The sequence below is a fragment of the Diprion similis genome, chromosome 8, assembly GCF_021155765.1.
Source record: "Diprion similis isolate iyDipSimi1 chromosome 8, iyDipSimi1.1, whole genome shotgun sequence".
Classification (NCBI taxonomy): domain Eukaryota; kingdom Metazoa; phylum Arthropoda; class Insecta; order Hymenoptera; family Diprionidae; genus Diprion; species Diprion similis.
The window spans coordinates 3,564,423-3,636,511 of NC_060112.1; the positions used below are offsets into that span (position 1 = coordinate 3,564,423).

The following is a 72,089-nucleotide window of genomic DNA, read 5'->3' on the forward strand; positions in this document are numbered from 1 at the left end:
AAGTGATGAATAACCGTGGGACGAAAGAAATTAATAGAACGAATTCATGGGGATACAATTGGGGATGAAAATTGTAAGAAGGGGTGCTGCTGGAGCGAAGCTCCTCTTATAAGATCTTATAAACGTCACTTAAACCGCGGAATCTGTCACCTTGATGGGCCTCGTGGTTTCCTCTCTTTCTTTTAATAGATATATTTTCTTTTCTCCCCTAAGACTCGCGGGTGAAACTCTGCCCTGTTGTGGGGTGAGATTTAAAACAATTAGAATGAGTCGGAAACAGGCGTTTGGTCGCGGAAGGGGGAGCTAATCTCGAGGGTGGTTTAATTAAAACTGTTGCCAACTGACGGGCGCCCATCGATCAACGAGTCCTGCGCGGTACAGTCTGGTGGACGACAGCGAACGAAACGTTTTACTGTGCCGACAATGGCCAAGGAAAATCAGTTCTTTTCAGATCCTTGTGAATTTTCCCAGGTCTCCTTGACATCCGCTACTTTCGTTCCTCGTCGTTAGCCCGCTTCGATTTCATGATCATACATTGTAGAACGTCGTACAAGTACCCTTTCCTTCGTACCAAAATGGACGTTGAAATCTACGTTGCTACTCGATGGAATGGTTCATATATTTTCACGAAAAGGCGAGTGATACCTTTTCAGCCAAGATTTTCTCTTACTTCGCAAAGTTGGTTCCGTTGTTTTTCTTGCTTCTGCAAACCAAAGTATGGAACCGGGAAATAAGCCCAGGGAAATGGGACGCGATATATCTTGAATAGCGCTAAGCTGGTAGAAGTTAGCGTATCCATCCATAACTCTGGTCTAAGCGTATATAACCTGGCTTGGCTATATACGAGTAGTACTGAGATGTATGGTAATTGTACGTGGCTAAGTTAGAGACTCCGAGGATAGACCTTCTATATTATCCTCTCTAGAAGATGCTTCGGGCTGCGGTGCCTCTCGGAGTCTACCACTCCTTACAACCTACTGCCGGAAAACTTTCTCAGCAACGGTTGCAGCAACGTGTACAGGTACAGGCATGTCAGTTGCCTACAAATGTTTGTTTATGTCCCTGCACGCAATGCAGCAACTTATTGCCCGTTAGTGACAAGACACTTTAGACGAGCTATGAAGTACGGAACTTGTGATGATAAGAATGAGTGACAGGACTTTTCAGACTTGCTTTGAAGTACAGAACTTATAAAAATAGAAATGTGTAACCAGTGCACCAGTTATTTATACTGGATTAATCGAGTCTATCTTCGATCAAATGTCAAAGTATATAGTTTCAGTCACGTTGTTCTGAAGTTTTTATCTTCAGAATACACCGAACGGGGATTAATGATATGTTTAAAGGATCAAGTTTTATTATCCAATTTTAGTTTAACGATTGTTAGTACCATTGGTAATGTCAAATTAAATCAATAATTCCGATCGTTAGAGTTTCCGAGTCTCGTGAAGCAGTTTTTATTTTATGAAAAAAGACACTTGGGATAAAATTGTTGGAGAGAAAAATATTTTTTTTTTTAAGAGTTGTAAGATTTAAATATTATAATCCGATCAACGATGAAATTCAATCTTAATACAACTCGATATTGAAGAAAAATAGAATGATAATTTTCGGACAACTATTAACAATTTATCATATTCGATGAGCTGAAATATCAACACGCTTGAACGTTCACGATACCAATGATTCTTATCATTCACGGTCTTAAAAATCTGTGTTGTTTGAAAATAATTTCCGTGTTGCCGATCTACATTGTTATTATTTTTCTAAGTTGACTGATTCTAGATCTATGAAATATAAATATTTCTACTCATTGATTTTGAGAAGTGTATTGATTTGTTGGTTACTCTTGATTAGCCCAGTGGACAATACTTTAAAGTTCACTGACACATGCACTTTGCTCCTAAGGTGAAATAACGCCAGGCAACAATTGTTCACGACAAATACTAGGAATCAGTCCATAAGATGTGAGTGAACGATTGTTTCACGGGACATTTAATTTTTTGTCTTTATTTTCATTAAGAAGATATTAAATACTTAAGATTTTGGTTCAGCTTATAATAATCCTCGACGAGCACATTACGACGCAGAATAAAACATCAGTTCTACTTATGTTGCATCGAATTGCAAACTGTACTCAACGTATGAAAAGAAAATGACTTTGATTTCCGATACCGAATTAAGTAGTGATATTTCGATGCGAAAATTTGATCCTATTCATGCGTCACACGGATCGTCAATTCACGGCCATGCAAAAGCAGGATAGTTCCTCTTCCGATAAAAATTTCACCGCGCCCGCAGACCTCCAAGTCTTTTGTGCCCATAATCTGAAACGCCTTGGGGGTGATTGCCTCTTGGAGTGGAGGTGGATCACCTTCTGAGATCAAAGCTAGAGCAGGAGGGGTCCACGGGCCAAGATCTCAGAGTTTTTTGACCTAATGTTTGAGTGGTGTTTATCAGCGCGTATGTGCGACGATGGGCAGATGGCGTCTCAGTTATTTTTAACCCACGCACTCGACTTATATACCTGAGACCCGCGTGAGGCACACTTTGAACAGACATATTCGTGGATTTCTATATCGGCTTCGTACATACTGGGAAGCAATTTGGTGCATCTAGGTGCCTCGTGCTGTGGTCTAGTTTCAGGAAAGATGCCGCAGGATGAGTTGATCCGGAGCACCGGTCTCCAGACGGTAGTTGCCGAACCTCAAGCATCGAGTTCTCTTCACTTCCTCCCGCCATTCGGCAGCTGAATTTCACGTACAACTCTCAACTCTACGTATCGCGGACTTTGTGTATCCCAATTTATACCTATGCTGAGAACAAAGAGAATAACGAAAATTTGCAGTTTATAGGTGAAAATAATTTTGCTTTTCATTTGTATTTAGTTATCCTGTCATAAATTTCACATAAGCCATATGTGATTCTAATTTCACGTATATATTATCTTATATTCCTCGTATAAGTCACTTTCAAAGTGGTAAATAACGCATGTATGCTCAAATATATTAACGTATGTTATATATTATATACTTATAGCACGAATCTACGACACGTGTACGACCATGTTTTTCTTCCATGCTACATACCAAGAGCTTATTATGTCACTTGTGATGTCGCATACCGAGGAGTATATTTTCATAGGAACCCCTACGTCAATTAGACCTGCATGCATGTATATCTGACGTGTCTTTAGGGTGATTTTTTTAAACTAGTTGAGATAAGTTTTGAATGAACTTCTTCCTCAAATCGGTCTCGAAGAAATTCAAAAACATTTAATAGTAGGCGGAAGTTCATCCTTTTCTTTCGACTCTTAAAAATCGTGTGTTCTGTAGGCTATACATACTCAAATATAATAATATATATGAAAAATTTCAGGTTCTACCTAAAAAAGAGAATCTGCCTAAGAATAATTAAATACAAATCTTTACAAGTAGCCCATTAAAAATCAGAATGTCATTCACGGCATGTCTGCAAGTCGAGGAATTCAGTTTTAAGTATTGTAGGCTAACTTTATGTACCGTCGGTAGTAATCAGTTCAATTTCGTTTACAACGCTTAGCAGCTGAATTGTTTGGACTCGCATTCCACGTCCTACAACTCATTGTCCATTCATTATTCTTCGAGGCATGATTACTTTGCCTAGGTAGAAGGATCCCGAGTATCGATTACTCGTACAAATTATACCTGACAATGAATCTCACGTCTACTGAAAACGAATTCTTTCATCAAAAACCTTCTTCCTAATTGAGTCAAATAGAAGTGTTATGAATACTCTGATTCGATTCTTTGAGAGATGTGATATCATCCAATTAGCGCAAGTGTGACCACGTTATCATTAAACTGCAAACTCTAAGCATCCAGGAATCGCAAAACTAAACCATGCATGCTAATATCAATTAAATTGCGCAAAGCGCGGTGTTCTTTGCATAAGTGACGAATAGCAACGGGCTCAGCTGACCGCGACTCGAAGACGTATTGCTGGCCGTCAACAAGAAAATTGAGTTGAGGAAGGGCGCAACGTTTCGAAGCTCGTTTCGAGAAAGGGGGAGTGAGAGGGGCAGCCATCCTTGATCGGCACGAAATAGCATAATGTGTATGTATAGGTATACACACACATATACATACATACATGTATGTATATATATATCTATTTATACCGGAGCCGCCTGGTTTGCCGAGAGGAGACAAGACCGACTAGAAAGGGAAGAATGGGGGCAACCGGTAGTCACCCCATTTCGCAAGTGTCGCCGAAAAGCGGGGCTAATTTGTCAGTTGTCGAGTTAGGCGTCCTCCCGGGAATTTACAAGCACTCCGTACCCCGCCAACATCTCCTCCCCTTCGCCCGGTAATCAACCCGTGAATATCTGAACTGCCTGAGCTGCTACCACCCCGACCTTCCCTTCTCGCTCCTCATTTATAAAGAAGAGACTTCCAGGAGCGATTGATTGGCCTTGGATTCGCGGCAGGGCCGATAGGCGCGGGGGTTGAGAATTGGGGGAGGAGAGGAGCTCCGACTTGATAGCGCAACTCGAACATGTAAATTCTTTATTCCCAGCGTTATATCTATATATCTTGTCTCTTTCCACTTTTTCTCGGACCAGAGTTTCCCGGTTTTTTACGCTCCGGTGGATAGGAAGAAGGGGGGTTCGTTGCTCCAATTACCGTTTTACAATTTTTCATGCCATACCTTTTCTCGGTGGCACGAGTTTTGCCGTTTCGTAGTAAGACGTTTTTTCATCTTAAGAAATATTGTGCAAATTACACAGTCTACCTTTTTTTACAGCTCGTGAAAATTTGTGCTGCCCACAGCGAAGTCCTCTAGATTGATTTTTACAATTATGGAAAATAGAGTCAGCTGGAAATTATTATCAAAGTCGTGAAACGTTTTACTATTTGTTACCAAAATGCAGCACAGTTTCGTGCCAATTAAACACTATCTAATGCCTATCAAACACCTGATGGTGTTAAAATTATTGAATTATCATTTCGCACTTGTGTCGAAGAGATTTTTTTGTTACAAATGCAGTAAACATTTTCTTGTTGCATCGATGCTGAAACTGTTTAATTGAAAATACGTTTTATGATTTTCTCTTTCTTTATCGTTCAATATGCGCTGGTAATTCACTTTACATAGTGTTTCAAGTGTTGATTTTAAACCACAAACGCAACAGAGCTTAAACAACATTGCACATCTACAATTTTACAATCAAGCATAAACACGCCAAAAGTTATTCTGTTTATTTAAGGATTCTAATCTTAGTATACACTTGGACAATTCTGCCTGAGCCACATACTTTTTTTATACGAATCACGTAAAAATTCTGTACAATACAATCAATTGATTACTCAAGATTACTGACAATAAGATAATTTAAATTTGTTCAATCAAATGATTATTTTTTTCCTTTTGCAGTTAGTTTGATGTCCAGTAAAATGAATAAATTTCATTAAGTTTGAAGAAGTATTCGAGTTCAAATTTTGAAAATTCATGAATCAATTTTTCATTCGATTAGAGTTCATTTTATTCATAGGTATTATATATAATAATTTGAGCTTCGGTCACAGATTTTTTCTTCTAGTAAAAAAGAAATTGATCAGGAGTACTGTTATATCGACAAAAATATCAATCATTCCGCTTGGTGGCGTGTCTTGCGGTGACCACAACATTTCAAAACCGACCGATTCAATGTATTTCAATTTCGTCGAATACCCACTTTTCACAATCATTATGATTTTCTTGACAATTTAAGTAAAAACGTTCCAAAATTATGGCGAAAACGCGAGTTTTAACTTGAAATGGTTACCATATTGTCGAAAAAAAGACATAAATTTTGGTCCGTGGTAAAGAGCAAAAAACTATCCCGAAATACTGTCTTCAAAACTGAAGTCAATCGGTTGAATCTGTTGTTGAAATATCGTGAGAACCGCAAAAGATGTCATCGAGTGAAATGGTTATCGTCAATAAGAATGCTTTTTATTGATTATTAATTTTAAGGAAGGGAAGAAAATTTTAAACAAACCCGATCCACACAATTTCAACTATAAAAAATCCTAATCGAATATTATCCATATTCTCAAAACTCGCTCACTTTTTGACCGTTTACCCTCATGTGTGACGTGTATCTTATAGTTTCACTATTTTACGATATCAGAATATATTATACAGTACTGCACATAAATTTCTTACAACTAGATGATGACTAATATTAATTTTTAGACAACCACCCAGACTGAAAATGGGTTTCACTTGCTCGTCAAGGAAAAGCTACAGTGGATGACAATTGCTTTATCTGAATTCCTTTTCCTCGTCACTTTCACCTTAGTAGGTTATATGGTACGTGAACGGAAAAAAGCCAAAATTGAATAGCTTTGAAACATTTCTGGCGAACGGAAAAAAAACATTCGCCTGTAACACGAGGAACCAGCCAAAAGTGGCAGCTAATGTGGCTCGTATGGCAGGTGGGTTTCCTCTGATGTCACACGCTTCTGACAGCTTCCCCCGACAGCTTAGCGGATTTTAAGGCTTTGTAGTCGCCCATTTTCCGGCAAACCCCCTTGGCCTTCCCCCCCTCCCCCCTCCCTCCCTCTATTTCTCTCTCTTTCTGTCTTTGCCTCGCTCGTCTCTTCTGCTCCCACCCTTCCGCCTACATTATTTAAATAAACAAGACGAGGGAGATTGCCTCTTTCCCACCCCCTTTCCGATCCCTCTCCTTTTCCCTTTCCTCGGCCCGAGTCAACCCCGCACCCCTGAACCCCTCAACAGTTTTCTCCTTCTCTCTTCATCGCCCGCTTCGTCCTCGAAGTCTCGTTTCCATCTCAGTCCACGGAGATCCGCTTACGTACCAGTGACGAACAATTACCCCCCTCCGTGGACGGAGGAGTGACAGACAAGGGGCGTGTGGCGGGTTCTACACCTTGTAATGAATTTTAAATTGGCTCGCATTTATAATATACCCGTGTTGACAGCCGGGATGAACCGGAGATGACAAAGTAAAACAGACTCGGTAAATTTTCACGAAGAGGGGGAGCAGCCGGAATCCTGTCTTATCCCCCGAACGATGCTGCTGCCTAATTTGACGTCAAGGTTGTATTTTTGGTTGGAAATTAAAGTCATGTTACTACTGACAACGAGCCACGTTCACTTAACGTTATGCTTTTAACAACAAATTTTACACGAACCCCGTTTTGATATTCTTCTTCCTGTAACTCGATCTTATAGCGATTTGCGAACGTCCAGTGCTGGGATTTTAAGTCGTCTGGAATATAAATCGATTTAATTTTGAATGCTTTTCTTTTCTTTTGAAATTGAGATTTTTTTTTTTACTATTCGTAGAGGTCGAAGTTTGAAAGACGATTCATCAATTGAAAACTTGTTTTTCACGCGAGTTTATTCATCAAATCATCTTCCGTATAATTCATTAGCCTGATTATGAGCTTTTAAAAATTCAATTTCAACAAATTCAAATTCAAGGGATCATGCATTCTAACGTTTGATAGCCTTGCAGTACATATGTTTAAAGTATCGACACTAACTCAGTGTGATTTCGGTTTCCATTGCGGAGACTCTTGAACCCCCGGGAGAAGACTCGTTCAAACGGAGGAAATTCTTCAATGGAATCTAAGTGGATTGAAAAAACCGTTCGGCTGAAAAACATTCGTCCCCAGTTCCAAATCTCTCGGCGTGTCCTGTGCTTGCCAATACTTTTTCAATCCAAGGAATTGTTATTCGTTCGGTGTGGGCCGCCGGTGTCGCTTTCACTGGAAGTCGGTTCCTGATAAACGAGCGGTTTCACCCCTGCCGCAGGGACTCGGGACTCCGCATTGCTCCGTGAATGTAAACTCACCCCCTGTAGACACGCTTTAAACCCCAGCCATCACGTATACACGCTTACCATCATGCTTGCCTCTATCTATGGGTATTTCTATGAGCGTCCCGAACGAACTTCGACGTGAGCATCGTTCGAATCAAGCGACACACACTTGTTAACTCATCGTCAATTGGTTGATTGATTACTCGTTCAGCTTCTAAGCACCGATTTATTTTTACCACTCTTCCTTTCTTCCTACTTTTCATCGCATGAGTTTCGGAAGAGAATTACTTTTTTAAATTAGTATCTGTGCTAACGTTTTCAGATCTCAAATTTGAAATAGGAATTGTTATAAAAACGGTTAAAATAATGCAATTAAAAACAATATAATGAAAAACGAATTAACTAGTTTTGTTTTGCTTTTAAAAACATGAGACGTTGCACATTTGCTATAATTTCAATTAAAAAATGTGTTCTCATGCACTTGTTGCGTTATTGTACAGTTTGATTCAAAGAGTTCTTGTACTCGGGTGTGATAAACTTCCTTGGGGTGGAAAGCAGGCTGCTTTTCCGCAAAAGGCACGGGCGTTTATTTTATTTGATCAATTTTACGACAAATCAAACAACGCAGTAGAGAAGTTGGTTGGTGTACGTGATCGGCAAAGGAAGGACAAAGCCTCAGGGGAACGATGTTTCAAACGACGACGAGGGACCGAGAGACGCACCTGCATGCGCCGTCGACATAGAAAAAATATTGACCAAAGTGTCGAGCCCCACTTCAACCAGGGTTGTGACAACACATATGCTTCGGTAAATAGGGTACAAGTCGGGAGAACGATAAGTTTGTCATAGCCAATTTATACAATTGCTGTGCTGCGACGGTATTTCGCACGAGGGACCACAAATTTACGGTTAATGTCTTGGCTTCTTGGCATTCGGTACGGGAAATTTCTGAAATTCCCTCACAGCTCTTTTGGATGTTGTTTGTTCTCGACGACATTCAACCTCGGCTACAGCGTGGTCTGAGTGAATTAGAATCTTAAGTAAAGTATGATACGGTGATCTTGGGTAATCCATAGTCCGAAAATTTTTATGTCTGCGGGTATGTTCACACTTCAAAAACTAACATCATATCGCCATTCTGAGGATTTCGTTGAAAAGAGAATTGAAAAGTTAGTAGAAACGAAATTGAATCTCGATTATCTTGACGTATAATATTTTCTGTTTCTTCCTTTACCAAGTTCTTCGGAAAATTATTTACTCTCAGTATAATTATTCCAGAATTGCGTTGTCAAGTTTCAAAAAGTATGCTTCAACGTGTATACGATTCATTCAAATTGCATTATTTTATACATGCATGCTTTAATTGTTGATAAGAGTTGAACTGTGCATTGAAAACAGGCAGAAAGGAATACTAAATTAGGGCTTTGACTGTGAGAACTTGTGAACTCGGAAGTGTACGTTTTAGGCCAAGTATAGGTGAAAACAGATTGCGATTCGAGTCGCGAGGCGAAATAAAAGACATAGAGCACATGTGTCAGGCGAAATGGACGTTAAACTGCGAGGGACAGAATTGCTGTTTAAAGCTGCATCGACGACCCTGCTACAGTTAGGGACACGTGTGGTTTGTAATGTCCAACCGATACCCGCGATAATGTCCTTTAAACTTTCATCAAAGGCTATCAAGGAACGTGGATCGACTTGCCATAGCCCATTGAAAGGTCTTGCCAGCGATTCTAGTCCAATACTCACGACAATGTCGTTCCGGCAAAAGCATTTTCGAACATTTTTACACCCCTGCAATGCATGGGGTGAGGTTGCAGTGCTCGATTTGAAACCAAAATGGGACGACAACGCAGGAACGAAGTCCGTTACTAGTCTGAAAATTAAGTTTATATGCTTGGACGTTAAATATAGTAGATCAATACAGAAGCACGCGTGTCCGTGAGAGGCCAGCGGGTCCATTATTCCATTACCGCGGTGGCGTGGGGGTCTCGTCTCGAGGGAAAAAAGTTCGAGATGATTAACCGAAGCTAAATCATTGATTCTGACGGATGGACGCTGCATGGGGTAAAGCTGGGAACAATATCTCGACAATTTAAATCTGCAAAATATTTTTTAACGCTTAATACACTCTCAAGAGAAGTCATATGCACGAAATATAGTTACAATTTCGCAACTAAAACAGTGCTTCAAATTATAGAATACATATATATATATATATATGTATTTCTGCAATACGAAATATTTTTACTACTGTATTTTCTTCAGTCAACAGTCGATCAAGGGTAGATTTTGAATGGACTTTCTTCGAGGTCCAGGACCTTCAATCCCATTTCCCTATTCTATCTTTAATTCTACAGATTTGGTATATCTATTATAATCGAATGGCGTATTTCATTAGGAAATATGGGAATGGGAAAAGGAATTCTACGACAATACGTCTCCTTAATTACCATAGATAATTTTTTTGAGACTCGTGTTATAAATAAGCTGAATCTTTAGAACGTTTACTTGAATGCGAGAACTCCAGATTTTCAAAGCTAAAATCTGGTTTTACGCTGAATAAAAACTGTGGATATAAATGAAGGAGATTTATTAGTAAATATCAGGTGCATATTTGACTCCGTAAAATTAAATGTAGAGTAAAAATTTCTACCTGGAAAAACTGCACGCGTCAAGAAAATGACTTTCCACTGCTGCATCGACTAATATTTTCAGCACGGTATTAAAAGTTTCAAATTACTAATGATGTTTTCGACAATAAACAAACTATGGTTATAACAAAGCGTTAATATTATGGAACATGGTTTTTTTTTGCAAATGGCATAATTTCCTTATCGAATTATGGATACAGATTTTTTGTCCATACAAATCCGTGTCTGAAAAACAGAAACTATCGAGTGTACTAGTCTTTCACAATCCTGACGTTGTCTGCTTACGTTGTGTTCGAGTCCCGAGTGTGAATTTCGATCCATGACAAGGAAGCGTTAAAAAATAAAGAAATATCGACACTCGGAAAAATAGACAGTTTTCTGGATTTACGATACAAAATAAGAATTTTAAGTAAAATTTAACTTTCTTGGTTACGTTAACAAAATTTATCAAGTTTTTATTTTTACAATGAACGCAACTTTATACTCGGCAAGAATTAATTCGTTACTGCAGCATGGCGGTACTTCCTCCGTACTGATTGAAAGATTACTCGGCTCTGCCAGACACATATCGACATGTAAGTGTAATACATGTGACTTTAAACGGCGTTTGATTCGTCGAAGGAAAAGAATTCGCATTTCCTCTAATGCTAATATACGTCATCAAATCCTTCCATCATTTTTCACAACTTTTACTTCGCAAAATAACCTAACGTAACGAAACTTGATGTTTGACAGTTCAGAAAAGATTTGAAGCTCAATTGAAGGTCTGATAAAAATCAGGTTCATTCTCTGCAATGTTGATCCAGAAAATCTTCGACATTTTCCTTTGGAACTTTTTTCCACACAGTTTTTTATAAAATATAATTCTTTCTCATTTTTTGTAATACGTATATACTGTCTTCGCCAATTTCGAAATGAGTTATTTGTTCATCTAGATTCTATATGTACATAAATTTGACGGATGTCACTATTTACAGCTAAGTCACGCCTGTTGGTAGGTGAGAAGAACGATGAGGGTTTCGTATCCAAGCTGAGTAAAAGGTTCACAAAATCATCTGGTGAGAAAAATATCATTACCCACTGATTTACGTTCGACTAATTGCGTGAGAGAGTAACGTATTCGTAGGGCTGGGTAAAATGCTTTTATGAAATGCTTTTTTTTCTTATGATTGATATACGTTATTGATATAAAATTGTTTATTTCAATTTAAGGGATTCGATTTCGAATATTGGCCACGAAAGTTTTAGAAAAGTATTAAATGATTTGAACAAAGCAAGAACAACTTTTGACAGGTAGCCAAATGCATAATTTTTCTATTTAAAAATGGAAAATACAAAAAGCATGTTTAAATCTATTTTAAATAGAAAATGGAAAATGCCATTCCGCGATTTAAATCCATATTTGAAATGAAACCATTTCAAATGTTACTCAGCTCTGCATGTTTGTGGTGGTCTTTGCCTCATCGTGAATCCATCGCCTAAACTTTCATTCAAAGTTGCGATAATAATTTGAAAAAAAAAAACATCTCAAATATTTGTCAATGTGGTTGAATGTTTCGTTTATGGGCACAGAACGCGTACGCAAGGATGGAGTTTGCGAAAGGACGATACCTTTCCACTGCACGAGTAACACGTTTGATAAGAGAATGGAAAAACGTCATTGTCGTTCTCAAAAAGTTCCTTTGGTCCGATACAGTACACTTCAGCGATCCACCAAGTTTATTGAGACAAAGGAAGACGTTCCGTTTCGAAAAATATCCTTGTTGAGTTTCGTGAAGACTGCGGTCGGGCTCAGTCCTCGAAATCCGAAGCATGAATCAAATACCACCCAGAAGCCGGGAAAAGATCTGAAGAACATGGAAAGTGACGGAAAGCCAACATCGCAGACTGCAGAAGAGGACAGTGAAAAAATGATGCGCATACAGTCAGCTATGATGGATGAACAAGGAAATCCCGTGACTGAAGATAAGTTTGTCCGAACCGAATGGGGAGTCAGGATAAAGGATCAAGCGCGAAAAGTTGATCCATATTCAGACGTCGTGGTGACAGTCGAGAAGCCGTTCTACATTGTAAAATCGCTATGGGGTGTTAAAGTGAAGCAATTCATGACCAGGGACGAGGTTGCAGAGGAAAATGGGCTCACTCGGAATACAGTACATTCTGACAATACATCATCGAAACGTTCTAATTACGATCTCTTATCACGGCCAACGAGTGATTCGGTTACCGCAAATCGCTCCTCCAGTTTAATTTTGTCACAAGACCAAGAGGTGAAATCGTTGGAAGGCACGAGTCAAAATGAGAATCAATTATCATCGTTATTAGCAGTCTCAGAACCGGTGCAAAAAAGTAGCAGATTTGAGTTCAATGAGACCACGACTCAAGCCAGAGTTGATCGAACTGAGACACCAAACAGTCACTCGTCTAATATTAATGAGAGAAAATCCAGCAGCTACGAAGTACCTTTAAGTCAGTCAGCTGCAGGTTCTGTTGACAAGATTAACGATAATTCATTGGCCGCAGTCACGCCTGGCGATGAGATCGCTGCTTGGAAGGATCTAGCTTTGAAAAGTAAACGTCACATGGAAAAACTTCAAGCTCTACAGTTAACCGCAGGTAAATTTCCTGGTATTTTTTTACAACCGGAGCCACCAGAACCGAAATTAGATGTCGAAACAATACCTTCTAAACATAAAGAAGCTCAGATAGCTGCAAACGATTTGCCTGCATTGGATACTCGTCCAAATATTGAACGTAAACGGAGATTATTCGGTCGCAAGCAGCCCGCAATACAAAATTCTAAAATTGATGAAACGAAGAATAAGAAATTGCACACCATCAGTAGTTTATCACCTCAATCTGCTTGTCAGGCTTCTCGTAAACGCAGTCCCGATATTCCGTTAAGAAAATTGACCCCTAATCTTGATCAGTTACTGTTTGCAAAGGGTGGTTTGAAAAAAACATCGAACAAGAAAAACCCTATCGTGTATAAAAATTCTATTAAAAGTAAGAAACCTAGTAAAGAATGATTGTAATCGATAAAAAATCAACTATACGGTCCGATTATTACAATCGCAATCTGTCCACCATTGGTACCACCATCACCATGAAGTGGACTGCGACAATAAAATGGAACAATCTTTTGACTCCAACGAAGTGTAACGAACCATGGCGACGAATGAGAAAGAAATGTCGATAAGAAGCAGAACACAACCATAAACTGATACCACGATTTTACATCAATTGGAAGAGAATCGTATCTCTGGGGCAACGTCGAATCTCATCCAAGAGCCTCGAGCAAAGCATCGTACCGGATACTGGCAGTAGTGCAAAAACCTACCGCAGACTTGTGTGAGTATTTCCCTCGAGCCGGACAAATCATGTTAACGATACGTGCTGGTCCTCGTTCTCGTAAAAGCGCGATCCCATAACGTTGAGTGTATTCAGAGTAAATAACCACCATATCAGAGTGCTTCTGTTTGAAATTCAGTAATTAAACTTCTACGCAGCGGCGGTACCAAAATGTTATAACGGCACGAATATATATAGGTATATCAAGCGTAGCAAAGAATATATGTGTTACGTATAAACTACTGCAAAATTAATATAAGTGAAATATGTTCTGCCTTGAACATATGTGAACTGTAATGCATGCCGTGTACATTGAAGACATAAAATCGTACCCAGTAAATGTAAAAGCATTAGTATATTGTGTTACTAGTGCGGAAAGTGGGCGATTTCTAAAGAATGCGAAGTTTGCGAAATGTACCGAAGGCAAGCGCTGTAATCACACCAGGCAAGTATCACCTATCCGTACGTGTGACACATGCGATTTTTCCACACACTCGTGAAGGGAGGAAATATGATTTAAGAAGTACCGAAGGTCCAGCCGACTGCGCGTAAATTAGGGTTAGGTTAGGTTTCTTAAGCTCAGTGATGTGGTGCGTAAAATTTAGCTAGTCAAAAGTGCGCATGCGCCAAAGAAAGCCCTAGTGTGGAAAATCGAGCATTTCTGCTGTACGCATGCACCAACGTCGTTTGACCGTACTTTTCGAAATCACGCTTCACAGACTTTGAAAATCGAATCTTTTAAGCAATAATTGTCAAATGTTCAAATACTTGCATTTATTTTGCCGTTTTACATGTTACATTTATGTATAGTATATGAGAAATATACAAGAAAATATGTTGACTCCGTAGAGTTTTCATATCTATTTTTTCATCTTCCAGTAGCTACAATTGCTTTGAGTTAGAACATTGATGAAAATTTTATTTGAGATAGATATTTCATAAATTTCCATCCACATACATTGTGATTATGTAAAGCTGCGGTATAAAGAATTTGTAAAAATTTTGCACGGGCACAAAGTAGTGAGGAATTGAAATGATAACGTCGGTCATACTGACCTGGGATAAAAATGCGCTAAAAAGGCTGACTCTTGCAGTCGAATACAAATTCTCGCGTATCGTTCTGTACCCTATATGAGAGTCATCTGATATCAAACCGAAACCTCTGCAGGTAAAATATTGATCGACTATTTTAACTTGCTAAAATTTTTTTAGGCATTCTGTTAACCAAAAAAAGAAAAAAAAATTGAGTGTCTATATTTACGATTTTGAACGATTTGTCAAACATTAAATTCGACAAATGCGTTCTCCTTCTCGCTGCTATATTTAGGAATCAAATATGACCATATTTTTAGTTTTTAATCTTTAAATTGCCAGTCATTGACAAGAATTAAGGTCTAAGGTTTCAATCAATTAAATACACGACCAAATGATTGTAAAAAAAAATTTCTATCACTTTAGTTTGAGGAGTATCTCATGCTCGTTCTGATGCCTCTTTATTTGTTCAATTATGTTCAGCACTCTGGATGATAAAGCCAGTAGAAGGATACTGAGTATGCCAAATTTGGAATTACGTTTCAAAATCGAAAGTAGAGACACTAAATTTTTTTCGTTAAACATCAGTTTCATTTTTTCGTCAGCACAGTACACCAAAAAATTTTCAGGCAATTCGAAAATGGCAATGTTTCAAGAGTTTCCGGTTTGACATCGGATGAATCATATGTTACACTTCATGCTAGTGGATCATTTACTGTTTTCATTCAGCGTCATATATTTTAACAGTGCAGGTGTCGGCACTATAAATATTATGTCCTTATGTCTGTCCAATCTAAGTAATTACTCATTGATACAACTTATAAATAAACTAACAGGTGATTCAGTTTGTCGAGTTTCTCAAAATTCGAGAGGACACGCTGACAGTGAGATCACTAAATCTCAAACCATGTTCACTCACGTGCAAACAATACATCCTGATGTCACTTTGCAATCAAACCAGAATATAGGGAAGTTGGCGTCTTCTCGAAATTGTATACCTTCAAAAGGTATACTGTGAAAACTTTTAACGAGCCGAATGAAAACATGCGTTCGAACTTCGTGGTCTCATCGATCTACAAGTTTAAAAATCCGTAGTATACCTAAGATAACAGATGTTGGTATTGTTTTTGGAGTTTCTATGACGATTGGTTTTTCTGTTTCAATGACTTTATATTTTCTAAATTTTTTTTGCGCCTCGTACACAAACCAATTTTTTTTCACTTCCCATTCTCTCCAGTAGTTAAAAATATTTTTTCGTGAGTTAAAACCTCAGCTTTTCATAATAAAATTGCTCTAAGAAATTGCTGATTCAAATCACCATAGAAAAGCTAATTTCCTCGATAAAAGTGCATTTCTTCCATGATTCTTTTTCGGATTCCTAAGATTTTCACAGAAGAAAAACCCTATTTTCAGAGTGAGATCGCTGCGGGATCAGACTATCAATAATTAAATCCGATCTGGAGCTCTGTTAATATTTTGCAATGGTTCAGATAGTAATAGTCCGTGCTTCAGTTTTGAATCTAAGTACCTAAGTTTGTATAATACTAAAACAGCAAGTGCTATTCGTCTCGCTTCGGATCTTATTTAATTATTTAAAAGTTTGATCCGACACAGATCTCTTCCTATAAACAGAGATTTTCCATGTGAAGACAGAAATCCGAAAGAGATATGCCGAAAAAGATGATGGCATAGGCTGGTCAAGAAAAGTCTCTTTCTTTGAACCACCTGTACTTCGATGCTCGTTTCAATCGTTACGTATTTATATATTATATTCTTGTTTAAAATACGAACTTTTTCCGACGAAAATATACGTCAGAGAACTATTTTTAAGAACTCTAAACGATAGTTATAGGAAAACTTGTTAAAACACAGCGTGCAACAATTTAGAACAAAATAATATCATTGGTAAAGGAAACCGGGTTGATCAAATATCCAAGAATAATACCAACGTATAATAATCTCGTAAAGGTTACTATGAATGCTGTAATTTACAGATCAATCGTCGATCGTGATAAGGTCCGAACGCATATCATAATTCGAGATTTGAATGTCATGCAGCTGCCTTGTGAGAGAAACAGCCTTGATGAACCTTATAATTAGGTTTGCTTGGTTGATATTAAACTATGGATAATGTTTTTAGATATTATGTCAGTAAGGGTTTGCGTTTTACACTGAAGCTAATTTTAATAAGTGGTGTATATCTGTGCCACGAATTTGAAAAAAAGCCAAAGCTGTTCTATTTTACCAATTACACAGGGGCCAGTCACTTGATCCAGGAATCTTCGGCGGTAGTATCACCAAAGCTTGGCACCGGAAATGTAACCTCACTGGATTCAAACATCAGAGTACCGATTGGTGAGGTGACTTTAACCAAACTGCGTTTCCGGTAAATTCGAATGTCGTATTTCTTCTACCATCATCTATTTCAGAGCTCAATCCTGATCGGGAAACGAAAACTTATGAACTGAAAAACTATTCTTATCTACGCCCCGAGGAAATTGAAGAAACTCGATGGTGGCTGGTATTCAAAATGAAATCCAAATGAAGATAAGTTTTTTTTATTAACGATTATTTGGTAATTTGAGGGTTCTACAAATTTTCAAAGTGAGGATAAAGACTGACGCGTATTATATATTTGTAACTGTAGCGCAAAAAATTATACAATCATGATTCAGGTATTGGACAAATCTTCTTTACTGGCCTCAAAATAAGAATTCACTTTTTATTATTGCAGGTTATTGCAATTTTGTCGTTCTAAGTATCTCGAGAAAGGTATCCCGATTGCAGAATTTTGTTGAATCAATGTCCAGATGATGCTCTGTAAATAAAAAAAAAGAACCATGAAAGAGTAAAAAAAATCACCCAGTATACATTTTAGTGCTGTAAAATCAATGAAAATTATCGAAAAGTTCAAAAGAAGGTCGGGCATCGGTTGAGTTGACGTATAAATCCTCAGTTATTTTGTTTTTCTTGTCTCGTGCTTGACGTGTTTACCTAGATGATTCGGGGTTATCCGCTGCCAGTAGTGTGAATAACCGTATCAACCGCGGACGGAAGAGACGAAGTTTCCGTCAACGATCCAACACTTCGTTTTCCAAACCGTGCTTCGTGAGTAATATCACAAAAAGTAGTGACTGAATCTACTCACGCGTGAACACAATCTATCGTTCATCGCCCGTGGTTCAATTAAGCCTCTTTTAAATCGTTATCTTTCCCCTTGTTCTGCTAGGCAGTTGAATAAGATCGGTTCGTTCAAAGTCACGCGATAATAGTAACGTGAATACTGAATATCCACGATCAAGGTGTAAAGAGCTGTGTTGTCAAAACTCGTTGTGTTAGTAAAAAGGGCGGAAAAGCATTGCGTTGATTGATTGAAAACACGATAACTGTTGAGATTAAGTCTTCGAATTGAAATCATACCGCAGGATAAATGGCACGCTATAATAACTAAACCACAAGATAGTGTTATTTGGTGGAAAATTTGTGATATTGAATTTTGTGGTTGTTACTGATGAGGCACATCGCAACTAGAATCAACTTCGCACCACTATTGTAATCTCAACGAAGAAATCTGTGAGTAAATATGTTATAGGTCATAGTATTTTAGTATCGTATATAACATTAAACGGATCAGTCACTCCATGTCACACATATTGGGGTAGGATATGTGGAATATTACAAACGCGGTCATGAAAAACCATTTCGAAAGAGCCCTTTGTGTGGGTGTTATTCTCTGAATTCTCTCATCCCCATAAATTTGATTGTAATTATTTGTTTAAATGGTACGTAATATCGTAAAGTATAATTCCTATTGTTGTGACATTTTTTTTTATGTTTGTTGGTCAGAATAATCAAAATCACGCCATTCATCTTTCAATTTTCAGTGATCCTTTTGCACGTAAAAAAAGTGAATGATCATAATATTTCCATCGCCGATGAAGGTTCGTGAACTTAATAATAACAAGTCACAAAAACGCATATTCGTTTATCAAACTTACTCATTTTCTTATCAAATGATTGATGATCATATCGGAAGGTCAGTAGTTAAGCACAATAGTACCATTGCTTTTTAAAATTCACAAGAATTATGAATACTCCAAGGATAATTACTATTTTCCAAAATTTTCGATTCCATGATAAAAATACTCGTTAAACAACTAATCGAACAAATTGAACTACCTCAAACGATTAAGTCGGTGACTGCGGTGAAGTAATGACGAACCATCTGTGATGCTTCAAGGGAAGATCGATTTTTGATTGGATGCCACAGCTTGTGAAACGAGTTGTATATGGTGTCTGTGCTAGACTTTCGAGAACCACAAGCTCACGGCTATTATTCGATCATTTCCACGGATTTCTGAATTATCGATCACCTAATCATTTCTGGTGGTGGTGCCGACCATCTTCATGGTACCCTTTTATCCTGGTGGTGGGATAGCACGTTAATATGATTCCCTCGCGCACCAAGGGCCTACCGTTTGCTGGCAATTTGATGGATAATGACGGACCCTGGTTCTGATTGCCGGCAAGGCCAGCAAGTAGATTGGACACAGATGCCTCTTCGCCTCGTCGCCTCCTTGCCGCCTGGCCATCCTACGGCCAATCGGGCCCGCAGCTGTGGGTTGCGTGCCAATTTTGTTCGGAATCAGTGAGCAGCGCGCTTTGCTCGATGGCTGAGGAGTTAGGCTTGCCTCTGATCTCTCGATTCACTGTAGTTCTGCTGACCGCGTGAGCACGAAAGCTGGCAGGATACGAGCAGGGGAAACACGTATACCGGTACAAGGGAATGAGGGAAGATTGCGCTCGAATCGGAACCTCTCATGATTTACTGTAGTTGAAAAAGGCAATTTAATTATGGAAAGACTGTATTAATTGAAACACCTGAGGAATACAGATGATTCATGTGAAGTCTGTTTGTTCCAAAACAAATAACCATGGAAGGTCGGATAAGGGGAGAGAGTTTTGAAATTTACAAGACTGAAATTTTACAACATTTTACAAATAACTATTTATAATATCGTCGTGTAATTACGATACTAGAGAAATCCTGGGGACGGTTTTCTATTCCTCCGAGACAATTTAAACAAACTTCTTTGACGTGAAGTTTAGTTTATCAAGAATTACTCCGTTAAGTATTCAATTGTCTTTAATGAATAAGAAATAAATTTAAATATGCCCAACACCGTTAGGAACTATCGTTGAACCTCAATAAATATATATATTCACGGATGTTTAAAGGCATATAGTTTTTTTTTTTTTTTTTAACGTCTTATGTATTACGAGATGATCATAGTGGAAACGTCCGAAAATGTCTGACTTCCGAATCCACCCCGCTGTGTTTGTCTCATGACTTCAATGATTTCTACCACCTGAGACACGGACGGCGTCCTGGTAGCTTACAGTGGCCACGTTTATCGCACTTGAGAAGTGCGTTGGTCCCAACTCCCAGGTGGCGGTTGGATCGGTCGTAATAACGCTGGATCGACAATAGTAGCAGGGCATGCCTGTATTTACGACTAGAATCGCTGACTCCTCCGGGTTCAGGGCTCCTTGACCCTCTCTACCGCAGGGATGCGCCGATATCATCTCGCGCCTCCAGTGCTCACGGATCATTCCCTTCGCGTACTGGATGTTACACTATAAAAGATCAACCCGCAAAGGCACCTACCTATATATGTACCCACGCCTGCTCGCTTGGGCCTGCCTGTATATTACTCACGCTGGTGTATTTTCACTCCGCGAGGCGATCGGCACCGATATCATAACTCCTTGTCTCGACGCCGCTGCCAGCCTCTGGTCCATTCCGGACAGACGCTTAACCATGGTAGCAAAAGTCACCGGCTTAGTCAGCGGCGATAACGCCGGCTTGGTTTCAAAGTCACGTGAAACGTGTTGACTTTCCTACCTAGCTAACTTTTTTCTCACTGAGGATAGTGGTCTGGTCTAAGAACTCGTCGTTTATTGTGCTCCAGACTCTGGAGCACATCTCTGCAAGGACACCTAATCAACAAGTGTTGGATAGTAATGAATTACAAAGAGAACATGACGAAACTCTCTTTGGAGGAGTGCAGCGTAGAGCTGCTTTCAAAGGCGAGACAAAACAGGGATAACGTATCCGAATGCCTGATAATGAATAGAAGTTAACTATTGGATACGGGGATCAAGCGAAAATGTTTGAATGAATCGCGCTAAATGAAGGCGAACAGAGGTTTCGGGATAGAGGGCAGTTGTCTAATATAGAAAAGTTTTTCAATCGAGAGAAGTCTAATACAATATATTATGGTGTTGCAATCAGTGCAGCTTGATGCAGACCCACCGCTGAAGGCTTCGCTAAAAGAATGGCAGTCGACGACTCAAATCTGATACGTTCAACTCGAATAATTAAAATTGCGATTTGTTGAAGTTTCACTCAGTTCACGTATCTCTTCAAAGATTTCCTGAAAATGTGCTTCTCTTCCAATGGCTTGTTGTTGACAAAATTCAACTCTCACTTGCTCTTCATCCTTTTCTCAATACATTATAATTGGAGATTTTACACCTCAACTACTACGAAAGGTTTTATGAAGGGATGTTTTATACATTTCTGAACTACGCCAATGCCAAATATGGCGCTGATTGACTTATAGGTTATATCAGAGAAATATAATCGAATAAAATTTCAAGCCCAGCCAAAAATGGCGCTGGTGGGCAGTTAAGAGGAAAGAATTAAGTTTGTTAATAAAAAATTCAAGCTTATACAGATTCACCAATGGTTAACGAGGCACTGGTAAAATGTTGGATGAAAAAAGCAATTCACGAATGTCAGAACGGGCGTCGGTGAATATGCAAACGAGGGTTTGGTGATAGATCTATCGGTTTGAAAATTCCAGTTAATGTATTGTCCAAAATAACAGGTAGTTGAGTAATTCGACTCAATTTAGGTTATTAACACAATGAAAATCAGTCAAAATTACAAATAAATCAAACTTAACATCAACAAGACAATCAGTATTGTCACCAACTAATTCAAATCAACCATATTAAAAACAACAAAAATATATATCAATTTATGTTCAAGTTCATGTTAATACAGAGGAAGAAATGCTCAGTTAAAATCAGTAAATAAAAATACTTTTGTTGCGGTACTTATAGATATAGATTTCCATTGAATTATGTGAGAGGTGTGTAAGCGTAACGGACCCTGTATTATCAGGCAAAAGTTTCTTGGATTAGCCACTGGAGTCTGGCGCTACAATCGGGCGGAAACGAAGCTCTGGGTTTCAGCTTTGTCAATCGTGCGCTAGACATGGTGACGACTAGAAGTGCTCAGCCAGTTAAGTAGATTTCGGTTTATAATATAAGCTAAGCGGTGCGAGGGGAGGGTGGAGGGGGGGGGGATTAATTTTAAATTGATTACGAGTAGGCGCCACGACTGTTCGCCAGATTCTGAAGAATTCTGAACTTCAGCCCAGATGAGTATTTGGAGAAGATTGAAAGATATCTGTGAATGTAACCACAGCATTTTATACTATGAACCCGTTGGGCTGGTGACGTAAGAGGTCCTTGGTGACCTGGACTCTGAAACGGGAGGCGTCATCGGCTGTCGTGTCCCGGTAGTGTCTGGGGCAAGTATATTGAGTCACGAGTGCGGAAAGTGGGCGGTTTCCGAGTACTAGTGTAAACGCCGCATGAACCAGTGCGATCATTGTGGTTGCACGAGTCTGAAATCGCTCATCCGCAGGTGTGACATACGATATGAAATTTCCAACACCTGTGAAGGAAAGTTTGATCTGAGAAGCAACGATGCCACGGAACAACGGTGAACGATTCTACTGCCAACAGGTCAAATTTGGGTTAGATAGCGTACACTCGGTGGCATAATGCGTAATATTGAATCATTCGAAAGTGCGCATGCGCCAAAGAAAACACTGGCGTGTAAAATGTAGCATTTTAATGGTGCGCATACGATGGTACTGTTTTTCTACACTACTCACAATCAGAAATAGGGTACTTTACACACGCTCCACAGGCTTCAAAAATAGAACTTTCCAAACAGGTGAACTGAATTTTTTCTGTGAACTGAATTCTGTGCATGAATTTATCGATCGTTGAACGTATTGACTGATCTTTACGAACTAAGAGCTCTGTTAAGAATTTTGCGAGATCTGGACATACCTCTATATGAACTTGATGTGGACCATAGAAAGTTGAAAAATGTTCAGATTTCCGAATTCATTGTTAGTTACACAGATTCGGTGTTGACTGCGGTCTTAAAATGGCGATAAATAGTATCATTAATTAATTAATATAAAAAGCCAATCAAAATCGACGTCCTTATTAAATTTGGGTATTATTTGTCGTTAGACTATTGACAACCACAACATTCCACAGTGATGTAGTATTGAAAATTGAGTTTTATATTGAATGTGAAAAAGAAACGTATGTAGAAAAAGTAAGATAATAATAATAGGTTTTTCGCCACTTCGCTTAATCGAAACGAGACGGAATCTCACCCGGATGCGTTGCGTCTCTGTATCATCGCATCAGGCGAGACTCTAATTAACGCTCCAACGCTCAATCATCTCCACTGGGACACTGAAGACGTGGTCAAACGTTCGTCATAATGCAATCAACTCCCGTGGCCAATGGGAAAATTTTGTTATTGTTAGTCCTAACGATCCGACGGTCGTTAAATTTCCGCCCTTCTCTAACTATCGCTGGGTTCTGATTTCAAGATATATTAAATGTGCCCGCCAAATGCACCCTTGAGGAGTCCTGGTCTCAGAGTATATTACTTCACAACGGAGCTGTCGGCCAAATCGATCTTAGGCTTGGCACAATACTCACAGTCCAAGATGATATTGGACTATAGTTTTCTTTTTTAAATCATTAAAGCAGTGTTAGAAGATCACTTGATACGTAATCAAAAAAATTTGAAGACTCCTCAGAATTTCTCCTTCATAGATCAATTTTCAAGTACTTAACGAAGTTCAGATTATTTGGCCAAATCAATCCCAAGACTTTATACCCGTAGAAATATGTCTTCATTGAGCGATGATCCAAAAATTTTTCGGAGTCAAACGACTTGATGTTTTGAATGATTTATAATTGAATGTTAAATCACAAGGTTGTAATTGGAAACAATGTAAGATTAGTTCTGCACTTTCATAGTTTTTTTTTTTTTTTTTTTTTTTTTCTTTTTACTTTACACAAAACGTTTTCAAGCTTCAGTAAATGGTTACTTGCACCATCGAAACGCTTCAGCGTCACGTCGGAAATCAAGAAGACTGTCGTCCGTTCCTCTTGTTACTTCAGATACCAACGTGACATTCGTAATCCAACCGCTGCGGGGTCATAGCCTCGAAGCTACGTGAAACTATCGCATCAATAATACCACCAACAAGAACTTCGGCCATCTAGAAACAATAGGAAAGGGCTTAGGCGGGCTAAAAAATCTAGCCTGTAGTCGTGTTGCGGTTCTGGCGCGTTGCTAATAGAATGCCTCGTCGCATCGTGTTCTCCGGGCGTTACTCTTGTCTTAAGGATCGAGAATCGTGTTCGGTTTTATCTGTTGAAATGCTGCGGTGGCCGAGCGAATTATCCACGATCAGACGATCGCCGTAGCCGCCTTTGCTTTTACTGTGAGATTCTAATCGACAACTTCTCCGTAGAAGTCATCTGACTTTAATTTTGAAGTTAAAAATTTTTAAACTTTATTTTTATTTAAATATAATTATTTAAAAATTTATGAAGACATTCAATTTTGCTCAGAAAAAATAAAATTCACGAACAAATCATATTTATCATACATTTTTTGATTCGATACCAACACAGATCTGTTAAGCACAAAATAATTATACGTGTATGTGTATGTGACTACCTTGTGTTGTATATTTATCACACAAATATTTATGAGGCTGAAGTTAGTAACGATAAAGTAAAAAAAGGATAAAAGAAAATCACTGGAAATTCAAAATATCAATTTAAATTCAAAGTTTGCATAATATGAGTATGTTAGTATTGGCAATGCTGTATTATGGCTTATTGAATTTCAGATTATAATAAAGTTGTGAAATATCGATTTTTCTTAAAAATGCATCGTAAAAATAAGATTTCTAACTTGATTCTCACACGTGTTTCGTGTATATTTATTTTATCACAGATGTATGACATACGATTACATAAAATTTTTATCACCCATATCTGATATATACATGTTTTTCTACTGGTATGTCAGCAAAGTGGTTATTTTCGTTCGTGAGATGATATTTACGTCGATTACAAAAGTTTTCTAAAATTTTTCACATTGTGTTTTATAAATTTCTTAACGCCATCAATAGTGGTTGGAAAAAATAAAATTTCATTCTCCAAATAAACAGTTGTGAAGCCGAAATCTTTACGCAACTGTGTTTAAAAAAAAAAATCCAGATCTTTCTGCGTGACATGGGATATTGTCGAAGATTCGTGATATTACCAAGAATGAATCATTAAAATTTGAATCAGAATGATTCTAGGGATGAAGAAAGAAAGAAAGCAAAGCGCAAATATATTCGCAAAGGTATGCGTGTAGCGTTCCCGAAAGGACGGGAGACAGCGAATAATCGGTGTTCGTACGACACGTGGTAAAATGAACTCGAATTAATTACAATGAGCAGGAAGCTCACCACGTGGAGAGGTTCCCACACACCAATTACTTGGTCTAATCGACCCCCGTCGATCAATGCTCGTTGTCGCACTCCAACATTCGGAAATTTGTGACCCTCGTCAGTTTTTGTCATTGGTATCGCTGAAAAAGAATTCTGCGAAAAATACAACCTTATACTTTTTTTAAAAACCCTTGGAACTTATGGATGCATAATTATTTTATCGTTACTTCAATCAAACTACCCCTTTAAAAATATACAATTGAATTTTCCATATTCTAAAGTTGATTGTTATGTTTTCTTGTTCAAAACAAGTATAGTATTATGGTACTGATTGCCATAATATTGTTGTTGCAAGCTTCTATAAACTAATAACTAGACGCATTATTGAAACAAGAGGTTTGTTGTTGTGAAAATCGTCACAATTGGAGGAATTTGAACCCTGAACGCTTGTATGACTAGCCACCCGCTCTGACTGTTACGCCAACCTAACTTTTTGAGAATATGGCTATTTTAAGCCTCTTATACAAGGCTCTTAATCAAGTCAGTAATGTTGTTATGAGTACGAGTTATTACAACGTGACGGGAAACTATGAATAGATGGTTACTGAAACCACATTTATAGTTGCTTATACTATGGTGATAGTAGAATTAGCCAAGCGAAAACAGTTCATCTTACTAAACCTACGTGAATAGTTCGCATCCAACAACTTGCAAGGTAATAATTACCTTTTAAAAGTTATTTTCCTCATTACACGTACAGAGTTAACAGAATTATCAAAAAAGTTATATTTCTGATCGATTTTAAAATCACTAAACAATTAAAAAAATAATAACATATCATGAGCTTTTCCATCGAAACCTTATTCATAATCGTTGATACTTAAGATTCCAAGCTCTGAATATCCTTGAATTATTCTCATACGGTGGGCTTGCATTTTACAAAAAAAAAAAAACTTTGAAAGAATATTTTGATAAGCCTATTGTTTCGGTAATAAACATAGTTATGAATATCACTTGTATACATGATTTTTTGGTAACAGGTGATTATCACAGTAGAAACTGGTATCGTATGATTTCCAAAGTCTTTAAAATTGCTAATTTAACGGCCATTTCGAATCAAGTACTTTAGTATTCCATAACACAAAAGTATAGCACTTAAGGGGGTGCTGTGGTCGGTTTCAACTTTGGCTCTAGATATTTAAATCTACATATCGCATACGTAAAAAAGGGCCTAGCAGCCCCATTGTATACGTAATTCCTAACAAAAACACCGCAATACATTTTCATCTGACGCACAAATAAAGAAATGATATGAACTCTACGAATTTGCTATTACGATTTCGTAGAACCCGTGCCATTTCTTCATTTCTACGTCAAGAGAAATTCGCTGAAATGTTTTTCTTCAGAACCATGCATATAATGGGATTGTTAAGCCCTTTTTCACGTTGGAGAAACGTGGATCTCGATATTCGAAGCATATACATCAACGTCGAAATCGACCAGGACACCCCCTTAAACCAAACTGCCTATCTTGAGCACCCCCTCAATGTACCGTCACGTGACAAAGTCTCGTTTTTGAGTTGTTACAATATATACCTGTGAAAGTGAACAGCATATATATTCCACTCTAAGGACACGGAATCGGTATTGAATTTCGTGGTGAAATGGATGCTGCAGTGATTCGTTCGAATCCTATCTTCCGAAATGCACATCCGCGGTGACGCCGTAGGCGGTCTGTGGCTGACGGCAATTAATTGCGTGACGCAGGTTGCGGTGAACGACGTGACGGTGACTTGCAACAACCGCGAGCTATCATATTAGCGGTAATTGAAAGATATCGATGTAGAAAAACGTCAGGATTTTTGCGATATCGCGAACAGTAGCAGTTGGTTTCAACGACCGTCGGATGACTTGCACGGCTTCGTGTGAGCCACGTCACACGTGTGGATCACGTATCCGTGCCAGAACATACACGTGTATCCAGTATCGGTTTTACACGGGCGACACGCCTGACCGGCGACAGGCGAACTCCAAACCAAACACTGTTTCGACGCTGTGATATTAATACCGGCCATTTTGAAGGGGAACCTCGAAGCAGCTTCATCGTTTGAGTTGGCTTCGGCTCGTGACAGCCCGCTGTCGTACCAAAATATTCCCAGTCAATTTACTTTCAGGAATTTTCGCATAAACGTTGACGTGTTTAAGGGAAGCAGTAAACCATCTATTTTTGGTCGGCAACGTTTGAAAGGGTCGTAACTCCACTTTTCCTAAGACTCGAGATCGGGAACTGAATCACTATACGCGAGTAAACCATCTTCTTACACTTCCTTGTCACGAACATTATCGGCAATAATTTTTTTCGACCTGGATCCGAAGTCAGGAAGTAAATGGATCAAGCATCGTCGCAAAGTGCTTTATAAATATGTAATCGATTTGATATTCTCCTTTAAGCCAATGTTCTTTTTTTCAACTTGGAATCACTTTTAACCACTGTTTATACATCCATTTATTACCACTGCGGACACCCTTCAAACCTCTTTGCATAAAAAGTATATCAGAAATAATCACTTGGACGATCCAGATGAGGTTCGCTGAAGAAAAAAACTATTTCAATACTGCTTTGAACATCGTAACACTTTACACCTGATACTAAGTAATTGCGATCGTTAATTTTTTACAAGAATGCATCTACGAGCGAGAAGGTGAAGCCAAAAATAATAACATAAAGTAGAAACTTGCGGCGTGCACAGTTAACTGCAACGCTATCCTTCAGTTTTGAAGACATCATTTTTTGATGAGTTCGTTGATGTGATGCGTATTTATATATCTATATTTGGAAGGTGATAATGATTAATGAAAGCAATGAGAACTTGGAGATTTTTGGGGAGTATGAGTCGTAACTAATTTTCGAGAATCCAAATTTCATCTGTATAGTTTTTATTTTTTTTTATTTTCTGCAACGAGGGGGAGTTGTGTTCCATTTAAACTAATTATAACTCGCATGGCTTCTACCGAATCAGACATCTTTTGTTATCATGTGATCATATATTCATTTCGAGATTGATCGGACGTTTGAAATGTATGTGATAAAGGACGTTTAGAGGCACGTTTTTGAATTTGTATAACTCAAGGAATATGTCTGTTTCAAAATGGGTATCGTGTCTCTTATCACCTACTACGAGTCGAAATTTATCACGTCACATTCACTCGATATTAAGGAGTATAATCTACGTTCTGATACCTTTTTCATAAGTTTCTATACAACGAGACAGAAAAATTCCGGTCAAAAGTAAAACACTCTCCCCTACACAAGAAACATAATCTCGTTCAATTGGTTTCAACTCAAGGTAAAGACATTAAAAAAAAAAAAGAATGGTGTATTTTTTTTGGTAATGAATGCTCCGACTTTTCCTCCTTGCTCGGTTGACCTTCTATAATCAAAATGATCGGTCGGCCTGTTTGCTGAAAAGTTATTAAATCTCGGATAAAAATCGAATTGTCAACAAAGATACCGGGGGAAAATGATGAAGTGATAAAGTCCCCGATGAGATGAACGGGTCTCCACGGCTCGCGTTTCAGATTTTAATAATGTCACGCCTGTTGAGCGATGCCCTCCGCTTGTCGTCGGTCGGCTTCGTATCTGTGTTTGCTTTCAACCCATTTGCCACGCCACCCGGAAGCCTCCGGGAGTCAAGACCTCCACCGATGACAGATTGGGACTTTCACGCGTTTGCGCTGTTCCACCGTGAATCGTCAAACCGTCTGCATTTCGTATGCCAGAAATAATTTGGACCGTTTCAAAATTCTCATTCATGTTTACATTGGCCGTTCTAAGGTTCTACAGTACCGCCTACGCCCTTCTTCGTTTGTATTTTATAATTGGATAGAACCGGTTTGGTACTACTAATACGCATTATAGAAATCTCGAATCATTGACGAATGATCGTGTTGTTGGAAAAATTGTAGATTGTAGAATATAAGTGGAGATAAAAGAGGACCATTTATGGAAGTGAATTTTTTGCTCAGTAAGCGAACTCGATTTATACTTTATGCATCTGAATGGACTATATTTTTTTTTTTTGATACGCTTGTGTTAAAAAATGTTGTATACGAAGAAAGACTGGTTCACTTTTTCTATGCCTATTGCAGCTGTGGTTGAATCTACAAATAAATATCGAACTGCGATCTTTCGATGATTCTACTGCCACGCTAGAGGCAGTTCACATTTTAGTTCGAATCGAATGAGGTGCTGCTTTTTAAGAAATTTGATAGCCTAAGCGTATGAATAATAATCAATAAAAAGTCTGAGACTGGGATGATCGGCTTCATGAATAATTTTCTGTTGAGAATACTTGTTAGGTATATTTCAATGGAAATCTTGACTCATTCATGATTGACTGATTTAAATGACAAACTATTGAAGAATTATTTATCCAATTACAAAAAATGCGAACGTGTTTTGAGACTCGCATCATTTCCAACTGCAGTTCTGTCAAAAAACGCTATCATGATCAACATTCACTTTACGAGGTTTATTTGACGCGATATAATTTTAATTACCTTTTGTTGGATGAACTGCGTAATATGTTCCTACAAATTTCCGCACCCTCGATGGCTAATTACAAAATCTTCATGAAACGATTATTCTAAATTTACTCATAGTTAACACGTAGTGGCGTAATTTGGCAGATGCTTCAACACATTATTGTTACTTGACGCTTTAGCGAAGTGGTATAAGCCGATTACGTCTCACAGCATTGTTCATTCCTCCGGTGCTCAAGGTGTGTCCGAGAAGCGTAATTAAGTCTCATTAAACAATGCGGCATGGCTCTACTTGTTTAGGGCACGTCTGTTCAACCGCATGACAAGCTTGACGAAGAATTTCATTCTCTGCAAAAAGGAAAAAACATTTTGTCAGAAACGATTCAGTCTTCGTAGTAAATACGCAGCCAATGTGTATTCAGCACGAAAGAGTCATGTTGTTTAGCCTGGAAGCAATTCTAGGCGTGAGATTTTTTATTCCCCTAAATTTATTTACCAATCTCATCTTCTCGTCGTACTTTTAGAATAAACAATTTCGAACGGCTCTCAAAAAGTTACACGAACCTCGTGGAGTTAATGTATTTAGATAAAAAATCACTAATTTTATAAAGTGTGTCGAAAGTGTCTATAGAAACTGTCATAAAATCAACTGAAATTTTAAGAGAAATTTATAAGTGTCGTTGGTACAGCTGAGTTTTTTTGAGTGAAGGATTATTAGGATAAGTTGCCGCAAAAATCTCGACGTATCGTTGATTCGTACTTTGATGTTCGAGTCAATAAACAGATGATCGATAATTATTATCGTTAATACAACAATGTTATTCGTACGATCAGATCTGGATTTTAGTTTCTTGTAACAACCGCATAAAAAAAAATCCCTGCAGATAACCGCCAAGCTTTTTTGGTCAGTGGGAAATTTGTCTCGAGGAAATTTTGAAGGAGGTGACTTTCGAGAAGATGGCATGTCGCCTGCAGCAAACAAGGCATCGTTAACTCGAGAATAAACGCCAGCTTTGCCCAGCTGTTGGCACCGAGCCTTGGATTTTGTTGACATAACTTTGACAAAGGCGTTGACAAAGTCTCGGAGACGCGGAGCGCGTGCAGCTTGCAACTTTACGATTTTGGGACCATTAAACGCTGATAAATCTTCGACATACTATTTCAAGATGCTGACTCCCGGTCTACATGTCGCGTTTACACCGCTGCATCACACCGTTTCTCCGCAGCTTTGCTGCTTGTCAAAACACCGAGGACGATCTTCGTGTGTGCTCGTGTTTGTCACTCAAGCGTGCGTTTCGGGGCAAACAAACGTCTCCTAGGCCAGGCCTTACCGCCAATGACATGTCCGTATCATCGCCCTGCTTTCAGGCTACTTTATTTATAGCCCAGTGTGAAAACCACGCGTTTGTAAAGGTGCCACCACCTCGGATCCAACGACAAGGATCAACTGATGATTATACAGCTTACACTTCAACGAAGTAAATGATTCTGAGCTGTGTAAATACGTCATGCCAAGTTGAATACAACTAATTGTAATAACCCAAGAACGCTCAGACAATTCGTGTAATACTTGAGCTCTTCCGGAGACAGTTATTAAAGCGACAAGTTTTGAGCAGAATGGCGTTGTCTTATTTAAATTGAAGTTGAACCAACGTTCATACTATTTTTACAGGGATAAAATGGAATTTTTTAATAACACCTACGCGTATGTCAGAAAAAGTAAAGTGGATGATTCCAACGCAAGAATAACCGATAAATATCTTTGCATTTCCGTCTTACCGATGAACGTTGCTACATTGATGAAGTGAGTGGTCGCGAGCGCGTTGCATTTCGAAGACCTTAAAAGTATATTTAGATTTATTGAGTGTTATTTTTTATTTATTTATTTGTTTTGTTTTTTCCTCATCTTCGGCTATAATCTACTTTACACCATGCTGATTCACCATTTCAACAAATGCAACAAAATATATTCGGAGTAAAAAATAACAGACACTTGAGGCAAATTGTAACCTCGATTTCAGACATACGTAAGCATTAATGTGACGTTGATTGATCTCGAATTAGACGATTACAATGTGTAGAATAATGAATTGGGAAAACTGGCGCAAAATGGGATGAGGAAGAAAATTTTTTTTTACTTCAGTTCAGAAAGTGGAACGTTCTTGTTAATCATTATAAATAAGAAGGCGTAGAATAATACTGTTTAAATAATCATAGTTATGTCCGTACGGACTCTAAATAATAAAGCTCTACGATTTTACATTATCTTTCATGATTTGACCAAACGGCAAATGGTCTGAGGTGGAATATGGTCCTGTATCTTGGACCCATGCTAGTTTAAATTGTTCTTTCGTAATATTTATCTAATTTTTTTAAGCTTAAAACACAATTTGAAAACTAAACTTGAACAATATTGCATAATTTATTCATTTGGTATAGGATTGAAACAACATTTTACATTCATATCATTTGACAAACACAATTGTTCGATTTAAACTGAAAAAGTGAGTGGCATCTTCTGAAACTGAGGAAAAACGTCATTTCAATCTATCAGCAAAATACAAAACACACATAATTCATAATAAGATAACAAATGAACCAAGGTTACAATATGCCGCAGTGGTCTTATTAACCCATAATACAATGAATAATTCTTGGGCATGTATACTGTGCCAGTATTATGTAAGTCAAATTTAAGTTTCAGGATGAAACACTACTTGAGCTTTTATTAAAAGTAGCGAACGTCATACTTCAGGCCAATTACGATACATGATGGCTGTAGCATTATAGGTGGTCTGTGGTACGACACTCTCCTCCATATAATAGATATAGTAAAACGTTGAAACTCGTGAAGAATAGGTGAAACATTCCAAACGAATTTATATTTCTTCTACAACTTGTTGTGATTTCAGGTGATGGCTCACGGCAAATCCCGTTGTCATCTGGCGGTGGAATCTCCACGGACAATAACGAAAAGAATCGAGACTTACGTCACTAGGTGGGTGGAATTCGATACCTATACATACATGAACTTCTATAGCGATCTATATCGCATCACATCCGCGATATAACGGTGCCTGTAAAGCGTTTTTCTCTAGCTGGTTCGTTCAATAAATATGGGATCAGGATACTGTGGTGCGATACAGGTTGCTACACACCTAATGAACAGCGGGGAGCAATGCGTGTGCAAATCATGAGCACCGGTTTACCAACGATGATATGCGTGTGGAATTGTAAGATAATTGAACGGTTAATTTGCTGGGATTATCGTCTCAGCCGAGAGTCCGACCAGGTTACACATATCATCCTGGCAAACGTTGTTGAAACAGGTCGAGGATCGCTTCGTGAATGTTTGCTGTATTGGGAAGGAAGGCATGGGTTTTGACCCAACGCAATCTGGTTTCGTGCAGCCTTTGGTTGACCATTTTCAAAGACTGAATCTGCTTGTCCGGCTGATTGCTGGCCAAAGAGAGCGAAAGGATTTTAATTATCAAAGTTTGTTCGATGTAAACAGCCCTTAATCTGCACATGAAAGCCCCGTGAGATTCTATATAATTTTACTGGGTACACGAATACAATTTTTCAGTATATTTGATCTTTTTCATCTTTTTCATCTCCCGTTTTTTCATGCAATCATCGTAAAGAGGTTATCGTTCGAAGCTATGGATATGCATCACGTGGTATCCCGTCGGTTTGACGACACGTGTGTCATGTTTCGTTTCACTTTTTTCTGAACTTTAACAGAATTAGAACAAAGTGTCGATTCACTGACTTAATTGGGATGAGGTACCGTTCTGATAGTTAGACGTTCAGCGTTCAAAAGTACGTCAGAACGTGATATTGACGCTTGAAAGTCGAAGGACTGAATGTTGAACTATTTATTATATTATGATTTCGGTGAAAAAAAGCAGGATCGATTAATTGATTGGCACGTTCAGAGCTCCTCTTGATCCGTATGTTACTAACAGCCGTGAACGAAACAAGTAATATCACTTTAAGAGAAGAGTAAGAATGAGTCTAACGGTTTGGTAAATGTCATCCAATTTAGAGAGATATTTTTTATTTTCGAAATTGGAATCCACGAAAGCGCGTGCGAGGTATTTTCGGATAATTCAAACGAAGCTTCGTGTGTCAGGCACGTGAAAATAGGCTCTTTGACATAAAATGCTTATTACGGCTTGGATACCGTTGCCCAAAAAATGCTTGACTTTATTTTTGTCCGAGCAATATCGACGCCAAAGCTTTCGATGTCACTCGTTGCTCACGTCACCTCCGTGACAAATGACAACGTTGTCGTCCGTTTGTTCAAATTACTCTAGGCATTCCACGCTCCCTTTTGGGGCTTTGAAATATTACGCCTCAAGTGACTGTTTTAACCGTTTCGTAGCTACTCGATTTACTTCAGTTCCAAGAGCGCGAGACAAACGGCTGCCTAACTTGTCTACGACGCAATATAATACACGGTATTCACCTTATTCACGTTTAATCGTTATCATTAACTCGCACAAAGTGAAAAGCCGAATCTAATTTGTTCTATCGCATCCTAAATTTAGCTTCGCTCAGATTCTTTGTTCTTTTTTACTCAATGAGCAGAGTGTTTCACAATTTCGTTTCATACTTTACATTTATAATTCTTATAAAATTCCCAGCATACAGTATGCTTCGGTTAAAACGTTTCAATGGCTGGAAAAACAAATTTGTTCAATTAGCCTATATATTATATTGAAAAGCGAGAGAGAAAAGCTTTGTATCTACTACTTGTTTCTTTGATCCAAGATAGTAGATGAAATTCCATCAACAAAATATGATCTTAAAAAGTAGATTATTTAGGTGAACTAAATAATTTTTCGGTCCAATAAATAATGCTGGTCGTTCGACGGAAAACTCTCGTTAACTGGACACCATTTTATTTAAGTCACTTATTTAAGAGAACTATTTTTTACTTAGTTGTCGCGACACATAGTTTCTTGGATTAACGTAACAACACTTACTTTGAAACCAGTTCGCATAGATAATAAATTATTCAAATTTCTCACTGATAATTCTTGCATATCTTGATTTGCACTCGTCGGATACGATTAGAGTTCTAAGGTAGCGAGGCGATGTTTTTCCCTTGATGTCAAGTAATTCAGATTCAATTATAGACACGTCAGTGTGCTAAAAAAGACGAAGGGAGAGCGTGCTTGGTCTATCGAGACGTTTCTCAAGTCCTAAAATCATTAATCATCTGCTTTTTAGGCATGAACGGGCCCGAACGTTCTTCGCGCCTGGTTTCAGAATGAGGGTTGCTGAAATGCCTCGTCACCAACGACTCATGACAAGGGCTGTTTATTGTTCGGTAAACAGCGAATCAATGCCTTTCGAGAACAAATCAGCTGCCATTATCACTCTCAAAACCTGATATAGATTTATCGCTATATGTGGTAAAAATAAAGTTTGTATAGCTTTTAAACAAATTCAGTGTAAAATGCGATTCAATTTATGGGGGGTCAATAATCCAAGAAGCTAGCTTAATGATATGGGAATCTTTTACAAGTGAATATTCTTCAGAAGCACTCTACTGAAATTTTACGATTGCTTGTAAGTCAGTCCTTAGTCGAGCAGTAACTACTTAATATTCAAGTATATATTATTACAAATGACTAGTCAAATCAGGAAAGTTTTCTTGACATTCGTTGAACTTGCAAATCTCATTGTTCGCCAGTAGATGAATACATTCACCATTTTTCTACTTCAAGATCAAGATATTCTAGTTTCGTTTAGAAAAATGAAATCTGTAAACGTAAATACTACTTTTTGGTTGCAGAAATACTTATTAATGCATATTCAAAGGATGTTCGAAATTTTTTTGCTGCTCAATAACTATAAATACGTACTGTAGACAATATTTAAGACGGTAATGGAAAAAGTTAATACATGCTTCGCACGTTTCCCGCTGTTTTGCTAATTCGAAACAAAAACAGAAATATTCTGAATTTGTATGAGTTTGGCTTCAGCTTATAGCAAAATGAGTCCAAAAATATTGAGAGTTAAAAAAATAGCGTGTTTCTAGAAATCATGTATAGTTTTTTTTGCTATTTTTCTCAGAACTAACGAGCTGTCAAAGTCAAAAAATATGTATAGGGTATTCCACGTTAAATCAACAAGTCAAAAATCATTCCTATCTCTGTTTCAGTCGGCAATTTTTTGTATCGTAGGTATAAGAACTTCCTCTGAAACACTCTTATTGTTTGCTGATTTGTTCCAAAAATTATTTCTCCATCGTTCGGTAGTTATGAACGTTTTCAAATCAATAATTACGTCCTTAAGTAGTGTCTTTAAAAAACTCGTGAGATTCATGAATGAGATTCAGACACGTCAAACGTTAGCTGTGAAACTCGAACTGTCACATCCGAGCCTTTCACTTACAAACTTACAGAATAATTCAATGAACGAAAAAACTCCTTTTGTAGCTAATTAATTTTAGGATATTATTCGCGTCAGTCACCTATAAAACACGACTTACGAATGAACGCGATTAGAAAATTAGCTTCTAACATAGGGGTGACGATAAAAATTCTAATCAAGCGCAGCATCGTTTTAAATTTTTTCAACATGAAACTGGATCAGAGGATGAAGTGTCATGACATCCGAGTTTCGCGCCAAATTATCTTTCGGATGAATGAAATGAACAAAAAGATTTCATCTGTCTTATATAATTCAATTTAGGGATATTCTCTATGACTGTACACCGTCGCTCAACATGACATAACTAGCAAGTAATGAATATAATCAATGAATTTATACAACAATATACATCGGTGGGAAACATTTTGAAACCCAATTGCCATTGTTGAAAAATAATTCTTACTATTACTGAATTTTTTCACATACGCTCTACCGTTGAAGCTTGCAGTTGGCTTTTGTGTCGTTACAAAAAAATTGTAATGCGATCAATTTTGCGCGAACTTATGTGGATAATTTAGTCGATGATTTGACGCGATGAAATATTTCTAACTCATAAAAGTAGACCGAGAACACTGCCATTGACTTTCTATAGGACATCATCAACTCTACAAAAATCAGTCAACTTGTTGCGGACATAAACGTACGTAAAAATCAACTTGCGAAGGCCTATTGATCCATGAATTCTAAGCATTGATCACTCGGTAAATCGTTCTATTAAATACTATAACGTTGCATACACATATAGCGATACTTTGCAATGGATAGACTTTTCGGTGCTTTTCACATGGGTTTTAACTGGCGTGGGTTGAGAACCGGCCGAAGAGTCATGGTGTTCTTCCTGCAATGGGTGAAGGTGGGATAGAGTGGCATTAGTTTACACTAATCGAGAATCTCTACTAACTTGCTAACTGGCTAACTGCTAACTGCCGGGGATAAGGACTGAAATAACAGAGACGCATTAGCGACGACTCGCGAGGATCAAAGTGAGAGGAGTGAACAGAGTGAGCAAGAGAGACGACATCAGAAAATAAGAGAAAATAAAAATAAAAACAGAAAAAAACTGACAGAAATAGGAAAGCCACCCAAGCCGACTACCGGCTCAGATGAATCCATGGAGAATGAAGTTGAACCTTCTAACCAAACTTAACTGGTCCTTTTTGCTGGCTGACACATATACCTATATGTATGTATGCACATACATGAATCCATTCGTTCGAGCGTAGGTCGGATTCTTTTTGCCCACCCGGTAGCCAACGCCATTTACTACATATAATTAGCCTGTATTGTGTTACTCATGTCTGGGTTATTGCTCCAATAAACAGGTCACGAACTTTATTACGGTATTACTTAGAGAATTTCTCAATTTCTTTGATTTCTAAATTTTTTTCTGACTGTTGGTCTCAACTGCTCAACCTTTTTTCAAAACTGGACAATTCAAGTGCTAAGCAAAGTGAATTGACCCTGTATAGACTCATCCGACAGGCTTGGTCTCGAATAAAATACATTCGCAGTTTGATTAGATTCATCGAGCAATGCGTTAAGCTGGTTGGAAAGGTGGTTCGGTGTTCGAAGCCTTGTTTATTTTGGCACTACTCACTGTATCACTCGAGCTTGGTGGCACGCGTTTCATGTTGAACACTGTATCGAGCGAAAATAAACTGAGATTCACACTTTTCAAAATTGACCCTCTTCTGACACGTGCCGGAAGAAATATTAAATTGAAATACTTCTTTAATTATTATTCTTACAGCTACACTTTACAATAGGATACATACATGAGTTTGGAAGTGCAGCGTTTGCAGTCCTACCACTTGGCACACCATCAATAAATGAATTATCTGGTCAATTGGCAAAGACTTATTCATACTAATAGGAAGCTGTAAAATTAAAGGATAGAAAAAACTCTCTCAAGTTTTTAGTATAACAAAGAAGAGAAACAGATCCGGCTGCGTCATCCTGAGGACCACGAGCTCTGGTACCGCGAATGTGAGATTTTTAGGCAACGGAGGATGTAGCCAGAAAAGACTGCGGCATTATGTCCAAGATACGCTCATTCCAGGAGGGGTATTCGGTGTCCTCAGAAACCGGTGTCCTTTTCTTCGGACGATGACGATGCACGACTCTTGGGGACGTCAGTCACGACCGGGTCCTCCTCGTCGACGCCTATGTCAAAGACGCACACACATACGCGCGGGCGCTCGCTTCAAATTACTTTTACATTGTCCCCGGTCGAGTGATACTCCGCTAACTAATCTTTTGTGCCACGCGGCGATCGGAGGAATTTCTTTTGAAACGACAGAAGCAGAAAAAAACGCCGTCTATGCCGACCACACGATCCTCTTTCGCCTCTTGGTTTACCAAATAACAACGTCGATTGATCAACGGACGCGACTTAGTCGCTGCTCCACTCGTACAACATCGATTTGGCGTTGGGTCTCGGTTGCATTAAATGGAAAAAAATTGAGATACCTGCAGGACCCCTTCATCTATGATGATACGGATGGCCAAATCCTAAAGCGTAGATTGTCATGGATTGTCGATGTCAATGCTGTTTTTAATGAACATCCACTAGGCGGTAAAAGTACTCGGTTTCGATGGAAGAAAACAGAATCATCTAACTGTAATCGTAGTTCAATCTCAAAGTATACGTTGTAGCGACAATGTTGACCAGAAGGTAGTGTTGATACTGGCCATTTGGAAACGGCTTCGAAAGGTAAACTTTTGTATAAAAAAGTTCATCGGTGTTTTGTATATATTTTAACGCCTTGAAAATACATTCTATGACCTGGTTTTACTTGCATACATGTCTGAATTACAATTAACTCTACTTAATTAATCTAGTTTTTCTGCATTCATCTGAGATTGATTACGATTAGAAATCGATTGTTTATTAGTTTACAGAATTACATGGAGATTTCGGTGGTGAATACATAGTGACTGAGAAATAAGTATTAAAATTTTAACCAGTGATATTGTCAAAGTTAATGAAATTACTGTAAGTTGCATTTGTAACCGATCTTCTGAACTTGCATAATTTGAATGATTATATTTTCGACTTAAAGGGTCTTTTTCAATATTAAATTTTCACATGGCTATCTCAAAAGTTAGATTCGTTTCGAGGAGTAGAGTTTTTGCCTCATCTAAAAATTTCTAAATTGACCTCAAATAAAAACCGCAAGTTTAAAAAAAAATTAGAATTTCTACTGACCATAAACTAAATAATCATTGTTTCATACCCTATACATATTTAGTTCACGTGCTTCGTTACCTAACTTTCTCGTCTAGTTATCAGCTCCTGCTTACCTTGTTTTCTCCGACACCTACATTGATTCTCTGAACTAATATCGAATGATGTCTTCGTCCTGTCACCTCTGAGAGCATAGACGCCTACTTGGAGTCTGTGACTAACGAGGAACTTGCGGTTTATTACAGCAACTTGAATAGTTCGTTACGGTTGAACTGATCCAGTGCTATGCGTTGGACTAACGATGCATTGATAAGTTACAGTGACTGTCTCTTATATTCGCTACTCTCCACTCGTCCTGATGCACGTTATCGCGTATATCAGTCGACCTTTAGCCATGTCAGTTGTCCATATGGGAGAAATCGTAAAACTAACTTCATGAAGACGTTTCAATTCAATGAAGTGAACCTACATCCTGATTTGCACTGCCCAGAAAAGTGTTAGAGTCTTGGCTAGATCGGTTCTAATATGAAGCTGAATTTGACGTTTAATAGAAGTCATAATACTCTAATCAGTTATTCACTTCCAATCGACGAGCTCCAGATAACTGTATGTTATACAATCAATTCAATTTTTATGTACAAGCGTACAACGTGATTAGCTGCACTATTTGATTGCTCTTTACAGAAATAGTTCCTGAGTCTGTTGAACTGTGAGACTACTTTCATCGTTTTTGTCCCATGTCACAGAAGCTCAATTAATCTGCGAGTGCGTAATTGGCAAAGTTCATTCCCAGTGTGAAAAGTAAATTACAGAAGAGAAGCTAAACCTGGAATAGCATCAAGACGTACCTACTTAAAGAAAGAAAAAGGTTGGACTGGAAGGTCGAGCGAAGTGGTACATCTTTAGGGTCGATTTAAGGTGGTGTGTTTTCCGGTAATAAAGCCAGCTGGACCCGCGAAGTGGGTTTTGTCCTCCGCCGATAATGGGCACACTTCATCAACGTCTTTCGTCTCGCTCTTCCTGTGGGATACACGGACGTGACGTAAGAACCAAGACTAGGACCTCGTGGAAGGCCATCTGTTTCGTCATTACCGGTGAGCAGTAAACCACCTCCCTTCTCTCGTGTCTTGTCCACTCCCCGGGTGATACATTGGATTGCCTCATTTCTCGGACGTGTGTCGAGAAAATCGTCCGCGAAAATCGAGTGATTTGTCTAGAAGGTGTTAACAGCGGTTGCTTCGTCCTCGCCTTCCTTTTATTTGAAGGAATACATCCCCCCTCGGAAAGTTCACTGAAAGAATACGGTAAAAAATATAAAAGACAGTTTTATGGTTTATTCTAAGATTTGAAGAATATTTTACACGTCAGAATCAAATAGTTATTTGTATTAGGAAACGGTATTTTTCTATGAAAAATCTTATCTTGTGAAATCAGTTACTTATCGTTCCAACACTGTTCTGTTTCGTCCGATCAGATTGTTGTCTCCTTGTAAGAATAATTCTTTAAATTAGCACAACGTGCTTCGCATCAGCTAATAACCAAGAATTAGACCGATTGGATAAAAACAGCAAATTATAACAGATTTGAAAATAAATATTGAATAATGGTACAGAATCCGCAGTTCATTCGAGAAAAAATTATCTCAGCTCTCCTAGTTTTAGTGCAAATGTGGCTATTCATTGTCAAGACTATGAATACGAGTAAAGACATGTGAAAATGACTTCTCTGATTGAAATTACACACACGGAAAAGTTTCGTAGTTTCGTAACCTGTCATGGGTGGGTGTGAGTCTTGGGACCACGTACGTAACGCGATTTTAAGAAGCCCCTCCGAAGAGCCTGTTGAGCGAAGAATCAGTAGGGAATCTTCAGAAGCTGTGAACCTGTCAATGGGGTTCGATCGTGGAGGCCTGGGCGCAAAAGAGCAAAGATGGCTTCCCCGCCCTCCAAGTCCCTGGAGTCAACGGTGCATCTCCAACGTCTGGAACCCGTCCCTAACCTCAGAAGCCTGGATCTCCCCATCGGCGTGACTTGCACCTTAATTCCTGCTTAGGGGATCCGTCACACACGCGTGCTTGCGTGTGCACTAATACGGGCACACATTTGGAAGTTTATCTAACGCCACGTGAGTGCGTATAATCATCAAGGCATCGGACTTCCAAACCGGAGCTGCTTAGGGCAGTTGTACGATTCATAGTTAGTTGTGTGAAACTATGGAACTTCAACGGTCATGACATTCGTATTTATACTGACATTACACTGCCATGGTGAGAACAAAAACAATCACCGCAGAGGGAAGTGCTTGACGCCTTGAACAATGAGAACTTTATATGGTTCACGGAACCAACTAAAACGACAATTTTGAGACTAAACTGGAGCGGCTCAACCATGAAGGATTTGCCAGCAGGAGTAAATGTTTGAGGACTGCACCTTCGTAGCACCAGGCTTAGGGTTCCATTGCCACATTTAGAATCGTTAGCTACTTGAATGTGGTTAGAGATCGTTTAGTGTAATTATGGCCCTTGTCGCGATCAGGCGCCTTCTCCGGAGTTGTAATTCGACTGTTTATTTTTCAACGCCCGGCCGGTGGGAATCACTGCTGATGGATACTCGATGGATGACTCTTCACCATTTCCTTTGACGGCGGCTTCGACTTCTGACGTTGACGGCACCGAGCTCACTCCGTGTGCCGCTCTGATCCTAGCCACCTTCTCCTAACCCTTTCCCTTCTCGCTACTAGAAATCTGGTGGGTGTATTGTACTCACCTTCTCACCTCCTTCCTCAACCTTCCCTTCACGTGTTTAATAAGCTCGGAGGACGAGTGTTCGTTGGTTATATATTTACGGGCCTAGCTGCGTTACCTGGCTGTTGGCACCGCAGGGACAAGGATGCAATCAGCGCTCTTCGTACCAACTCGTAAACTTATAAGCAAGCGCAGGTTGAACGTGACATTACCGAAGAAGCTGCGAAGTAGATCAGCCAGAGTGAAAAGCGCATTAAAGGTCGTTGGAATCAGTCGAGGCAATCAAATCTTATTAATAAACCAGCGTAGACGTCCGATGGAAGATACGGTCCCCTGTTGAGCAAGGCGGCTTGTCCTTATAGAGCGTCATTAGTCGACTCTAATTACTAGGAGACGAAGATCGTTGTCGCGAATGGAATAGAATAGAATTTAATGGTGGAGAGCACGGCGCTCCTTGCTCGGACGACACGCTGGATCATTCATCATCTGAGACGCAATTATTGTTATTAATATTGGTGGCAAGCGATTTTATCTGCTCTCTTGACTCGGTACCAAGCCTTGAGTATTTCTATTCTTATTATTCACTTTAGCCAACAGTACCTACCTAGGTCCGTCGTGATATTAAACTGACTGACACTTCTCTAGTAATGAGCCAATTCGATCTGCACTTACATATATACATGGATATATATTGTGTGTAATAATCCTTTCCACTATGCATTATTTGTATTCGTGGTATAAATGAAGTGTGGGGGAAGAATCATGTAATTGGTGAGGTTATTGGGGTATTTCATTTCTGGCAGCTCACTTTTTTAACGCATAGTCACAGAATTCGACGCCTATCTTGAATTTGGTTCTCAGTAATCGTTGAATAACTAATTCGCAGTTATATAGCTTGATGTTAAGCAATTATTATTCCAGGATTACCTCCTGTGTATTGGAATTTCAAATATCGCGGGGAATATTTTTTTCACAATCTTCATATCAATATATTTCGAGTTCTGTTTGCGCGAAAATAAAAAACAAGCAATACGTCTTAATCATTGAAATGTCACTCTTTCAACAGTTTTAGTATGAGTCGTCTTAAAATATCATTTGCAATTCATTTTCATATTCGTAAAAATATTTTTGAATCAAGTTCTCACTGGATATTCCTCTGCATACGAGATTATCTTATGTGATTGTTTGTTCAAAGAACCGGGTTCTCGAAATAATAAATTTCTCATCTCTATCTTCTACTTTACATTTTTTGATTATAGTTATAAGATTAATTCGCATCACCGGTTGATATCGTTAGGTTTGTACAATGCAAGAAAACTCAGCTCACCGATTCAAGTTCTCATCGTTGCACTGGAGATTTGCTGAGGCATTCTATAGATTCTAAAGTCTTTCAAACTATGTGTGAGGCTACTACGGTTGCTAATTTTCAAAATTTTTGACGACGAAAATTGTATTGCAAGGAGTTTTTTGAAAAATACCATTCTTTGACGTTATTTTAAATGAACTCTGGACACTTATGGAACATAATTGATTAAAACTGGGTGAAACGTACTTATTTTATGCTTTAACATGAGTTTCAATTTCAAGTAAACCAAAAAATTACAGAGATCCACTGATGAGTCACCTTAAGGGTGTAGAAACTCTTTACAATCAAGAGTTTACGATTCAATTCAACGGTCCAATCTTGCGTTGGAGTAATTTTTTCAATGTGTCAATGTGCTTCTGAAAAGGTTCGACTTCGCATGCGTCTGAGTTTTCAATCCGTCGCCTGAGACTAAATTACTTAGCTTACGTATTCTGAGATGCGTAGGCTTCCGAGGCTTTTACAGCGACGAAATGGCTAGGGAACTAGCAAAACAATAACATTAATCCAGTTCAGTGTTGGCGAGTACCGGAAGGTACGGAAGGGCCTTGCAGCTATCTCGCGGTCAGCCAAAGGTCTCCCAGAGTAATCTCCGGCGGTCAACGGTCAAAATGTTAGCATAAAGCGCGTAACAGAAGTCGAGTCACCAAGGAAATCCACCCCATTCCCACTGTCCCAAATACGTTGCGGCTTGTCCCTAGACGGGGTTGCGGTTGACGCTCAGACCCTTCGGGCAGCCCATTTGTAATTTTAATAAGCCGTATTATGAAGATGTACGCCTGGCTTCAATTTCTCCTCTACAGTCACGCCAAAACTGCCCTTCGCGGTAACGAATTACTCAACTCGACCAAGTCCCGATTTCCGTGTGTGCGTACGAGACGATTTTCTTGAAGTAAACGTGCTCTGTCAGGATTCCGCAAGTTTTATGATTGAAGATTTGAGGGTGTAGTTTAATTAGTAGTCTTGAGATGACGAGTTCGTCACACGTAAAATTTCTTTCCACTTTTTTTTTAACCCCTGTTCGCATCGTGACAGAGAATGATGACTTGACAATTTTATGACCGATGGTTGGGACACGCGGAGGAACAAGGCGGCTGCAAGCACAAGCCATGTGCACACACACTGGCCTATAAAAAGTTTATAGCAATCGTTAAAGTGGTTTCGTTCGAGTTAGTCAGCTACGGAATGAATTTTTGGACATTATATGTCTGAACTTGGCAAACAGGAGCATCATCCTCAATGCCAATGTCAACTATTTTTGATTTTTGTTCCGAGAGGAATTTGGCAATGAGACAATGAATGATGAAAAGTCTAAATATTAGCGAAAATCCTTACAGAAATATTTTCCACGTCATCAAATGTTTGTGCATTACTATAAAATACCTATAATACTGGACCGTAGCGTAGGAACAGTACGAGTTCTAATATAAAACTTCTTTCAATGTGAAACCAAATATGGTCAGCATGAAGCATGAAAACTTTCCTGAAAAAACGGAAAGACCACTAATTTGAAACGCACGAGTATTTTTGAACTATGTTTCTAATTTACATGCGTTATCGATACTCAATAATATCCTTAAAATTATATTCATACTAATTTCTGCAACGGTATAATTATAAGCTTGGGTGCAAGTGATTTTTAACGAGGACAAATTGGTGTAGCTAAGTTTAAGAAAATCTGAATAGGGGGGCCGTGAAAGTCTCGGTTTGGCTTCCATGGGACACCACTCAGGTTCCAATTTGTGGAGAGGGGACGCAGCATTTAATTGCCACCTTGTACATTTATTATTTTATTTAATTAGAATCTTGAGGGTGTCGTGAACAAATGCGGGAACCTATTTAATGAATTCCTCGCAGGACGTCGCGAGGCGTCAGAAGGCGTCACGGAGCAGTCGCCCCCAACGACGCCCTCGCCCGCAGATTAAGACAGTAATCTGCAAAATTTTTTTCACAACGACGAGCCTTTCACAGCTAACTAACTGCCATAAATCTGAGGGATTATACTCCTGACTTACCTAAGCCAAACATCTAATAGGTTGTTAAAGAAATTTGTTAAAGTTTGCGAACAAGACTTTTGTCTCGTGTTAATATTGGGCCGTTGATGGATCTTTAAACAAGAAGGAAGACGAGATACTTCTTCGGATCTTACATTGATCGAAAGATTAAGAATCGTCCATCTTGCTGACATGTTAACATGTCACGTGGGCATTCAATTCATTTTCCAAATTTTGCACTGCGCGTAAAGATGATCCTGGTGGGTGTAGGTCGAGTCGGGGGTCCATCGGCTAGGCTCATCGTGCAAGGAGCTCAAGGAAGCTGAAATAAATTACCGCGTACCAGAGAGGTGCATATTTAATTTGAGCAATTAATGCCGTCTTGTAAAACATGCCGCTGGGGTAGCAGCCCTCCGCCTTAACCCCTACTTTCGTCTCCACCCCCGGAGCGTAATGAGCCCGATAAATCAACTGCTTCCGCACTCGAAAGTTCGAATAACTCGAGAATTCTGCAGCTTCTACGACTTGGAAGATGAGATGGAGATAGTTTCATCGCATAATGAAACCTAGAGGTATAGAAAAACTGCAAGGAAGGCTTGGATGTCATTCAAATACTTATTCTTTCATAATTTAAGATGCGCTTATGCTTTGAGATCCCAAAAGTAAAAAGACCGTCGGGCACGCCCTTCTTGTTCTTAGCCATGATCTAACTTCTTTGTTGATACTATTGACGAGTATTGATTTTACAATCGATATCAAAGATCACGGAAAACACAATAAATTTTTGTCGAACAGTTGTACCCTGGCAAAGGACCTTCTTCAGCGACTGGTAACAATTTTTTCATTTGAAATTTTAAGGGGTGGAGAATAAAAAATCAGCTGAAAGGATATAAAAATTAAAAACAACGATAATTTCCGCAATCTTTGGGGTAGACCCAAACGCGTGAACGAAAAAGGTGCTTTTCATTTATTGTCACGGTTTTATTGTCGAATTTTTTGTTTAAATGCTTACATTGACCTGAAAAGAATGAGTGAATGAATGATCTATTCCTCAGTGTGTATCTTCTACTTCTTTTTTCAGAGGTGCCAGAGAAGAAGAGCGCAGGGCCAAGAAGGCACTTCTGCTTTTGAAGGCTAGAGACCAGCAAATCCTGCTGCTCGAAAAGCGAGTAGCGCAGTTGGAAAATGCTGCTGCTGATATGCACGCGATCACTTCTCAGGTTCAGATGAGCAGTCCACAGACATCGGACAATGCCTCATACCTTAGCATCGCGCAAGGCTCTTCGACGAGCTTAGATTCTCAAGAAAACTCAGATAATTTTGTTCGTGGAAGAAATTCGGAAGAAAATCTGAACCAGTTGATTCGTGACAAACTTGAATTGGAAGAAACGAAGACCGGTGAACGACATCCAGTCCTTGTGCCATCGTTGAAACTTTCCATTCTACCCCCATCTGACTCTGAGAACGAGGTCTTCTCTACGCCTGTCTTGTCGAAACCTCGGGATAACGATAACGATAAGGGTTCCCAGAATCTGGTCGGTTGTACCGTCTCCGAACACACGCTGTACTATCTTGGTAACGAACCTTCAAAGTCCGTTACTGCCTCTTCAAACTACACTTTGGCCGGCACCCTGTCGAAAAGTAAAATCGCGGACGATGTTCGTCATGCGACATCAACAGGGGCCATGCACCCTGAAAACGCGTTTCCACAGACCTGCAATATAAACTTGGACAAGAAAGTTTTTCCTGAAATATCTGGACATGTTCCGGAGAACATCAACTGTTCACTGCAGACATTGTTGATAGCTGCTGCTGCTCTTTCACAGCCAAAGGGAACTGTTTTCTTGCAACAATGTGAGAATGACGTCAAACTTGACAACACCGTGAAGGAACAACCACGGCGTGAGATGGACGGGTCAACTGCTGGCTTCGTCAAGTCCAAGTCATCCTGCGCCACAAAGCTGTCACCGTCAGTCCCTTGGGTCAGGATGAAACGGCGATTGCGTAGAAAGTCTCGTGGCCACGAACTCGGATTCTGTACGAAGACGGACGTCATGTTTCGAGCAGCGGATACCAGACGTCAGAAAATTGGGTGAGCAAATATCTTTGATTATTATTTTGGTAATGGTTTTGGGTTTATTAGATTCAAAAATAGTCACGACGAGGAGAAGCGATCGGTCAGTCGGTAACGAGAATTTCGCCGGAATACAAAGCTTAATCGTGAGCTCGAGAAAAGTTTTGAATCTGTGTTCAATTATAAAAATTCTAATTTCTCTGTAATCGAGTAAAGGTGCTCTCGGTCAAAATGGGTACAAATTTTGTACCAACTACTATCAGGCATCTTACAATCAGATATTTACGAAAAAAAATTTACTCTCCATACGTGTATAAAGCAGAGCAATTTGAAATAATAAGGTTGTGATTTTTTATCTTGATTGCAAATGGTGATTCCAAGAGTGATTTGTAGTTGAATTTTACTATTTCTTTTGTAAATGGGGCATTCCGTGTGTAATCATCGTGACCAAAACCCTGACCCTCTCAACGCCAGTTCTAACTTGGTGAAATGTTTTTGATAGTTGATAAGAGTATGCGCGATTTTTTAGTAAAATTAAATATTTAACAATAAAATATATTGAATAATCAAAAACATTTTAGGATCAGTTCAGTATTCAGTATTCCAAAGTCATGATATTATGAACAACGTCACAATTCTTGAAAGTTGATAACAAATCAAGGATGCCTCAGTTTTTCAGATTTGTCGAAAACAGAACACTTTGTTGGCTGCTAATGTCTAAAAGTCTTCACATCAAAATCTACGAACTATCACGCATACTCTCATCAACCAATAAAAATATTTCAGAAAATTTAAACCAATTCTGAGAGGGTAAGAGTTTTCGTCAGGTCGATTACACGTGAAATATTCCACATAATATATGAACTCTAGCATGAGTGACGTCACACCGTAGCCTTTTTCAACCTGTTTAGTTCGATCCAAGTTTATTTCAAGTAGGAAAAGTAATAAGAAGGACCTGATTATTTTCGACTTAGCAAAGTATGAAACGGACAAAAATTGTGAAACTTCCTTAATGTGAAAAAATCGTCCATCAAATCTGGAGACCAACTCGTGGCATATTAAACGGTCGATAAATGGTTCTAGCATTTAGATTAACGGAATATCCTGATCCCAAACCCAAATATTGTTCTTAGTCACGGTCTTGAAATCATGATTTGAGGATAAACTATCAACTATCTATTGATAGTTCATAACTATCAACTTTCACCTTGATTGACTGATAAAAAATACATGTCAGTCTTGTGAATTGAAATTGATCCAGCTGCTATAATAGTTGCTTATTCAAATCTCGATAAGAGTTATTTGAGAAACGTATTCACAAATTTCAACGATTAGTTTCTAACCTGAGACACTACATAAATATTTTGTGTAAGTAATTGTTTGTAAAGAAAATGGAATCCTAAGCCATGAGCCACTGAGTTACAAAAATTGTGAATTGAAGTCGATGAAGTTTCCCACGTGGATACGTGTATAATAATGGGTTTTTATCTCGCAATATACCTTCGGCAATGGGTGCAACCACAGAGGATAAGACTAATTTAATGGCATGGTTTAAAGAAGGACGACAATCGGGTAGAAGCCTGCTCTTCAAATGACCGGGTCAACGTTATAAATTCGGTCAGCGTTCTAGAATGTAAAGAATCTCTGACAACTTAATAGTCGGAAGTTACGAGCCTTGCTTCTTCTGGGTAAGTCTTGCAGCTCTTCTAGAAGGCGAGGATGATTGCCCGCGTGAGATGCCCTCGTCCCTCGGCACGTTCGAACAATTTTTCTTGACGCGTAGGTTATACTGTAACACCGCAGACCATAGATAGTAAGTACAGTCACGCCGATAGACGGATCGCGAGTCTCGCTATGAACGGCAATACGGTCTCTTGACTTGAAATGAAAATGCATGTAATTAGCTGAAATTGATGTTGGCCGCGGAGGGGCTGCGATTTTAATCGGCCGTCGTATGATAATTACGCGAGCGAAGGACCTCGCGACCCCAACCGGATAAATCATCTTTCACACCGTATATGGCCTCGCGGAGAGCAGAGCTACGATACCCAACTATTCATTTACTTCGTATTAATCAACGTGTGAAATTGATTATAGAGTGGTGTCAGTACTTCCAACAAGGAGGGAGGCCTTTGCATATTTTCAGTTATCGCTGGTACCGCAAGCCTGCTTTCTTCAGGGCGAATTCGTAATCGATCCGAAGTCAACCTTCCGACAGATGTGAACGTATTGCATGATCAGTAGCCGGAGTACAGCGGGGGAAGCTGCTTCTCTCGTATAATCCATCTCAGCTATCTCTCGTTGTCGAAATTTTCTTACGAAATTGCTCCATCTCGAACGGCTACCATTACCCAGCGTGGTTTCCATCAATCCTGCAACAAAGCCTAGGCTGTTACGTACCGTGCACATTCGAAACTACTCCAGCTCTGGTACCCGTTCCATGAATCCGAAGTCTGACTCGTTTAGGAACTGGTAAGCGGCTTCAATTTTGATTTCGCAGCGTGAAATCGGTGCTGCACTATGACGCCTACAAAAGCCGCGTCAATAAATCTGTCAATATTAATCCAAGCCTAATTGATTCCATTAGCGGCGATTCTCTAGGCTCGTCGTATCGTTCGGGCAGGCTGCCGCCGATCAGGCAGGCAATGATCAGCATTTACCACGCGGCAAGGTACGGACTTGCGTGCTGAAGAAGGCCGGGTCTTCGCGCGGGTCTTTGACGGGAACAAAGGTCAGAGGCTAGCTCCCTGTTCGATCCTACCGTTGTTCTTCCACCGAGATCCTATCTGCGGTTCTCCCGGTCGTCTGTAAGGTCTATTCACGAGCTTGTTGAGCATCGACTGTCTCCTCACATTCCTGGTGATAACTTTTCGAATGCTGCAGAAGTTTATCTCGTAATGCAATGTTACCTTGGCGTTAAAGGATTACGTACAGCCCGATAGAGAATATTTTTTAAAGAATGGTATTTCTGTATGAATATCTTTTTGGTCTGCTGTCTCGGAAGAAGCCTTAGTTTGGTACTCCTTACGATCTCGATCTATCGAGAGGTCAGGATCTATCAGATGCCAATTTCAATTACGACAAAGTATTCGCCTGGAGTTTTTGTGTCGCGGAAAAATCAATTCTACCACATCCTTGGAGAATAATTTCTAGATGTTGCTGCTACACAGTCTTGAACTATTCTCATACGATTCTGAGTACCCGATGAAAATCTGTTTTGTATCTGCAACCGGAAAATCTTGTATGTGTTGCTACTCCTTTTAAATATAGTTACCCACTAGATTTTTTCGCGATTGTGGCTATGACACGATAAAGATGGAACAATGATGTAAAACCAATTCCTCGTTTTTTTGTACTACACTTACTTTTTTCGTTGTGTAGTAATTTCGACTCAAATACGTAAGACACATTTGCGTATCTAACCTAAACAGGTTAGATGTCTATAGTACGTAACTTAAGCAAAATGAAATCTCTCTCGCAATTAGTGTTTCTTTGTCTTTGACTCTTTGTTGTGACCAGACTTCTTTCTAAAATCAGAACATTAGATATTAACGAGACGATCGTTGAAAATCGAAGCGATCGATACTGAAAGAGACTAACCTGAAGAGAGGCAGTCTTGAAAATAAGGTGACGAGACGAAGGTCGTAGTGTTCAACTTTCGGCGGAGGGTCTAAAAGAGTTTCATCGAGCTTAGGGATGCTGGAGGTGAATGTCGCGTTAGTAACGTCGCAGTTTATGGTGTGGCGTCGTGAATTTATCGCGTCCAATTAGCCGGGGCGCGAGTCAGCCGCGATGAGAGGTTTCGAGAAGGAAGGAAAGTGGACAGAATGACAAACTTAACGGGGACGTAAAGTGCGGCAAAGCGCATCCGGCACGGCCAACATCAGGAGTGACTGGCAGCTCTTCGCCGGCGAGTTGATGGCGATTCGAAGAGCGCTGACTGCCACCGTGCCGGCGCGACACCCGGATAATCGCAATTATAAGAAGGAATCGGATCGCTGCGGGTGACGGGCATTACCAACCAAACCAACCAAACAACACTGCTGTGATTTCTCGCCAAGCCAAGAATCCGAAGGTGAGGGCTGATTCATCAGGTCCGCAACTCGTCACTTGAGGCCATTCGCACCGATCGACGAACGAGAACGTCGGACATTATCGTCGGGGACCCGATGCGTCGCATCGCGTTGCGGTGACAGCCGTTAATTAAAAGCTTCGCCTTGGTTCCTTTGATCTCTCGGGATCGTTTCGTCCTTAATAACACCGCAGGTAGCTGCAAAGGTAGCAAATACACACAATTGCTATCGCGCCAGATTACCCGCAATCCTGTTGCCTGTATCCTCTCATAAGAATACCGCGTCGACTTTGTGTCACACGTTGAAGCTTTTATCGCCTCTACACGGTGCCTGTCCGCTGTGGATTTGCATACTCGCCCCTGATGCGTGCACGCAGTCTCTTCCTGCGCATTTTCGTCGCTTCCTCTCCTTCTTCCCTCTCCTCAATTCGGCAGGGATTCGGCAATCTTCGATCGACGATCGGCGGTTGACACCCGTTAGTAAAGTAGGAAATTTCAAACTTCGGTCACCGCGATAATAAAAAGCGTCAGACTTTTGTGGAGAAATGAATACATAAATGAACAAAAAAAAAAAAAAAAAAAACAACTGGCCCAACATCAATTTTAGGTATGCTCTAGTTAAAATAAATAATCAAAGTGCCCAAGATCGAATCTGCAATGTTACATCATTCTTAGGAAAACGGAGGGACGGGGGGGGAGGAGGGAGCAAAGTAAAATTGTCAAAATGACTTACTTTAAACGAATGAGGTGAGAAAAAAAAAACTAGATGGAATGAATTATGCAAAGAAAGCGTAATGAAACTGCTAGTGCTAGATTTCTAAACGCAATCTCTCAAATTCTGCAAAAGGTACTATTTTAATATTGGTAATTCTTTCCCTATACAGTAATATGAAGCATTAAAATAAGCAGAAAAGAATACTGTATTTTTTCGAAAGGTTTTCGGATACCGGGAAAGCACGTTGAGTTAATAATTTTTTTTTAACTTGCCAACGCACAATTTCTTGCATATCATTGCAAAATTTTTGCTTCGTATCCTTATCGTTATATTAATGGAAAATGAGAGAGTTTGTGAGGTGGAATAATTAAAAAAAAAAAAAAAACGACGTTTTTGTCACCGTTCGTGAATATCAAAATATGCGGGAAGTAAAGGTCTATCCATTGAGTAAACGACACATCAATGACTCGTTGTTTGAATTCTAAACAAGCGATTACCAGGTAGTAAGTGAAGACATCTCTGAATGGAATGTCCTGAATCGGACGACAAACGGTCGGTTGCTACATTCTGCATGTAACGATCTTGTGAATATACGACGTGCATCAGATCTCTCTCTCTCTCTCTCTCTCTCTCTCCGCTATGGCAATAAAACTTTCGTCACTCTCAAGTAGTCCCCAGTAAAAAATCACACACGCGACATAATTTGTTCTAAGAAATTGATACAACGAGAGTCCTGCAGTCGAAAAACGTAAAATTACACGGTTAGAAGGCAATCGCATTCAATAGATCTTAACACTTTCAATTTGACTATACACTGAATTTGTTGCACTATTCCTTTCAAGACACAAGTGCCCCGGCTAGAAGTAACGACGGAGGCTACGTTGTACCATAGCCTGATAGAGGCTTGATGGCTATAACATCAGCGCAGTTATTGAAACCATACACTCCAAATTCAATATCATTCTTCGCATCTGCAACCCGGATGAGAATCCAAAGCTAAAGACCTTTTGACGTCGCACAATACGTGAGAACCATTAAGGCTCACCTTACCTTGCGACAATTGCGAGGCTACGTGTGCGGAAAATGGAACTGGACAATCGCTGCGTTTAACAATAAGCTATAACGATTGGAATACGCGAAGGTATAAAACGACTAACAATAAGTGGCAAACACGCCAATGAACGTGTGCGAGGCAACTCGAGCCTGGAGACTTGGTACAGTGGCTTCCCGTGGAGATGACAACCGGCCAGGGAACTAATCCCAGGACCTGACGCGTTTAGTTCATCACATTGGTCCGCCCCTTCGCTGTGCCGTGGTTCTAATCTAATATAAGTTTATGCCAGCCTGACTCCAGACGAGATAAACGTATACGAAGCCGAGTATGCAAGGACAATAGCTTTGCCAGGTATAATAATACGCCAGCGAAACAAAAGCGATTACCTCGAACGATATCTCGCTATGGAGTGGCTGCTGTAAGAGGACCTCTTTCCAGAGATTCGAGATAATGGCTGCTGCACGTTCCAGTCCAACCGTGGCAGGTGTGCCACCTGACAAATCGAGGTTAGGGTTCGGCGATATTCATATGACACGGTTATTTACCATGTGTATAGCGAGCAGACTTCTTACTCTTTTCAATTTCAGACTCTGATATGCCGTCTCCAATATCGGTGTACATAACCGTCTCCTACTGCCCATTTACGATGAGAAATGTGCTTTTTGTGATTTGGTAAAATAATCAGCAATGATTGATTAGACAGAATGAAGAAATATTATTGTGAGTTCAACTTTTCAAATAATTATGTTGTGAAAACGATATTTTCTAGCATCATCAACGGAATAACCTCAGTCTTCATAATACAATATAGTTACAAAGGGGCGAGAAGGTGTCTTTCCATTTGATTTTATTTTTTCACTTTACAGCAGAAAATACCTACATTTTGGAAAAAGTTTAATCAGTTCAAAGAAATTTTTGTATTGCTGTACGGTTGAACGATTGTTGGTTAGTTTGATAGAAACTTTTTGTTTACGCTGGTTGATTCGCTTGAAATAAAATTTTCGTTCATCTCGTAGAAAAGAGCTTCCAAAAATTGAAGAAATAATTTGTCTTACTTTAGCCAATACTCTGTTTTACATAGATTTTTTTTTTTTTTTTTTTGCACTTTACTGACGCGTGTTTACTGAGACTTGATCCCAGTTTGAATCATAAATCAGGCACTCTAACCGCTACGTTCGAGTATTTTGCAGACGACAAACCAGTTATATTTTTTAGATGTTCTGTCTTATTTATACAAGCATTTTAATCTGTTCTAACAAATTTTAGGGAATCTATTGTTTTCTATCTCCAAAATTCTGCGGGTACAGTTTATAATTTGCTTGAAGCATCCCAACTCCGTACCTACTATCCAGATTTCGATCACTTCTGATCGCATATCCAGGAGTGTTCCGAGGTAACAACAATAATTTCCTATAAAACATGTTTTTAATTCTTCTACCTCTTCCACATGCCTCGGAGACCACACTCGTCTCAAGTATACAATTTCTTTTGCATATTCCAGGGCTTCACCCTTGTACGGTGGATGCATTTTTCGGTCACCTTTACGGAATAGAAAACTATAACCGACTTATATCCCAGAGAAAATTTTTCCGAAAATACAACTCGTACTTTGTGAACAATCATAAAATAAGACTTGAAGAAAGCACGTGAACTTGATTCTATACTTGAAAAGTTGCGCTTTGTTATCACTCTTTGAAAGCTAAATGGTGCTGCAGCTTATCCCAGCTTAACAATATTACTGTTCTGTACTTCGTTAACGGATTCGTTGTACGTTGCCGCTTGTATCTTTGTAACAGCTACGGAGGCTGCATCGGCTCCTTCAGACCCTGAACCATTGGGCAAGTAATCGTTCGATTTGTTCACTACACCGTGGCCAGTGAACTAATTTTAGTTTTGTCAGAACGTCATGTCTCGCATGGACCGGGTCGCCTCGGGTCACCTGTCGACTCTTCACCTCTCCACTCTTCTCTCCTGTTTCTTCCGAGGTTTTATTAATGCCATGTCACGTCGTGAGCCTCGTCCCCTACCTCTCCGTCCATGGCGCTGGTACCATGTCTGTCCACGACTACTTTTGCAACTACCATAGCTCGTACCATTGGCGCAGAATGTGTTTAAATCAGGCTTACTCAACCAATCGAAGAGAAATGGACAGAGTTCTCCGTCAGTATGATATTAGAGGTATGAACTACCCAAGTCAGTAAGCGTTGACCTTTTTTGAGAAATCACGAGCGGTAAATGGTTCTTGGGTTTGATGAGCTCAAAACATGACTGATCGTCCGCTTTGAGGTTCATTGAAATCTAAAATGAATTCTCTTCCGATAAACCCTGATTAATGTCACACGCGTATAGATACGTGAGATTTAATAATAGGCGATAGATCAATTGCTATCCTCCACACTTACAGCGACATAGCAAACTTGGCATACAGTAATCAGGAATTTTTTTATCGCATCAGAAAATTAAAAAACCTCGCCAGAGAGTAAAATCTGATATATTGTTGCGTTTTTTTGAGCCTAGTTCGAGCGTCGCAAATCGATATCGAAATATCCTAGACAGTTGTTGTCTATGCATTGTCACCGGCACCCGAGCTCATTACATCCACGTAATGGCTATAGTCATAAGTATGCCATGACCATATACTGTATTCAGGGCAATGAAGTCAGGCAATTAATCGTAATTTTGTTGTAGAGCAGACTATAAGGATATTGGCACATAAAAATCCTTCAGAGTTTGTTTGTACATAAAACGTAACAAATGTTACGTATTACTTGACTTTGAAAAAGGTAACCTTAGAACCGGTCTCGGCATACACTTTGAGCTCTCCTTAACGTTTTCAAGTGTGATATAGATACGACAGAACCATTACGTATAAGCGGTATGGTGGTTCTCGGTGGATTTATGGTATCAAACTTTATTCCCAGATAATTCAGGTACTTGAAATCATTAGAATAAGTTACAGTAATCATTCAGGAACAAGATTCCTCATCAATCAAGAGTTATCGATATTTAGACCACAACTTACAATGAAATAAAAGAACTTTTATAGGATTCGCATGTCCTTGTATCATGGCCAACTTCTTTTTCAGATGCATCTGCAGATAAAAGCGGTATTTTTTTTTTCATCTTTGTTTCTTTCAGATACTTATAGTCAGTTTATTGTAGAACATTGGAATTCGCATTACCTTTTATCTCTGCTCCCGGAAGCATTCGATGAGCTTGAAAACCGTGAGGGACGTTTTTCTATGGGAGGGTCAAAACAGAGTGACACTCGGTCCTTGCAGGATCAGTGATGTCTGTCACTCGACCAATTTTCTAAGTCGGTAAACAAATACTGCCTCACTGCATCGTGTCTGACAGAGATGAATGAGCGGTACGATTTGGTGCGTCATTCTCCTCGCTGAATCTGGTATCAGTACATTTGCCTCGGTTATGGTGAAAGGACAATCCGATTTACTCTCCGTAACTCCATTTGAGATTTTTAATGAAAAACCTTGCATTACACAGAAAGGTTTCATCGCAATAACATTTGATCGAAAAAACATCAAGTAAGATGTGTGACAGATTTTTTCTCATTAGAAAAAAACCATCGAACTTTTGGAAAGTTTTAGCCATAAGACATCTGGTTGCCAAATTCGAATATTAGAATTTTCCAATGGATTCAATCACTCGTATCGCGAAATGTTTCCCGTTAATCACGTGATATTGCAGAATGCAAGGGTAACGGTACTTGTAAAGGGGGTCCTTTATCGATGTGGAGTTTCGTTTCATATCAACCAATAAGAAATCTAATTTTGAAAAACACCTCGTTTGCATACAACAAGTGTGGACAAAAGTCTCAACTCGATAACTCCATACGAATTGAACCTCGACGACAAATGAAAATTCCGAACACTCGATTCTCCCGAAACTTGCAAGGACTCAGGCTTGGTTACATCCTTAAGCAAATTCATTGAGCTCTGCTTATAAGCCCACCAAACAAAAACCGACAATGCTATGCAATAATTAACACATACCCATATCGTACCTTAGTTGAATTTATTTTAAAGTGCGTCTTACCCTGTAGACGTTACGACGGTTCAGAAAATTGAAGCGTACGCCAATGACGCAAGCAACTTGTGCCCCTCTTGAGAGAAACGTGTACCTCTTGATTGACCCATCGTTAAAGTTGGCTCATTTTGCCAGCACCGCACATCGGGATGGTCAGGTGTCGAACGTTAGGTCTGAGTAGTTATCTTTGTCACGAATTATTTGTCGAAACTCAGGTATTATTATTTTATACGATACACAAGGGCTGCATCACGTCCATCGCTAGCAGTTATCTTGATTTAATAACTGTTAATGTCAGCCCAGTCAATCACTGAGTACGCCCAGTCCTTGGCTGCTGTCAGGTAACACGCAACGCCATCAGCTTGAACATACCATGATTTTCTATAACGTGATCAGCTTGTAGAAGTTATGGTAGTACCTGGATCCTTATTATTTTATCGAATCAAAGCGTTGCCTATAGAGGACACACGTTAAAATGATGAACCTACTTGTCAAATCGCAGCCCTAAGCACTTCCAAGTGTTCTTATTTAACTTTCTTATTTCTCACTTTACTTGACGCTAATTAGTAAAGTCAATTGAGATGAAGAAAAATGATCTCTCAAACGTACACCCGTAACTCCTTGGCAAGGGAGAAGGCCAGTCAACTTCATCAAGGTGGCAACGATTTGTCCTTATTCCTTTATCACCAATCATCTGGTCTCTTCGAGTGGTTGAGGCGGTTTGGATACTCGGATGCATTGGTGACCCGACACCACGCTTGACTGCGTGTACCGAACGCTACCTTGAAGTGACACCTGGTACAATGGGAACAAAGCAGTCACGTCCTCGTGAGTCCTGACTTCAGGGTTTTGTTTCATTCCTCATACTTTACGGCACCCGTCTTGTGTGTCGTGCATTTTCAATCTTGCGATTTCATCTTGTTCTTTCCTCTCTACCATATTTCTCTTCTTTGCTGTCATCCATCTATCTCACTCTTCTCTTATACGGATGATAAATATGAAAACAGTTTTGCGTAAGTGACGATTATTTCTGTGAACTTTATGAAATTCAACGGATATGATAACCCGTAACAATCTGGAAGTTCAAAAGGTTAGGTCAACATTTTACCTCTGAGGCTACTATTTTCGAGAAAATTTTCAGATGTCTTAAAATTTGTCAACGTTGATGAAAGGTATGGAGTATGCTGTTTTGAATTGTAATATTTTGTGGTTGGTGTGGTTACATGTCTGTGTAGTCAAAATACACGTAAGCTTAATTCAATTAAATGCATCTGAAGATCACTTCATCAATATGCTTGAGTCGAAAAATGCGCTGTTTATGAAATAACTAATATAATTCGTGGATGACAAAAATATTCTGAAGATAAAAAAATTTTCCCGGTACGTATTTTTAACTCTGCAGAAAAAATCATTCCTTTTTTCAATTCACCGCTTTACTTGTTTCACGTTAAAATTTGATTATTTTTTAAACAGAATTCACAGTAATGACAGATTTGGATATTTGTGTTATAAGGATTTTTATACATTTATCTATACGTTTATTGAATGAAAAGTTCAAACAAATTCACTTGTCCACACATTCTCGGATATCAGATTACAAAAACTGATCATATTATTCTAACAGATGATTCACGGGCGAGACTAACAATCAGTGTCGGTACAAAATGCGTACTTATTTTTAAGATAGTAAGAAAAATCCCACAACAGCCAACTGATTACTAGAAATGATTTGGCTTTAATGTTTTTCTGTATTACATGATAATATTTTGGTAATATTTTGTGAAGAAGTGTCAATTTGGATTGTATGCCGATTACTTTTGAAACATCTTTCGAGTTCTCCTTGCGGAAATGGCTATACTATGCATAAATGCATCAGTCAATGCGAGTGTATTGAATCGTTCAATGTTATTCATCACGAGTATATAGAGGAACGTGGGGGACGACGGATCCCCTAATCAGAATTTTTGCCATTTTTGGGATGTCTTCGCGAAGAGGTGACAGCCCCCCCCCTCCCCTCCCCCCCCCTGTTTTGTGTTTTGCGTTGCATCCTTTGCTTCGTGTATTCCCGTGTATTCCGTACAATCATTGTTTACTCTCAATCACGTTGGAAATTTATTTAAAATAATAAATTCTGTGAAAATATTAAGTAATACAAGAATATCATTTAAATTTCGTTACCAAATTTGAACCCTTTTTTCTTTGCGAATTTTGATTGGTTCACTGTTAAATTTAGCGTATCGTACGATATAAATTTTCTTCTCTCCTATTGTGTTCCTATCAATATCTAAAATCTCGAACATACCGTGTAGTACAGCAATGCCTTACTTACTACAAGTGAATCCCTGTTTTATCTACTAACTCTTTTTGTTTGTATGTCTTTCTTTTACTCTCCGCCTCCTCGTGCCCCTCAAGCAATTACTGACGGCCCAGCATGTCTTTTGGTCAGAATGACTTTCTATACCGAATTTTAATTTATTTACTGACATTTCGTATTGTCCATTGAATTTATTTCATTGGCACGTAGCACCTGTCTGAAACCAAAATCTTACTATTCTACTTCTACTTCGAGTAATATAATATTGGGTGTGAATAATTTTGTACAAGATTTTTTCATCTGAGATAATTTTGTGTAGTTTAATTTCGTGTAGGATCGAACTATGTAGCATCCGGGCGTACTTCTGAAAATTGGTAATCTAAATTTGAGAAAGGACAGCTAGTCACCAGTGCCATATAAAAGTATTAAGTTTCTACCAGAGCTTGATTTCCTCATTTGGGTCAAAGGACCTTCTACGTTCTCCGCTTCCCGATTCGACCTCATGTCACTCCCAGATTGTTTCACGCTCGTTCAAATAGATAATTTACAGAATGTGTCTCCGGCAATGCGGCTGTCTCGTGATCATCGACGCGAAAAGTGATCTTGAATCTCTATGGTGCACGCCTGTTTGTTGACACACACGTTTATATGGCATATTGCATGAAATATAACGATAAAGCGATTGGACTGCCGTACGAGAACTGCGAACACTGTCTTCAAATTTTGTCAATTTACAGTCTGTTAGAAGATACGCGTAAACGTCGTTCCGTTGATGAGAAGCCCGCGAAGGACGAAGAGTAAGGAGTTGAAAAGCTGGAACGCAAAGCATTTAGGTGCACGATATCTTAACGACCAATTGCCAAGCGTTTTGTTAGCTAAGTCAAGGCGAGGGAAACGCCGCCAAGCTAGGTATTTTTGAGTAATTACTCGTATCACGCGATGCAGAAGGTGTGAGCTCGTTGCAACAACGTGTGATCTCTCGGTGAAAGTACGCTGCACGCGGGTGTCGGTCTGCCTATGTAACAAAACGAAGGTAACGTTACCTGCAGGCAGTGTTGCACCTTCAAGCCTTGAAACAGTGAATCCTGCGAAACCTTGAAAGCCTGAAATCCACCCGCTACTGACGACGGTCGTTAAGCAAAAGTTGGAAACTGTCGGCAGTTTGATGGCTAGTTGACTACAATAAGTCATTATCGTTTGATAAAGTTTGGCCAAAGTCGGATAATGGCGGGTTGTTTTCTTCGCTTTTCGCTATTATTTATCGGTGGTCTAATCGACGAGTATGATACGCCAAAGAGAGTCTACCGTTCTACGCTGTATTCAAGCCATTTCGATTTTCATGTCAGTTAGTTTACATGTAGGTAGGCTAATGAATACATGGAACTTCATAATTTGTTTCTGAAATCTCGATCTCTACAGTCACTGAAAAAATCACTTTAGGGAATGTTCAATACCAAGCAATGGGTATAGAATGAATTTAGATCCAATCTCGAATCTCAAGAAAAAGAAAACTAAGAACACATCTTATGAAGATAGCCAGGTGTGTTCGACATGACAGAATACATTACTGTAGAATTATTTCGTCCAATTTGTCGAAAATACTGCAGATTTGTCCGCTATGTCCGATGGTGACTCCTTGCAGTATGACAAGGTACGAAAAAAAATGGATTAGATGACTATCTCGTCATTATTTTAACGCATTTACGAGCAAAGTCGTTGGTTTTATTACATTTTTATTTAACATGTGTTTTGTAGGTACATTATTTCGTATTATTATAGGTGAAATTCCATATTATATGCTACTCTGCCAGTACGGGCAACTAACAAAAACGACCAAATAGTAAGATAATATCATACAGTTTATAAAAAAAGCTCAATATTCTCTCGCAGCAAACAAACTCCAATTTTGTATGATCGCAAATCGGAAAAACACCTTACAAATGGAAACAAGCCATCAAACACTTTCTGGAATCCGATGGTGGCTTGTTCTTGTACTCGTCAAGTCCGAAATTAAGTATGAAACGATATGAGCCCTGAACCCACATTAGGCCCAACAATTTCACTCCAGGATGGTGTGCAGATACGATTGCAACTAGGAGTATAGTGAGAAAATTGGTTTCCCGCAACTTACATCGCTAAAGAATCGAGTCTCGGCACGACAAGATCGTTGGATGGTTCTGCATGAGAGCCATGATGCCGATAACGATGTCACGAGTTTGCGTGGCTGGCGACGGCGCAACGGCATGTGGACTCCTCGCCAAGAAGTGGAGCAGGCCCAATAGGGCCCGGGAGCACCCAGGAGCGGCCTTCTGTGTTGTGGTCATCCCATCGTCACGCGCTGTCGAACACAACGCAATCCCTCCCAAGCAGAACGTAACCTATACGTGTTGGCGCAAATTGATTGCCTCGAGGCCTCGCGACGCTCTATTACTCGATGTATCCCGTGGGTAAATGGCAGTGTCCGGATGACGGCAATGCGGGATACTTGAATTACCGCTTCCAAAAGGATTTGGAGTCCTCGAAATTCGGATACTTCGCTAAGGAGTCTGCCGCGAACCATTTCCAAAGAAATTTATTTAACATAAAATATTTTTTTAAATTTTCATACTTTTATAGTGTGGTGATCATGGTTCTATATAAGCAGGTTTCTCTCAATGAAGCATAATGTGTTTTCAAGGATATCGAGTATTCAGCCATCTTCTGTTGCGGAGGTTGATTTTTAGCTGCAGCCCAGGCAGGGTAAAAAATCAACATAAAATTGTCTCAGTGGGCCGATTGCCAGTTCTGATAAGTGCCCTGGTACTGGCGACTATTTCTGGGCAGTGCGACCACGGCGGCTGTTTCGGATGACTGCGTCGACAACGGCGGTCTTTTGTGCCCTCCTCTATCTTGATGACACGCGGCAAAAACTGTCAATGCCGATGTATCGGCTTTCAGGCATACGTTGGAAGTAAAAAACGGTTTCACGGCCAACGTATTTAGGTACCTATATTCTTTTGAGTACCCTTCACAAATGATCAGTTTCGCAACTTTATTCAAAGCATTGGAGGGTGTTGAAAATATGGTGACAAATTTCATCTCCTTATAACTTCTAATTCGATGAGATTCAATCAGTGCAGCCTCGATTAAAATAAGTGAGTGACTTTGGAACATTTATTCGTACTTTCAAAAAGCGCATATTTATTTCACGCATTTGTCCGATAGCCTCTTAGAAAATCCCTTATTTGAGGGCCAAAACGTGAAATAATAATCTTCTCTTATCGCTGATGAGTGGTATCAATAAGAAGTACATAAACACATGTTTTTGACGATTCTAAAGAAGGATTGTGTGATTGTACACCGTCAAGTTAAAATGAAATGTTTTTCTATAGATGTGTTTTTTATTTCAAATGTATTACGTGAAGCACTCTACTTTGGATGACAGATAACTGCTTTTTGTGCCTCAGTCATTTCCGTACTTGAGATGTAATTTCGATACAAGAACTCAGCTATTACGCTGTTCAATATTTGTCGATGAAAGTGGCGCTGTCATGATATAAGAAGTGATTACCGTCATCTCGATTCAATTTCGCGTTAGGTACCGTCCTCAACGTTCTACGATGCATGTGCCCTTTATTAAAGTAGTTGCATCCATTATTATTTGATTACTTCTGCAGTTCTATGCACTGCCTCTGTTCGTAAAAGGAAAAAGCATGATCTTAGCTTACTTTGCTGAACAAAAGAACAAAAACTTATTAAACGGTACTTACGATGTCTGTAAATATCCATCGCATCCCGATGACATAGGTTTTCCTATGAAAGTCCCGTCATTCATCATAACTGTACATATAATTGACATAAGAACTATTTTACCCATTTTGCTTTTCTTTTTCTTTTTCTTTTTTTCTTTATTTTTTATTACAAGAGTACATTTTTCTTCAAGTTCCTGCAATAACTCAATGACACAAAAAATCAGCCGGTCACGATCCAGACAATGAATCGAAGCTATTTGAACCTGCTGTCAGAAATAATAAGGACATTCGACAAGCGTAAGCAAACTGCTCGTACAACGATTGATCTCGAGTTAATCAATCCATCCTTACGTAACACTTCAGCAACGGTTTTCGTTTCCAACCGCTATAGAAAGTATAGTATCATGCTATAGCTAGAATGGGTCCGAGTCTCTGTGCAAGGGTTGGCGGCCTGGAGGTAGAGCCCGTGTCCGTCGTGCTTGGGTCACATTTTGTAACGGCACCTGGGGTCAGCCGCACTGAGAGATCAGAGTCTGGTATCTCAGCTTGTGACTTCTCATGCTGATACCATTTCAGTTTCGCAAGTAAGCCGGTCCCCAGTGCCTTAGATCTTAAGGCTGTAAATTAATGACTTCGGTAAGTGCATTTGACAGGATTGCGGTAAGACTTCGAAGATTTTTTTACTAAAGCAGAATAATGCTGCCCTGCCAGATATCCTGGCTAACGTATTGTTTCGAATACGTAATAAGCAGGGTGAAGTGAAGGGTATCCAAGTAGTACTTGGTGGATTGAACTTTGGATTGAACTTAATACTTTAGTCTGGATGTTTTAGCCTAGCTGAAGTCCAATGCAAATCAAGCGTATGATACCTAGCCTAGAAAGTAGAACATTTCTGGATATTGACAAGCTCTGACTCAGAAAAGTATCGTGGGACGATATTAAGGTTCTATCATCGGCTGAAGTATCAGGATTTGGCGTAGCAAACATCTATGATTGTTGTTCGGGGTAATTAGAATGACTCTTATAAAGCTCTGACGTGGATGAACTTGTAGTGGCATTCATGCCACGGCGAAGACCACTTCCGGGAGTTGAGTCGGCGGGTCGACGGCGATAAGTCGTTCAGAGCATCGCACTCAGTCGTAAAGAGTCGAAGTAGAGGGCTCCAGTGCTTATGCCTGGAAGAGTGCAACCCTTCTGTGGCCTGGCTTTTAAAAACTTTTCTCCGCCTCCCGGGTGCTATACGGGGATGAAGCTTTATACATACATTTTCATGATACAAGCTTGATTAAGAGTTCTTGTTGTTAAAAATGCATGCAATTAGCGCTCTCCGGCTCAACCGTGAGCTGATGCTTCTTACGGGGTAGTTTGAATGATGCCGCAATAGCTTCAGCAACCCCATCCTACGCAGGAGTGACAAACTTACGATCCAGTGGGTGTCATTAATATCAACGAGATGGCTGGGGTGAGATGATCTGCGAGCCAACGATGCTGTAACACAGTCTGGTATGAGTAACAGCCAGAGGGGTGATACTCGGAGAATCGATACGTATACAACTTCTGCTCTACCTCAGGATCCTTCGCCGAGAGGGAGGGGAAGAGTTAAACCTGTAAAGAACCCCGTTAAACTCCCAGCATCCTCTTCTTCACGGCATGTAGTCGCCTGCTAGCAGCTTCAAGAGATCAGGCGAGGCGTTTAACCCTGTTGGAAGGTATTCGCCGATTTAATTTGACCATGGATCTCGTACGCGCATTATGGTTCTCGGAAAACTTAACCTTGTCAAGTCAAATTGCCGTTGATTCCCACACCGATAATCATCTGACCTTTTCGCTCTTCGCTCTGTCCCGAATCTATGGGATCGGTGGAGCTGCTCCGCTGACATGTGACATCATCCAATGAAATAAATCAGTGTCGTACTTCTAGCTTTGAGGCTAATGATGACGTGAATAATGCCACGAGTCTTTATTCCGGTGAGATTCGTATACAGGATTGTCACTGCTTGCGCACCGCGTACGGCATGTCGATTGTCGTATTCGATGTTCTCCGAGTTAACAATCGTTGCGTGCACACGTATCTTATACCTTTCACGTACGTGGAAGTGTGTGTGTTACCATTCACAGCATAACACAACAGAGCAACCCAATTTTGCGGGAGACTGTTAATCTCGGATGGCATTCGTCATTTGTCTCTGAAGATAAGTGATGGTCTAGGAGGTAGCAGCAGCATACTGGTCAGGCGGGGAGAGACGACGTTCTAGACGTGTGGGTGAAAGGCGATGGAAAATCGTTGCCCAACTCTCAATCGTGCTCGAGACTTGCAATTATGTAACCGCTGTGTCATTGCGCTGAAGTAATTCCATTAGCTAATGAAGCACGAACTCGAAGCGAATCTAGAAACAACGTGAACTGGCTTGTAAGCCAGATCAACGCTGGTCTAGAATTAAACCTTATCGCTTATGCATATACAACATTACATCGATTGGTTGAAATCGACGCGATACATGCGCATAATGTTCGATTGTTATCGGGTGGTTAATTTGGCTGACCTTGCAGGGTCCAGTCTAAGTACTTGTCACTGACAATGAGATGCGTTTCGAACTTATGAAGCATTATCAAATGAATTTTTTTCATTTTATTTCATTTTCAAAAATCCACATCTTCGAATTCTTAATGAAAACTCTATTTATTTTCTCAAAATTACTTTTACACGCATACGTGCATTTTGAGACTTGATCAATTGTTTCAGACATTCGAATATGTATAATGCATTGAATTTCACTCGAACGCGTTCGCGAGAATGAGATGTTCCGTACTTTTAAAATCTAGTGTAATCAGAAGTAAGGATTTTACAATCGGCAATTTTTACTTATTAGAAAAATTATTTCGATTTCGTGTTGAAAATCTTGCAATACTTGGTGCAAAATCCGAAATTATGTGTTACAACTTCAAGTGCATGCATACCTATTGACGTATATTAATTTATATGAACTTTTACGAACTTGTAGAGAAATTATTCAAATTATATTGATCTCATAAGTAGAGTCTAGATGAACTTGTATGGAGTCAAATCTTTACTGTGAGATACACGAATATTCGTAAAAATATACTTATGAGGCATTCCAGGCCATCAGGATTTGGTCATGACCCTCACCATCTTTCATTTTGTTACTATCTCAACAAAACAACACGATATGCCTGATTTGAGAATTTAAAAAAAAATCAATTTTTTCGTGGTCACTCGATTAACGAAGTCACTGTTAGTCATAATAGAAGTTACTATCGAATGAATCATCAGTTCCACTTAAATATTTACACAGCGCATGCGTGCCAACGCAAAGTTACCGACAGTCGATATGCACGTCACAAAATATTCTCACGTCACACTGCAAAGTGATTGTAGTCGGAGGTACCGCATCGCGAACTAAATTAATCTCGACATGAATGATACTCCAAGATTCTCTGTCATCCTCGAGTCCTCGGTTTACGGAGGCGAATAGCTGGCTTGACAAAGACCCGTCGCCGATGTCCACCGTGACAAGCGGTCAAGGGCCGCAACGGTCCTCCATCCGATCTCTTTCTAAACGTTCTTTTTGGTTCTCCAGTTTTTACCTCACGTTTGAGATTTAATCGGGGCCGTGTTTATTCCCCGATAGTATCGGAGCCTGCGATGTCGCCTCTCCAGAGCCGTCAAGAAGCCTTGACAGGAGGTTGCCGGATTCTCTCACCCCCTACAGCGCCAGATTCATCGGGCCGCAAGGAAGGTGACAGCTGTCAACTGAAGAGAGAGATAGACACAGTGAGGGGGGGAGGGGGGTCAGTCACATGCGACGCAAGCTCTGAGTGGGCGGAGAAAACCGAGCCAAACGACATAGAGTGCATATGGGCAACCTCTTGCGTACCTGCGCAACGTGTACACCTTCACCGAGGCAGCAACACGTGTGGGTATTCCACAGGATCCATATGTACGGAGAGATTCTACCGACACAGCAATCCTCCAGATCGCCTTGACCCGCAGGGCGTGCGATGCGCTCATGGGGCTAGCGCCCGAAGCATTCGACGACGACGACGACAAGAATCAAAGAGTGTCTACCGAACGGGTGGCGGTGTGATCAAATTTGGTTCACAACTGGCGAACAATTAGTCGTTGAGTTCTAGAGTGTCCGGTATCTTGTTACTATTTTATTCTCTCAACTTGCGGAATTTCAGAGAGTCTGGGAATAGCGCCAAGGCTTGGTCCAGTTGGGAAGAAGGGACTTCGTCACGTTATATTCGCGAACAATTCGCGTGATATCTCAGGAGAACTCGGATAGACACGACGAACAATTCAGCGCCGATCCATTCCTGAAGCGTGGATGGCGGCTATCTTGACGTTTGAATCGCTCGAGACAGACGTCTGCAGGGGATTCCTTGCACCGTACCGTGGCAATTCACAATAATGACAGAACCGTAATGCCGCGGTTGGACGCTTCCTGTTCGAATTGCCTTTGGGACAATGGGAGCACTCGCTCGTGCGATGGCCATTAATGATTGCACTGTCTCGACTGGTGGCCCGACGAGGCTTCAGGAAGTGTCACTCCGTCACGAGGGCATTTTTTCACCGGTTCCTTTTATATTTCACTTCGGTACCTAACTCTTCTTCCTTCGACATTCTACGGACTGACGGTGCTGCACGTCCGCGAGTGAGACCTCGCAGCGGGTGTTCCTCGCAAGGAAATCCTCGCTCTTTACTAAACGCGACCGTTTGCATGCTGACTTATAATACGATATTATTCCGCAAGTTTCTCTCTGTATTATCACTCACTACGAGAAGTCACGTGATATACATACGACTATTCGGGATTTTTGGGCATGCAAATGTTCGTAACATGATTTTTACTTTACAAGCTGAGTAAATTTTTTTACAGTTTCTTTGATTTGAGTAACATTTTTTCAATTCCATAACTTTACAGTTGGGCAATTTATTAATTTATTTAGGATATTATCGTGTTCAGCATTTTCCATTTGATAGAAATAAATTGGTTTCTTGTTTCAGCAACACGACTCCGTAACTATGAATGCATTCCCATAAAGTATTTGTTTCGGAGGGCAACCTATTTTCTTAACTATCAATTCTTTTTTTTCTTTTGATTAAATGAATTCTCTCAAAAGACATTTTTTCAAACGGAAAAAGCTGTTTTTGTTTAGCTTCTTGCGGAATCCAAAAGAACTTCTTTCATTATAAACACAATCCTTCCTGACTAAGATTCTGATGTAAATTAAAAAATTGAACAAGCAATCATCTCAGCGCTGATATAATGTTCACAAAAATGAATGTGTTATTTCGAATTATAACAAGTATTAAACATTTATTTGAGATCACTAGTCTCACTCTTTTTTAAACGTTATGGTCTAACTTTTTTGAGCCATTGGAGTACCATAGATCACAGGAAACCTAACTTGTTATATCGTTCGGGTTAGCACGATAGTCTATCAAATTTGTGCCAATAATGTATAACGTGTATCACAATTTCTGATCTTATCTTCCCGAGTCTCTCTTGTGTCTTGATTAGACATTAGAGTGATACATTAGATGATTCCGTTCATTTTTAGGCAGTCAAAATTATTATTGAGAGGAGGGCACACGATTTAATTGTTTTGTGACATAACTTCGCATTGTACTAGGTATTGTTGGATTTTTCTATTGTTAGATTCATTGTTAGAAACGTTCCATTTAGTGTTGGATAAAACTAATAGATTTGAAAATTATTTCATTATATGGAGAGGTAAGTGGAACGAAAATGGTCATTCAATATAGTCTACTGCGGAAAGTTGAACTGTCAGGTGCGGAGTAAGTACGTTCATAAATTCAAGTGGGTACGTAGTCGTGGGAACGTGACACTTTCATACACTCGGTTTCACTGGATTACAAGTCAGGACTCACTGCGCGTGATATTTATAAGATCAGTGACATCACGGCTGAGTGGGTCTTTCAAGTCGCGAGATGATCAGTTTCACGTTCACTTAACTCAAACTCTATCAAGCTTTCTTACCGGAATTTTTTCTGTCCTGAGCTTCCGATTAATCGTCGACGATCAATATTCGCACACTTTTACATGTGCATCGATGGGATAGTAAGCCGTATTGAAAATTGTCTATCGTGCATATATGGCGCTATTTTTCTGGCTCCAACTCCAGCCTTTTACTGATCCCTTGCCGATCGACGTCGGTCTGTCTTCTAGCCCGAAAAGGATATCGTCTGGGGATTGATGTTTCTCGTCGCTGTCACCGACCTTTGGTGAATATGCAAATTCAGGTCTTTACTCTGCGCCGCATCAGAAGCCACTAATCTTAATTCGCTTATCGGGTTACCAAGGGTCTTGGCGATGAAGATGTTTTCGCCGAAAGATAATCCGGTAGGTATGGTAATTCAAAACCCACCAACAGGAGAACGATATCGTTAGCCGTGGATATTATTATAAAGTATATACGGCTGGGTAAGTAAGGTTGTTGACCAGACTGTGGATAGCGAGAGATCCGCACTTGATAGCGCCATTACTTTGGGAGCGGCGCTGCTTGACCAGCAGATCTCGGGACTAGCAACGATCCCGAGTCACCCAACGTCTTTTCTGGTACTCAAGCACATCCTAAGAACTTACGCCACAATTTTTATTCGAAGAAAATAAGAGGGATATTCTTGCAATATCCGTTTTTCGGGACAATCTTCCAAATCGTTACTATTTCATAGTCCGAATGTGTGCTCAAGATACGGTTGAAAAGACATTTGATCAAACGTATAATTTTTTTTTAACAAACCAAAGGCTTCGATTCACGATTGGCTCTTATCTCAAGTATCTATTGGTTGCTATTATAGGAATTTTAGCAGTTAGATTCGACATTAGATTTTAAGGTCTGAGGTGGACGAGAAAAAATTCCATTTTACTTGTAATCCTTGCACTGGATACTGATGCTTTTTTGTTATTAAAATTACTCGATTTACTGTGACAATATCCTTATCACATATTAAACTCAACTGCCTATCTGGCAGGTTTCAAGTTTATATTTTTACTGCCAGCAATAATGAGCTCCTTTATCAAATCATCGTCCATTCAACTAATGTCTGTATGATTGTTGGCGGCAATCAGAGTAACTCTACTAATTACATCGCGGCTTCCTGCCACGAGCCAACAAGCACCCGGAGGCTGCTTCGCCGCACCGACCGCAAAAGATGTCTCTAGGCGATCGCGTGCGCTCTTCTGCTAACGTCTCGAGTTTCTTTATTGGACGGCAAGCCGGTGACACCGAATCGCATAACCGTATAGTGCCCTCGACCTGATCCTCTTCCTAGGACCGCTTCTACGGTAACCGAGATACTGCGCTGTATACCTGTATTTCTACATTCGCGTCCGTTTCTGCACATGTGCGTGTACAAGATATATGCCTCAACTAGCGCCTGAGTTAAGGTAAGGACGCGGTGCAGGCACAGAGCGAGTTGCAGGGAGCGCCGGCAACAACGGGATCTGCCTCGTATAATAAAACCATTTTTGGAGTTTGCATGTCGCGAACACCCACTTGGAGACATTCCACTGACGAATGAGATTTGATAAAACGTGTAGCCTCACACAGCGGAAATCTAACAACAGAAGAACCCAGTGTACTTACGTGACCGGGCTGAATGTTCTACGTGCAATACGAGATACGAGTTTAACCGAGGTATGTGCCTGTGTAACACGCGGTGGAGAAAGAAAACGATAAACTAGATTTCTTCCATGTGAGAAAAGTAATGAATTCTCTCCAAGAAATTCACTCGTCATGCCCTTTCAGTCAAGGAAGAAAGTGATAGGAAAGAGTTTTTATTGATTGAAATTTTCGGTAAGGTTACCACGTGGTGTATTCACTTCTGAAACAACAGGTTAGTGCTAAATGATACCATTGCTTGTTGCTTGTATTTTATAGCTAGATGTCAATATAATTTTATTCATCATATCTGTTCTGATGACTTCAGAAAAGGAAATACTCACAATTAGGATTTTGGAATGGAATGTCTGACTACCCTCCACAGTATCTGCATCTGTAGGTATGATATACGCTTTACCGTAGTGCGATGGAATTTGTTTCTATATCACTCTGAAACACGTGCTTTAAACCCTTGATCTCACAACAAGACTTGGCAACTGTCAGAAATACCAAGATTCGGAGCTGAATTCGAAAAATATTTCCATCCTCTATCTTTCCTCTGCATGTTTATCGCATGAATCTGACCGACGTGCCAATTGTTTTAAGATACCTTTTTCTGAAGAGCATATTTCATATGTGTAGGTACCGTGATAATGAACGTGACTAGGCAATGACAGTCTC

General features: G+C 39.6%; 1 protein-coding gene and 1 long non-coding RNA gene across 2 annotated transcripts; one reads left to right on the forward strand and one right to left on the reverse strand.

Annotated features, from left to right (window-relative positions):
* Window positions 1-14,888: 14,888 nt before the first annotated feature.
* On the reverse strand, window positions 14,889-26,852 carry LOC124409028. The gene is made up of 3 exons (XR_006929492.1): window positions 26,793-26,852; window positions 21,217-21,222; window positions 14,889-14,899 (listed from the first exon to the last, which is right to left on the reverse strand). It is a non-coding gene; the product is annotated as an uncharacterized LOC124409028 (long non-coding RNA).
* A 4,506-nt stretch (window positions 26,853-31,358) lies between these two features.
* LOC124409032 lies at window positions 31,359-48,474 on the forward strand. The gene is made up of 8 exons (XM_046886423.1): window positions 31,359-31,495; window positions 31,690-31,821; window positions 32,773-32,848; window positions 32,930-33,015; window positions 46,833-47,843; window positions 47,895-47,928; window positions 48,042-48,060; window positions 48,407-48,474. Exons 1-8 carry the CDS (start codon window positions 31,359-31,361, stop codon window positions 48,472-48,474), a joined length of 1,563 nt encoding a protein of 520 aa, XP_046742379.1.
* Window positions 48,475-72,089: the final 23,615 nt, after the last annotated feature.

Bases quoted from the DNA above. Each gene is read 5' to 3' on its own strand.
- LOC124409032 (XM_046886423.1), top strand. From the start codon at position 31,359: ATGTCCGTATCATCGCCCTGCTTTCAGGCTACTTTATTTATAGCCCAG. The intron at 31,496-31,689 runs GTAAATGATTCT...CTATTTTTACAG, and splicing joins ACAGCTTACACTTCAACGAA to GGATAAAATGGAATTTTTTA. The intron at 31,822-32,772 runs GTGAGTGGTCGC...GTCATACTTCAG, and splicing joins AACGTTGCTACATTGATGAA to GCCAATTACGATACATGATG.